Raw genomic sequence first — 72089 nt, forward strand, 5'->3', positions numbered from 1 at the left:
TCAGGTATCTACTCAAAAGGAGAGAAATGGACGTGGACAGGACCCTGTTGTCTTTCAGGTCAGAAACAAAATCAGGAAAGCACATCAGCATGATCATACTACCACACTTAGAATGACTCATCATATGTGTGGCACATGGGCTGCCACTGATATGGTTGGTGAAATTCCTGTCTGTAACACTCAAAGTTGGAAATATGACATGTATGACTTTGGCCAGGACTCGCCCGTTTGTTTCTGTTGTTGGACCCTCAACTGCCCATCAAGGTCCAGATAGGCCACTACCAGTATGCGGAGCATGAGAGGGGCCAGGGTCTGGCATGCTCCACTTCCACATTGGGAGGACTTCACCAGTTAGACATCCATGACCTTTTGGGTCCAGTGCTGCAGGTACTCCTACCTCTTTCTGAAGTGGGCTCTGCACCATTCGAAGTATTCAGGGTCTGCAACTTCCAGGCAATGGCTCTCCAAATGGACCTCTTATGATTGGTTTTGACCTGTATGGATGTAATTGATACAGAAACAGATTGTAACTGGAATTTTGAGGACAATTGTCAGCTTGATACACATTACGTTGATATCTAGCACAACCCTTCATCAAGAGTCAACATACTATGTGTCCATATCACATGCTACACACATCTAAAGCATGGGTACACACATTTGTGGTAATCTGATGACTATCCTCAACCTTGGTCATTACTTACACTGACTGAGGCCCCCCACTAATATCATGTAGGGCAGGCCCATCCTACATGGAATGTGATGTGACAACAAACTAATGTTTTACCTTCTGAAGCGTAAGCTACATGTGCATGTCTGTCCAGACACGTTTCCTGCTAGGTCCATTAGATTGACGAATATGGTTTCTTAGAGGCAAGCTCCATAGTATACACAACATCCTAAGACTAAGGTCACAAGGTAAGGGCCGGTATGTGTGACACTTAGAGCTACTTCTGGGGACTGTTTGGAGATGTGGACTACTTATTTAAGTATCCTAGTAGGTCAATATAGGTTTGTGTGGTTTGTAAATTCATCACAGGATGCTCCTTTTGCCATATGAGGCACTGTACAAGGATGACAATCAACATACCATTGTATGCATTGTGCGATAGGAAAAATTGTAGCCAAACAGATAATTTACCTTTCTTTAAAAGTAACCCGCTATCTACACTGTTCATGTCACAGGTGTACAATAGGCCTGTACAGTGGAAGCAACACTATTGGAAAAGTGTCAACATACCTGTGTGAGTAAGGGAGGAAGTCATTAGTGTCAGACACACATTGACACTGTGGGTCAATGGAAAGAAGTATCAGGTCAGGGAGTCACCTAAGACATCACGCCTCATTGTATCTATAAAACAGCTATCAGTGCTACTAGTGGGACAGATAACTCTTTCTGGGAACATCCATGGATCATTAGGTCTACAGGGATATTACTCCATGCATCGGTTCTCTTGCCATAGTAACTCTGGCCCAGGCCCAAACTGGCCACATTGCAATGTCAGGCCTTGCTCTTTGCAGGCTTAGGCTACTTATTCCACAGGAGCCTCACATTTTCATCAATTCAATACTGGAATATCAAGCTTTCCCCAATTTCATATTTGAATATATGGTGGTTTAGCACCCTGAAGGGGTCTGTGAGGTACAGCTACCTCCCAAACAATTGTTTTACAAAGTTTGATGTGTGCCGAGTGATCAGTGGGACAAGGCACTTGGCTAACATGATCCTCAAATGCTTCTAATAGTATACAGACATGGCTCATGGTGTGAGCTCCATACATAGCAATGCACAACTACCATGATATAATTGAGAACTCATTATATCTACTATGGATTTGAGCTCGAATACAGATGTATTTGTCAAAATTGTGAATAAAAAAGATGTGGAAAAACATCTCTGAAATTGAATTTGAGTTTGTTTGACTACTGTAAAATATTTAAGTACATATTGCTGCACAGGTTGACCGCACCTTGACAGTGGGTGCCTAGAAGCATATAGGGCTACTGCCAATATTATAGGAACCTTGGGGATAGCAGGATAGGTGCCATTCTGGGTAGAGGTTTCACTGGTGTGCTTAATTTCTGTTTATGAGTGATGAAAAAACACAGAGAGTCTGCTCTTATGAAAAAAGAAGAACTGTGCTATCCTTACTAGAAAATTACTAAACCCATTAGAGACCATCGGTTTCTTGCATTGGAAAACATCTTGTGTTTTTAAAATAACCCTCACCCATCAAAAGGTCCCTTGGTGGCATGCTTCATCATCGGGTTCTTCCTGCCCCGCAGTGGGACGGGGCTTGCTACGACCTACGACAACGCAGGAGCACTTACCAGTGATGTGATCTATATGTGTATGACGCTAGAGTAGAAGGGTCAGGAAATAAGTGAGTTAAAAAATACCTGGCTACGGGGAAAAAACTAACCTTTAATACTTCCTCTAGCTGATATTAATAAAAATGGTGATAGAGAAAAAAATGCTTTAATAGGCAGTTTCTTCACAGATCTACATGTTTCGAAGCTATACCCATTAGCTTCTCTTCAGGAAAAATTAAGACGATCCCTAATGGCACTCTAAAAATTCTCTAGTGAAGTGAGCCTGATCAATCTCAATGGCTGTTATGCATCTGATTCAACATGCATACGTTCAAAAATACCTACTTGGCATACTCCTTAAAAAAGACATTTTAGGTCACCTAATAGGGACCCATGAGCTTCACGGGAGGGGAGGAGGGCTTGTAGTCAAACATTCGTGAAAGCGCTCGCTGACTCATGGGGTGCTAGTAGGTGACCTAAAATATAATTATTACGGAGTATACCAAGTAGGTATGTTTGGAGGCATGCATGTTGAATTTAACCCATCAATGGCACCCATATTGGCTTAATATCACAAGACAACAGGGATCAAGTATACTAGAACAGGAAGCACTTCCTTTCTATCAATGTGAAAGTTGTCTGCTTACTCGATTTGTACATCTCAAACCTCTGCACCATATCACTGCGGATGTCACAATTACTACTGGAAACAGCCTGGCTTGCAGCTAAGTATAATCTGTCCCACTTTTATCTGATAATTGCCAGGTAGTATGATCTGACAGTGTGGAACTAAATGTTGCCCTTCTGTCTGGCTTCCATCTAGGAGACTTAGCGTATTCCAACCGGCCATGGTTATTGGCACATTTGAAGAGTCCAAAATGCCATGGAAAGTCTACTTCAATGAGGCCCGTGGAAGAACACCCAGTGGATGGGCTTTTGGGCTCCTGAAAGCCAAATTCAGATGTCTGGACAAGACTGGGGGAACACTCTTCTACTCACCTGGGAAGGTGTTTAAAATCACGTTGCCAGCTGCATACTCCACAACATTGCCCTGCAACCGAACATCTCATATCGCAGAGGATGCAGGCCATGAAGATCCACCAGGTAGGGACCCTGAAATGCCAAAAGAATATGATGATAGTGGTGAAGAGGAAGTAGGTGACTTGAGCCAGCATCTCATCCAGAACTACTTCTCCTGAGTGTATGATGTGAGGGGAAACAACCTTTCCAAGGTAAATACATCGCAAGCATTTGCCTCGCATTTTTTAGCATGCATGTTTTTACAGTGATTATGCTTTTACATCGCATACCAATAACACGCATTTAAGGTAGTTGGGTGGGGGGTCTCCCCCGGCAAATACATTGGGGCCGATTATGATAAAGTCCGCCCGCCATCGCTGCTGGAAAAGGGACCGCTCGCCATAGGTGCAGCGGTCCCACAAAATGAATTAGGATGCGCCCGCCACACTGGCAGGCGCATCCTGTATGTTTACATACATATGTTTACAAATGTTTTTCATTTGCATGTAAAACGAGGCAGGCACCATGCGGTGCCTGCCACCTTGTACATGCAAATGTAGGGGGGTACCTTAGGTACCCCCCACGTGCAGCACCCCACACCCCCCTGGGGGCCCGCAACAGACCCCCAAAGGCCCTTTCCGATAGTCTTTTTGCGGCAGGAACTCCGCCGCTAAAGACAGGCATTATAATGCCCATGGCAGTGCCTGCACGGCACCGCCGCCATAGCCCCCTTGTACCTGGTCCCACAAGGCGGGCAGAAAAGGCCCGCCTTGCAGCACCACAGCAGACGCTCTTTCTGTCCGCCGAGGTACCTTTCCCCTTCCCACTGCCATCCTAATTTGGCGGTGCGAATTTTAAGGGTGATGGTGGGAAGGTTGCCACCGCCGGCCCGGTGGTCCTCACCGCCGGGACAGAGGTGGCAAACTTCCCACCATCATAATCGGCCCCATTGTTTTTAAATATAAAAACAATGCGTGGAATTGGTATGTGATGAAAATGCATAATCGCAGTAAAAACATGAGTGCTAAAAAATGTGAGGCAAAGTCATGCAATGTATTTACCAGCATTGTACCGTCGTACAAAGTGATGTGAGATGTGATGACTATGATTATTCTTGCAACTCGTGTGATGTTGTGAGGAGAATGTTCATGCAACATACTAGAAATAGATGGGTCTGGAAGTATCTGGGGAAAGGTGTTTTCTATTATGAGGGTAGCTTTTTCAACTGTAAATTTTGTCTTGGAATGGGTTTTCTAGAAGTTGACAATGTGATGTATGTCATGTGCATGTTTTCTTAGGTGATCTCTCTGTGTTGGTCTGTTTTAGGTAACTTCACTATGTCATCTTCATGTGCACATTTCAGAGTTGTGACATTAGCAGGTATATGATGATGTTCAGATGTATGAAGTGGACATGGATTAGTCCTGGGATTATCTGTCAGAGGGTTTGGGTGTACAACGCTGGTACCAAGACAGCTTGCAAAGCAGTAGAATGGAAGTTATATGGCATCCATTGGATTTGTTTCTTGTGGTGCATTGGTCCTATTGCAATATGTCTGCCATCATTTGCTCAAACACAGTGTTGTGTCATGCCCAATTCATGCTATCCTGCATTCACATTGGCTACTTCGTTAATTGACTATGAACTGGATGTAGCTGTTGATATCTTTCCTCATTGTAGGCCAAAGTGCTTGTAACACATCACTGACATTTGATTTTAACATTCCACAAAATGCAAGCAACACTTGATTGAAACGACCTTGTGGTTAGAGACTGTTGTACTGGTATGTAACTGTAGATAGGCAATATGGCTCCAGCTGATGATGTAGACCTAATGTATTGTTGCCTGTTGTGTGGATATTGTCAAATGTATTCCCTCCTTCCATGTTGTGAAAGTCTGCAAGTGATTGTGTGATCACTGACTCTAAATAACTAAGTTATGTCCTGTTTACTTTGTCCAAAATCATGTCAGCCTATGATTTGAACAATGGAATAAAGATATTCTCAGCCCAAACACCTTTTATATAAGTGTTGTGGGGTTATGGTAGTTATCCTGAGTTGAACATTGTTTATATACAACATATCAATGCTTCCAGAAATCCCTAGTTTTCACATTGCAAAGTTCACCTGGCAGTACATCCGCATTATTATATGTGGGAATCAAGAGGGACAATGCTTTGGTGACATGTCTTTTTCATGAAGTGAACAAGGATAAGATCAACACATTGACTTAAAATTCAACAGTGCAAACAAAAAGGGAAGTCTTCAGTCGCGGTGGGTGAAACCAATGTAGTAGAGTCCACGAGGTCAGGAGTCCAAAGTCTAACATGCTCCTTCTATCAGATATGTGTTGCCCACATAGGGGTGTGGATGTCCACTCCATCTGACTGAGGGGGGTCAGGAGGGAGGGCTGGAACTGTAGAGACGGGGGCACGTTTTCCCGTGACCAAGCCTCCCTTTCTGTGGATGTGGCAGGTGCAGATGGTGTGGCTGTACTTGGACCACATGAAGGAATAGATGTAGGTAGAAAAACTCACAACATCCCAACCAGTGTGGCCATCTCAGTGCAAATGTAGGCCACCTCGGTATTGATGCAGGCCACTTCTGTTTGGATGCGGTCGACTTCAGTGAAGATGGCAGCAACCTTCCAATATGTATCCCTCTTAAGCTCCTTCATTTCTGAGATTTCACCCAATACATGACCCATGACACTTTGGGAGTCCTGGTAGACTCCCAGGACTTGGTTGATGGCAGTCTGGGTGTCTGTGGCCTCAGTGGGCTCATTCTGTAGGCCCACAGTTACCCCACTCCTATACCTACCCCAACAGCCCTGTTCCCTTGACAAGACAGCACCCTCCCACTGGACCATGGTTCCTCTGTGACTGTGGTGCTATTAGCTGTCTCAGAACCAAGGACTGGGCCACAGGATGGGACTGACTGTGCTTGGTTCACAGGTTGGGGGGCAGTGGGTGACTGTGATGTTGCAGCAGTGGTGGGAGGTTTTGTAGTGGGTACAGTGAGACCCACTGTTGGTGTCGCCCCAGGCTGACCAGTTGGGCCAGGTCAATCATACATGTCCACCTCTTCAGGAGCATTGTCATCACTGAGTGCTTCGTCCTGGGGTGGGGATGAACTCTGCTCAGTGTTTAAACTCTGTACAGGTGCAGCAGTGGATCGACCTGTTGAGAGATGTCCATGTTGTTTGTGTCAAGCTAAATGGGGACCTAGAATGGAACCAAATAGATAGAGATTAGTATTGTCATCTATTTGTGTGGAGTTCAAGTTGGTTACTAGACATTTGTTGGCATTTAATAGATGTAGTAGAGATAGAATTGGAATCTCCAAAATTCTGCTACAAACACAATGTATTCATTACATGTGTATTTTTTCATTCCAACGCCTAGTTGGTTCTAATACAGGCAAACACCCAGCTTGGCTATATATTTAGCATTGTTTATCATGTGAGAAGTACAGAGTCAAGGGTTCATCGGAAGCTGCTAATAAGCTAGATTTCCTTAATGGCTGATATATATTAAGGGAACACAGTTGTTATGGTGTCACTCATGCCAGTTTCAGTTAATGAGACCAGGACACTATAAAGCAAAGTATTCATATGTATATCAGAGTGGAACACTTTCTGTACATTTCACAGTCCCTGATGAGTGTAGATCAGTAGTAATATGGTGGACAAGTGAGAAGGGGCAAAAGGAGTGCAACATCTTATTTGGTGTTGGAGTCTCATGGCCTCATGAAATTCGAATTCAGTTTAATCTCAATTTAGCAACCCTTGACACACAGTTAGTACACCATAGCTGTTGGCAACATGCATTTGGGATGGACAATACATTTACATTCTAACACATATCAACCAATTGGGCCAACATCGGGACTTTCTGTCCCACAACACCCTAACCTCCAGGAGGAAGACGGGCTGCCATTAGCGCTACAAAGTGCCTGCATTTCTCCAGCAGCAAAGGAAACTCTGTTCATCAGCTGTCTGGATTACCTGTGCCACAATTCCATAATCTCCAGGAGGAGGAGGCTCTGCCTGCTGCCTCCTGCTGCAATTAGCACTACAAATCACATCCAGTTCTACCTTGGCACTTCTATCAGAACCTGTAGGAGGCTGGGCTGGGCCAACCTTCTTGGCTTCCAGCAGGGGTCTTGTACCACATAGATTGCTCCAGAGTTTACCCCACTAATACTACAGTTGTCTTCTCAACTGACTCTCACAGATGTATGCTTCACGGGGCAATTGCTGGAAGTAACTGAGATAATCAAGGAGGTTTTGGACTCTGGGGGAAAGTGATATTGGTGATGTTGGATCTCTCGGCGGCTTTTGACACCGTCCCCCACAGCCGTCTCCTTTTAAGACTCCGTGAGATTGGTCTGAGGGGGACGGTGTTCAGCTGGTTTGAGTCCTTTCTAGCTGATCGCCAACAAACGGTCTGGGCCCCCCGTACTCAGCTGTAGTGCCGCCATTGGAGGAAGGAGTTCCCCAGAGCTCAATTTTGAGCCGTACTCTTTTTAACGTCTATTTGGCCCCTCTGGCGGTGCTGGCTGAGTCTCACGGTGCCCGGATTGTTTCGTACGCCAGTGATACCCAGCTCCTTTTCTCCTGCAATAAGAACTCGGAGTTTAACGGCGAAAGTATCAGGGGTTGTCTCGGTGCTGTCTTTGAGTGGTTTCAACTTAATAACCTCAAGTGCAATTCTGATAAGTCAGAGGTGCTTTTCTTCGGCTGCCCTCCCGATTCGGGCAGGAAGTCCTGGTGGCCAGAGGCCATGTTCCCACCTCTAGCCGCCAACTCCGTGGCCAAAAACCTTGGGGTGAAAGTAGACAGTGGTCTCACGTTAAAGCCTCAGATCCTTGGCCTCGTTGGTCAGTGCTTTGGTCTCCTTAAAATGCTTAGAAAGTTCCTGCCATTACTATCCTTTGCCCATAGAAGAACTACTGTCCAAGCACTGATAGGCTCATGCCTGGATTATGCCAATGTGTTATATATTGTCCTTCCGGAATTCCTGTTATCACGCCTGCAAACTGTGCAGAATTCTGCTGCGAGAGCTATTTTCGGTCTTCATCGGAGATCCAGTGCGAGAGACCTCTTAAAGGCCCTCCACTGGCTTCCAGTTCGGAAACGTATTATTTTCAAAGCGCTCACTCTAGCATTCAAAGCTCTTCATGGCACAGGGGTCAAATATATCAGGAAAAGACTGAACTTGTATTTGCCTTCTCGGTCGCTCAGGTCATCTTCATTGTCCTCGGCTTCCGTTCCGGCAAAAAAACAAATGCGCGTCGGAGGTCGTTCCTTCAAACGTCTGGCGCCACAGCTGTGGCATGCTTTGCCTCTGTCCCTGCGGAAGAACGTTAATCTCTTAGCTTTTAGGAAAGACCTTAAGACTTGGCTTTTTGTACAGTAGGTTTGCCATCTCCTCCCACTTCCGTGTCCTCTTTGGGGTCTAAAGCGCCGGGACACTCTTCGGAGTAGCTGAGCGCTATACAAGACACATACTAACATAACATAACATAACATCAACTAATAAGGAGTGTTACTGAGTGAAGCCAACCAAAATAGAGGTATGTTATACATTTCTTTTTGTAAAGCAGTTGTGAGCATTTAATATACGTTTGGCACCCCGAACGTCATCCTCTTAATATATGGGGACATTAGTTGTAAGGTTTTAAAGCCTGTGTTATTGAAAAAGCCTCCACCTCACTGATCTTCTGCATTCTTCAATTCCTCTTCTGTTGATTACTACTAAATAGGGAGCAAAGGGAGTAATTGTTGATAACCCAGACTTTTTCTCCTTCTTTAAAAAACGACTGATTATCAATTTTATCTATGGGTCTCTAGATGATATTTAAACCCTGCACTTGCCTTTTGAAGTGGGGAAATGCAAGACTCAATCACGTGTCTATGTAGCCACTTCTATACAACTATGGACACATTTCTGGCATGTATAGTAGGTATCATTGACAAAAAATTGAGTTGGTGGAATCCCTCCTCTCTTTTTCCTCCCAACCCACATCCCCTGGCCTACCAGGTGGCAATTTCTGTACCGAACCCCCTTACACCATTTTACAACTTTACAAAACAGGGTGGGGCAGGGAAGAAAATAGAAAGAGGCATAAGACAATCAGTAAATCAAAACTCAGAAGGGTCAATCCCACCAAGTCTCCTAAGAAGAAAGACTCCTCTGATGGGGTAAAGGATAAGATGAATTCAATTATTGTCTCCTTCCTCGACTCTGTAACGGCTGCTCAAGACACAAGGCAGAATCCTAATCTGGAGTGTCCTGTTCTCATTGAGCTAGAGCTCATGAAGCTTAACCAACTGGGCTGCATAAGGGAGACTGTGTCCCTGCCCATGCTCCAATTGTTCCCCCTGCTGACCCCATGCTGAGGTTTGCACAACCAATATTGGGAGTAGGATTCAGGGAGTCGCTGTGCATCCAAAATGGCAATATATTTACTCTTGCTCACACTTCTTTGTTTAATCATATACAGACTCTGGGGTGAACAATGTTTCTACAGGTCCATGCAGATATAATAGCCCCAAACCTCTGATGCTCTGAGCATTGATCTCAAACAAGACAAATGGACAACCTCCGGGACCAAGGACACGGAATATGAGACCCTGGAGCCAGCCTCATGACATTCAACGTCAAATTCCTTATATTATTGTGTAGCAAAGTGTCCCTACAATAGACCATCCACACCACACTGGATGCAAAACATTTTGGGATTGTCCAGTGACCTATGAAAAGACATTATTACCACAAGAAGGGTCTCCTGTGTTGGCACACTACCCAAGAGCTCACAAGGTGATTGTGTAGTCATCAATCTCAGAAGACCATGCTTAATCTGGACCCTATTGTATTCTCTCTGCCAGACTGCTACTTCTCCTGAGGGCATCTAGACCCAACTGCTGGATTTTGTTTATACCCTCTTTGTCCCTTAAGGTCACTGGAAAAAGGCAGTATGGATCTCCAGCCAGGTATTGAAATGAGTAAAGCTGCAAGCCATCATTCTGATTGCCTTTCTAACAGGTTTGATGCCCTGTTGTCAATGGATCAACTTTAATGACTACCCCATATGGCGACTCCTGCAGAAGAAACCTATAACCGCTCAAAGCTCATCACACTCAGATGTTGGAAGACGGTTTACTCTAGCAGGCCCGGCCCCTGGACTCTATTTCAAGGGGTGTGGCAGGCTTGCACACCAAGCAGGAGACCCCTGAATGGTTGAATGTAGTGCGCCAATATCAAATAATCTGCTACCAAGAGACATGACTATTAAACACACTGCAAATAAACAGATTTTTTACCTATCATGTTTCAGTAAGTCACTCAAAGTCAGGCCAGGCTAAAGGGGGCCTGGCTATTTTTTTATCTATATTCTTGGTGGATTGCATGGTCCTAGAAATGGCCATCACACCCTTTTACCATATATGTTTGGTCATCCTACAGAAACCTTATGACTTGGAATTGGTTAATTTTTACTATAACATATTTGACCCCTCAGAAACCTAGATTATGGATAGCATAGAGGATTATTTGCATAACATTTCAAATGAGCGCACAATGGAGTTATAATTTATATGGGAATGAGACTTCAATATTGAAATGTGTGCTCATGGAGTTTACAGAGTATATGTAATATCTGATGAATTCAATCAGACCCTTACTTTAAACAGACCCCTTATGGGGACTGATTAAATAGAGTGACCTATGCCAATAATCTTATATTTGCACAAGATTGTAGCACACTGAGTTCTTCAAAGATCCCAACATATATGGGACCAGGGTCGAACACTATCATTGTTCACATTCTAGTTTGCAAGGATTTGCTACAAATGCTTATCATATGTAAAAGTAATGGCCTCATGCATTAATGATCACAATCCTCTAATACTGGAGTTCAACCTAGCTCTAACTGGGGATATTAAAAAAAAAACTCAGCATCAGATAGAATGTAGTAAAAATAAAGGGATGAGCATTAGATGGGACACAATCGACAAGGAAGCCTTCCATAGAGGCCTAGTAACATATGACCAAGTAAAAATCAGCAACCTCCTACAAGAGGACTCAAATTCAGAGGACATAACTAAGGCATATGCTTCTCTAAATAACTAAATAGCAGATAGATTAACTAACTAAAAGTGCTGTAAAAACAAGCAGCATCCCAGGGTGGTTCGAAAGTACTTGCTCCATTGCCCATACGCTTCTGAAGCTCGCATTGAGCAAATGCCCACAAGAGCAGGTAGGAGTCGTCTGGCCAGTAAAACTGCAAGTGAAATTAAACATTCCTGAGACTTCTGGCAGGTAGTAAACTCCCTGAATCTCTTAGGTGACAACTTGCCGAAGTTGAATTTGTTGTCCCTAGTAAACATTGGGTTACTCACTTCTCCAAAAAATGTGGACCATAAGAACAGACCCATAATGAAGGTACTGATACTATAGTTAATTGCAATCCAAATTCCGCCCCGGAATTAAGTAGATCAGTTAAGGTACCTTATGTCATCTTAGCCCGGTGCGAGTAGCCTCTCAGAGAAAGCTCCAGGGCCTGATAGAAATGCTTTGGATATTTTTAAATCTCTCCCACAGTTTTGGGTCCTTTTAATAACAAATGTTATAAAAAATGCTATTGTAGGCCCTTTAGTCAAGACATGGTAGGAGGCTATCATCATCCCTATTTTTAAAAAGGGAGACAAGAGTCAGCCTCACTGCTACTGCCCACTTTCCCTTCTAGATAGTTCAGTTGAGATCTTAAAAAGGGTAATTCTGGCCAGGATAGAAGGCTGGGCAACTGAGACATGGGGGCTTTCCGACTTACTGTTTGGATTTTGCCCAGGCCTGGGAATGATCGAACAGTCATTTCATATTTCTATAATAGTCCAAAAATATACTTATGCCAAAAAGCTCTTTGTCCATCTAGTATTAAAGGATTTAATGTACTTTTGATACTGAGAACTATGTTATGGTGTATAATGTCGCAGCTAGGTATGGAGAGGGCAATCTTCTCCCTGCGTTGTAGACTGAATGCACACACTACAGCCAGAGGACGTTATAGCAGGAGTGGAGACCTCACTGAATACTTGCCATGAGTAACAGGGATCAATTAGGGGTGTATTTTAGCACATTGTATCTTCCTGATTTACATGAATGCTCTAGGAGAGTACTTGCTAAGGGCTAGAAAAGATTTCACAAAAGTCAACTCATGAGAACTTCTTGTATTACTTTATGCAAATGACACTCTTCTCATTGCTTCCTCAAACAGCTAAAGGCCTTCAGTCCCCTCTAGATGTTTTTTAACAATTCTATGAATGGTTTGGGAATAAAGACAAACTGTACCAAGTCCTATGTAATGAAATGTGGCCACAAACTATTAAAGACCAGAAACATTATGTTTGGTGGGACACAAACCAATCAGTGAACAGCTTCACTTTTTTTTAAGTAAATGGGTGTAAGTGGCCAAATATGATACTGGTATCTTGGGGAATGCTAATTGCAACTCTTTACAAATTGTGAAACATATGTTTATAAGAAGGATACTGGTAGTTCCACATTCTACTGCAACGTCTTCTTAGCATGAAGAGATTGGGCTGAACTATATAGAAGACTATATGACATTACAAGCCCTATTATTATGGCACAAAATCTGGAAAAAAACAGACGTCCACTTATGTAGAGCAATTTTACTAGGCTGCATAAATTTGGATAACTGCATAGATAGTCCATGGCTCAAACACATTATAAAAAGTTTTGAAAGGATGGATATCTCAGAATTCTACCACAATCTGGTTAATTTATCCAGCACCCCTCTAAGACAAACAAAGGAGCTTTTTAATTAATGTACACAAAGGGCCTCCTAAGGGGATAAATGTGATAGGGTGGGAGTTAACCCTCAGCACACCTGGAACTTTACTTGCAGATAATTGTAAATGAGAGACAGAAGTCTAATACATTTTCTGTTTACCTTTCCTAACAAAGTTACATGGATTCCATCTCTCCCTACTTGTCACTGTGAACCCAGACCAAATCATCATGCACTATATTCCATTTTGCACATTCTACACCCCTCAAAGAAGGGAGCTCCTTTGCTAAGTACTACAAGCATTAGAATCCAGATATCAAATAGTTGTTTTTGACTATTTGCACTCTTTGGGAAGTAAAATTGTTATTAATTTCAATTTAAAGTACATTTAGGGTGCTTTGAAGTTTCGATCCAAATACTGAACCTCTACCTATGTATTATCACTTCCTCATTTATATTTGATATTAGCGATCCTTAGCAGAATCCAGTGTTCTGAAGAGGAAGAACTCCTGCTGGCATTTTGATATCTTAGATGGCAAGATGAACCATTTTTAGCTCAATTTCCCCTAGGATGTTTTAGAGGTTTTTGTAGATTTATGGTCTAATTTGCTGTAGGCGGAAAGTTGTTCTTGTGCCTAGGATGCCATGTGGTATTTACAAATGTGCAATATTGCTCGTTGTCTGCTTCAACATGTATTGTTCATTCTTGCACTGTGCACTCTGATGATTGCATATAGCCAAACAATGTGCATTGATTGATTGATTGGCTTAAAAACTATGCAAAAATGTAAGGTAGCTCAACATAAAAATAAAAAACATGTGAGTTCAATTGAAAGAGTAAAGGTAGAACAAAGGAACAAACTTCACTGCCTAAATGTGGAAAGCATATGATTGCTACAAATAATAAGCAGAGCATTGGACATAGCAGCAGGCGTCAATTTTGGTATCAAATTGAACAATAGCAAATTGTTGTTTTAATGGCCACCACATTTTTAAAGCCACATGGCTGTCAACTTGAAGCAGTAAAACAATGATACATTATGAAAAACACATTTCTAAGATGGCATTCAAATAATGCACATAGGGTAGCTGTAAAGTGTGCCAGAAACACTCCAAGATTGGCACTTTTATTACAACAACATGTAAATTAGTAGCTTACATCTTCTTGTTACTACGTACAGTACGCTCTTTTACCAGCATTAGTTGACCATTGTGAATCAGCAATTACATTTTCATTTATTCCACCATAAAACAATTTCCAGACACATCAAAAAATACATTGCTTCTGTTCCCCCTGCTGTTCTCACTTCTTGGGGTTGATCCTTTGAATAGAGAATCATGGTCGTGGGTCTACATGCTTCTACCTTCAACACGTACTGCTTTCCTGAATATTTTTCAAAACCTATTAAGGATCTGACCAAAATGCCATTCCTTTGCCTAGCGCCTAAATTATTTTAAGATGAACTGAATCACTAATCATGACACTTCGCTAACTAGGGAGTCCTCATCATTTATTTATTTATTTTTTTCCTTTTTTTTAAAAATAATTTTTATTGAAGCCAGAAATAATCATCAAGAACATAGAAATATTGCATCATAACACCAAATTCATAATACACGATATATTCATAATACAAACCACCAGGATCAATAAATTGCAGTGCACAATCAGAATCTCATAAAAATTCATAACCACCACCCAGACTATAAATAAGTCTTAACCCCCTTCCCCCCCTCTGCAATTAATCAAAATAGCTGCCACGTATCTTATTAAATTTCTTAATACTTCCTCTCCGAAGTGCAAAATTGCGTTCACTTTTCTTCACTAATTTCATCTTATGCCTCCGTTCCAAAACCGAGGGAAGCAAATCTGTTTGCCATTTTTGCAATAAGAGCGACCTGGTGACTGCCATTGCTATATATAAAAATGTTATCATCGGATCTATTAAAGAAGGGTCAGGATCAAATCCCTAGAGAAAACATTTCTCATTCACTGCCAGTTGGACATTACATTTGTGTCCCAGGTAGCTAAATAGGTCTACCCAATACTTATTGATTCGGGGATAACTCAGCATGATATGAGACCAATTAGCTAATGGATGATTTTTGCAACGAAAACATTGGGAGGACTGGTTAGGGTATATTTTAAATAAAGAATGGGGAGTTCGATATAATAACCATTTACTAAAAAACAACATCCTACGCCAATTTGCCCCCCTCAATGTACTAAAATTAAGTTTATTAATAGTTGACCAAGTATGGGCTGACATTTCTAAATTTTCATGATCCGACGATTTTTCAATAGCTTTTAGCTCAAGATCAACTCCCTTAATTGAGGCTAAATATTTCTTCCAGGCACCCGGTTTCTTATCCGATGCCCTCATTAATAATTCATCTACCAACTGGCTCTGTTAAATTATAAGAGAAATATCTATTTCTGAAAGATATTTATATAAGGTACTAGAAGAGTTAATCAAAATAAAATCATTCGGAATTAATTGTACCATTTCAGCTATCGTGACCCATTTACCATTTCGCAAAAAATCCACTACTTTAATAAATCCAGCCACTGCCCATTTTGATGCCAGATACAGAGGTTCTCTTACCCCCACCAAAGGGAGGATTCCGTCTAGCAATGTAGCTGAATTAATTGCCGGCATAGAATATTTTTTTAACAAAGCCTGTTGTTTTTTTTAAAAACCAGAGAAGGCACTTATAACGGACAAGTTTCGGGGATCTAAAAATCAGTAAGGGGGAATGGATTTGATTATCTTTACAGAATAGGTTCATAAAAAAATAACAGTAAAACTTTGGATGTGGTGAAAACTTAAATCTAGATAAATATTGTACAAAATACGCATCATAATAATCGCTAAGGTTGGGTAGAGCTAACCCTCCCTGATCTGCATATTCATTTAAAGTTCTGAGTGCTATGCAGGGTGTTTTCTTTGCCCAGATGAAGGCTGTAAACATAGACTCTACCTGTGAAAAAAAAGATCCCGATAAAGTGCATGGTATAGTAGAAAAAAGAAAATTGACTAACGGAAGAACCGACATTTTAATTAAGGCAACTGGCCCTAAAATAGAGAGGGGAGCATGCTCCACCGAGCCAATAGGCCCTGAACCTTCTTAATAAGAGGAGCAAAGTTTAATTGATATAAATCATTAACAGATTCCGAAAAAAATACCCCTAAATATCTCTTTGGACTAATATTGACAGAGGCAAGAATATTGGGATGCAAATCTAAGGTTACCCTCCCACATTGTAAAACTTCGGTCCTTGAATTCTTCAAACAACTTGAAGACTTTGGCTTGCACCTCAATTCTTGGTGCAATTATAAGCATGGTGTCATCTGCATACAGTTTTAGTTTTGGCATTGATGGAATTGGGAAGCGAATCTCAGCACAGTTCCGAATGGCTATTGCCAAGGGCTCGATAAAAAAAGCAAACAGAACTGGCGATAAAGGGCACCCTTGCCTTGTGCCTCGTTTAATTACTAACGGCCCTTCCACGGCCGTATTAATAACTACGTTGGCAACCGCGTCGGCATACAGATTACAGATCAAACATATAATCTGAGATGGAATGCCAAAATGCTGCAAAATTGTAAACAGTGTCTCTCTCCCAAACCACGAGGTCAAAGGCCTTTTCGGCATCTAATAATAAAACTAAGGCTGGTATCCTTTGTGTGTCAAAATAATCCAAAGCTTCTGTCAAGAAGTGAGTATTAGTAGCCAGCTGTCTGCCAGTGATAAAACCATTTTGATTCGAATGGATCAAATTCGCCACATACTTATTAAACCGAAGGGATAGAAGTTTCATAACAATGTTATAGTCCGAGTTTAGCAATGTTATCGGGCGATAGGAATTAGGATCTCGGCTATTCTTGCCCTTTTTTACAAAGCTCACTCTATTCCCCTGTCTCAAAGATTCTGGAACTATCCCTCCTTCTAACATAACATTTATCAATTGAAGAAAAAAATCCGAAAAAAAACCAAAAAAATTTATAAAATTCAGACGGTAGTCAATCTGGGCCACAGGTCTTACTGCTAGGTAGACTTTGGACAACTTCCTCCAACTCTTTCAAAGAACACGGATTAACCATAGATAATCTCTCCATTTCTGGAAGTGTTGGTGGTGAATTATCATGCAGAAATGTTTCTAATAAATGGTCGTCTACCGTCTGAAGCCTACCATAGATACATGAATAATGATTAAGCATCATATCCCCAATTTTTCCTAGATCCTCTGTAGACAAGGCAGTAAGGGGGCATGTTAATTCCTTAATATGGTTTGCCGCAGCCTGCTCTCTGGCCTGCCACACCAGAAGCCTACCCGTGAAATTACTCTCCTCATACATTTTCTGACAATACTGTTGAAAGATGGTTTCACTTTGGGTATAATAAAAGGAGCTAAGTTCCCGTTTGGCCTGATCAATCTGGGTTTTGATATCATTTATCCTTTGTATATTTTATCTTTGTATGTTACAACTCTCGTGATTTCTTGAAAATCCATCTTCAACCACCACAGAACTGGTTTGGTGCTATGCCTGCGTCCCCTTAACTTTTCAAAAGGAGTCATAAATGTCACAGAGCTTGGAGTGGTCCAATATGTTAACACCATGGACTGCAATGATTTTCTCCAATCCAATCCACCCTTGAAAGACAATTCACTTGCATCCTTTGCCATTCTATTAAACCTTTACACTTGACCATTAGATTCTGTGTGGAGCTCCGACATTCTTGTGTGCATGATGCTACGTTTTTCCATATAATTGTGGGTGTACTTGTTGACGAATTGATCAACCACCACCTACCAACATCATGTGTACCAGAGGTTTATGGTCTGTTTTTAAAATGAATCTTGTACCCCAAAGATTTTCTGATACCCAAACGCATTCAAGTAACTCTATCATGGAATAATGTTTTTCCAAATCATGACATGCCATTGAAACAATCCACTCTTAATCTTTTTCCATCTGCATCAGTACTCCTTCAGACCCCAAATTACTGGCATCAATAACAAGAACACAATCTTTTCCTGATACAAATGGTTTAAGACAAGGTTATTCAACCATCAATTGTTTCATTTCATTGAAATTTATGAACATACATTAATTCCATTCAAACTTGGCATTCTTTTTTAACAAACACCTATATGGATATATTTGGTTGGCGTAGTTCTGAACAAAATTTTCATAAAATTCAATAAGACCAAGGAAAGTTACTAAGTGGTCTTTATATATGTGAATGGGACCTTTCACATGCTTTCCACATGACTGCATTTAGGTTTAATTCCAGGCTCAATATTAACATGGCCAGGGTTTTCTACTTCATGTTTCCTAAACTTGCACGCCTTTATCTTTAGAAGAACACGTTGTTTTATAATGCCTTCAATACACTCACCACATTTCTTTCATGCTCTTCGATATTTCGTATAAAAACTAAAATGTTGTCTTGAAAAGACACTGCTCCTGTTATGCCTTCAAGTGTTTCTTTCATCAACCTTTGAATATCAGAACCAGCACTTGCAAAACTAAACGGCATATGGCAATATCTAAATCGACCTTCTAGTGTGATATATGGTGTCAAGGTATTGATTCATATTCATGTCTAACCTGATGATAAGTGTTTGCTAAATCTAATGTGAAGAAAATCTTTGCTCTCGATGAAGTGGTTACCATCACATGTAAATTAGGAAGGTATGGGAGTCGAATCAGATAGGGCTATTAAGACTGATAAAGTCAACACAGAATCTCCATTTGCCAGAAGACTTCACTGAAATAACATCTTGTGAAACCCACAGAGAAGATTCTACTGGATCAATTATGTCCTTTTTGCATATATCATTAACATGTTTTGTAGTTTTTCTCTAAAGGAAAGAGTTACATTCATAATTCTATAGCTGTAGTTGTATAGGTACAGCATTTTCATTCAATATAATATGTTATTCGAAACCTATGAAATTTGCCTGATTTACTATTAGAGGCATTTGTGTACTTTCTCTCTAACTTTATTGGAAAGTCATCCTGCTGTGGTACGTTTTTAGTACTACCATGATTATCTGTATTTTCTATTATGTATGTATACTGGAGGATAAGCCAATGGTTCCAAACTGATGCCATTTCTTTTTGATGAGGCAAACCCAAAAACAGATTGCCCACTTTTTGCTACATATACTTTACCACAGTTGTGTCATCCTGAGAAATTAATATCTTCCTAAAAATACACTAGAAAACCAATGTTATGCCTCGGTGATACATCAGACAGGATAAAAACGTTGTTAGGCCATCTTTCTTTGACAATATTCTGTCAATTATATTCTGCTGTGCACGTGTGTCAATTAACACTGTGACCCATTTCCCATCAATAGTGATAATACTTGATGGAAACTCTCTCTTCATTTTGTCATCACTTACACGTAAGATAGTAAAGGAATTCTAATCATTGCTGTCAAACTTTGTTAATCTCTCATCGTTATCAATGTACACTCTTACTGTATTAGATTTACACACTCAAGTAAAATGTCATTTATTGCTACATTTTGACCATACTTTATCTATTGCTGGATAATATTTATAATGTTCTAAGTGGGATCAACTATCACATCTATAGCATGAGGCTGTTCCCTTATTTAGATCCATTTTGTACAGTATAGGTTTTTGAATTTTATCTCTGCCAGCTTTTGGTACAATATAAACTTCATTATCTAAACTACCTTAATTTCATAAACAAATTTCTCTGAGTAATTTGCATTTCTTCTGCAATAATCAGGGATCCCTCCTGTTCTGCAGCCCCATCAAGCATACCAGCTCCTCGTGTACATAATTACATCAAAGCAGTCGGTAAGACGGACCCTACAATACACATGTAGCCGACAATTGATGTGGCAGACGACATATGGCAGGTAGCAATTGAAAAGAAGCTAATCAGAAATGGCCTCAATAAGCAATTGAGATGGCAAATCACTGGTCTTGGGAGGGCAAATCACTGGTCTAGCGAGTCACAAGCACCCTTGCGGAGACATAGATGGGTAAGGAGATGTTGTCAATTCCGGTGCTCATATTAGGATGCAGGTCATTCGTCTCCCAATCAGCACTGCTGCAGTGTCTGTGACATTCTAACGGTCTTTAAGGGTTCTTCAAACTGCACACTGACCCCCAACCAGTCACTCAGTTCAATCAGCAGGTGTAATCAAAAGCACCAAAAAAGAGCACCAATTTCTACCTCCCCTCGTGCCTCTCTGAACCTGGGAGCAAACCAGCGCGTTATGATGGTGTCAAAATACAAGCGCGAAGGTACAGGCACTCTCTCTTCCATCCAGGCTCAAAGAAACAGCTCTGCAATGTTAGCATCCGGCTCACTTCAAGCGGGGATCTCAGCTGTATCACCTATACTTCAGAGATCAACTCTCTTTCTCTGAAGCAGAGGCAGGGACCAAATCAGGCAGAGATACTGGCACAGCGGTTCAATTAGGCACCACTTCTTTCCTATGTTTCGTAGGTGGTGTACTTGTAGCCAGGATCTACGAATGACCAAATGTAACGGAGAAGATGACCCAATCAAACCAATTTTACAATGAGGCAATGAAAAAGAAGGGATCTTCTGGAACCAGCCGAGAAAACTCTCATGTGCCTTGAGAACCAAATTGTGTCAGCACTGATGGTGGAGACTGGAGTGTACCATGAAGGAGAGCGCTGGATGGAGAAACTGTGATCGGCCTTCAGCCGCAGGCGGCTGACAGAGATTCAAGGGACGGGCCCCACAGACAGTTGGAGCACGGCTGAGTGGTCTATCAGGAGAAGTGGTCCATGCTCGCTAACCGCTTGCACCTTTTGTCTCACTGTTGGGAACCCCTGAAACCCCATCCAGAGTTTTTCGGTGAGGGTTAAACCAGAGACAAAGCTGAAAATAACATCACAGGCAACAATTTCACAAGAGCAAGAGGACCTCTTTTACACTTACTGGCTAGGGTTCAGGGCTAGTGGGATGGCGCACCCGGAACCCGCTTAAGACAACTCCTTGCTCTCCGGACAGCTCGGTCTTCACGCCATCCAACATGTGGCGCATTGTTCGAGGCAGCATGCCAGCAGGCAGGCCAGGCAATAGCTCCCACCTCTAGTGATAGAAAATGCAGCACAGGGGTTTGGTCATTGAAACATTGGTCAACGAAGGTCTTGCGGTGGTATATACAATGTCTTCTCACCACCAGTACGTGGATGAGCATGGCGGTAGCACAGGGAACTCTGCCAGAGTGACGGTCGACCTCTGCTGAGAGGGTTCTGCTGGGAGCGTGGAAATATCACAGGAGTCGGCCATCTTGGATTGCAGAAGGTGTGAAATGGTTGGCCAGTGTCTTCTAGAACTGCTGGGTGCTACCACATGTGTGTATCCTTGGTCAGCGTGACCTCATGCAAGGGATCAGGCGTGGCAAGGCATGTTCTGGTCACTTCCTGTCAGAGGCCTTCTACTTTCTAGGTCGCTGGCTGAATGCTTCCTGTCTCGGAGGCCTCCGGACACATCAGTCCTATGAGACCAGAAATGTAAGGGCTGTAGGTCAGGGCCTTCCTGCCGCTCCAATATTGGGAGTGGTCTCTGGATCACCTCTGAGCCACAGGGCCGTTTCCCAGCAGGGGCCTCCTGTCCACCCCACGCCCAAAGCGCGCCAGCTACATCCAGGCAAAGCCTTTTCGGGGTGGGCAGCGAGACTCCACCCAGCCTTCAATCTTCAGCGGCCTCCCACCATGAGAGAGGCCCTAAAAAAGAACTCTCATAATGACGTGGGCCTCGGGGTCCTGTCCCATGGCCCCCGCTCGTCCATGCCCCTCAGCTTCCTGTCCAGCACCTTTTCCGGCAGCTGTGGAATAAATTAAGCTTTTGTTGTTACTTGCAGAGTGGTGGAGCATGTTCTAAACCACAGGTTAATGCAAAGATCTTAATGAGGCTACGTATTCTTCAATGGACTCATGTATCCCTTGTGTTCTGGAATCTTTCCATAACAGCATATGTCTTCTTTCCATACCTTATACAAATCTGCATTAAAGCATAATGGCGAACATTTAAATTACCAGAGTAAACGAAAAGAGGTAAACACATTTTTACTATTTTAAACCAAAGCCACTAAAGCGGTCTTTGTAGAGTGCTAATTTCCTCGCTGGACCACAATCATATCCTTCTAATAGTTCAACATATGCCACAAATACTGCCTGCCATACCTCCCAATACATGGGAGGTTCCTCTGATACGGAAAGAAAGGGAGGACATGATATAATGCCTGAAAAGTTTGCTATATGCCCATTAAGCACTTATTCAAACAATAACAATGCAGTTTGTATGTATGTATATATCTCTATAAAGGCAGTCAATTCAGAAAAACTATAGACTAAAATAAATAAGTGGACACTGCTGCTAGTTTCTTGAGGGTGTGTGCATCACTGTTTTTTCAGCTGTACATGCATTGCTGGACAAACAAGATTGGTGTTTTGACATAGGATAGAATTCAGTGAAAAGGGTATCAACACAAAATACTCAACATGGGTCCTTCTATTCACCAGAAGCTGCATTGACTGCAAGGCAATTGCAGCGCTCATCCACCCAATCAGGACACACTTAGCAGCCACCATGGAGAGTTACTCCAATACTAGCGAGCCAAAATTAACAACTCCGCCTCCCTTCAGTTACTCCTCCAATAGGCTGCTATGATAAAACAATGCCTTAAAAGATGCCAGTGACGCACAATTTATTTCTCCAATAATGTTCTCCTTCCATAAAGATTCCATCTCACTCATCACCAGTGTTAAGTGTGTAGGAAAGACTCCAAGAACTGCATATGTTAATTAAGCTGAACAAACTCTACTCTCTATATTTATCACTCATTAACATTATATCCACATTCCTCTCTCAAGCGAACATAAACACTCCCAGCGACTGTAGGTAAACATGCAAAACCAGCACTGCAACATTTAATGGAGGACAGTGGTCCCTAGATGAGGCTATGGAACTATGGATTAAACTATGGTAGTGCAAATCTACGTGGTTTGCCGAGATCCAAGTTGGCTCCACTAACTGCAAAGCTCACAACTGGATCCAAAAGAAATAACCACAACACTCCAGATCGAAAGGCACTGAACTGTCTCTCTTATGAGGCAAAGATATCTCTGAGAATTGCTTGAATGACACGTAAAGCCCTACACTTCAACACACCGAAGTACCTAGCTAATAAACTGGAACTGTTTGACAGTGGTAGATTGCCTAGAAGCACCATTGCCTTACTGTTGAAAGAGATAACCTACAACCAAATGTTCTGCAGATTTTCCCCAGGAATCTAGAAGTCCCTGTACACTGAAGTCGGACTAAACCCTTCAAGCACATCCTTCCAAAAAGAAGTTAAACTGTTTCTAATTAGCAAAATTCTGCCCTGAACCCACTGACTGATTTATCTAGATACTGATTTGACACAGTTCGCCAACAAGGGTTTGCAATCCCTATCAACGTCCTATTTTTAGATTCACTGTCCTTCTCCTGATTTGCAACAGGTCCTTTGAGCATTTATGTTTCTTGGCTGTCTTGTTTTCTACTTACCATAACATTTGTAATGTGCTCTGATACCCTTCCAGGGTCATGTTTGCGCTATATAAAACTTTATAAACAGCTTTTGATGTTAGAATTGTTTGATATTCAAATGGCAATTAGATATATAGCAACAGCCATCTGGAATGGTATTGTGTATAGTTTTATCATCATAGAAAAGATTCAATATGACCAACATGTTTTTTCTAAATTTGCTGGCAATATTGAAACTGAACAACAACATTATAATATGTGTTATGTAATCCAAGATGAATAGGTGTAATAATGGGGTAACCCTGTGTCCCTCAGAACCTGGGTAAGTTTCAATTTAAACAAAAGTGGTTCTGTCGGGCAGAACCTATCTTAGTATATATCGCTCAAAAGTGTAGCAAAAACTATCTAGCGCAACCTCTAGAACAAGCCGATGGGTTGAGGCACCAAATGGCTCCTGAATAATGACTGAGAGAAAGAACTTTGTATTGTTACTTTTATCAGAATTACTTCATTCAATGATATGCACAGTAAACAAAAAGGAAACGCTGTCAACAAGAGGTATTTACATGGGTGCAGAGTGATTATAGTGACATTAGTGCTTCTGTGCTCAACGGGTGTACTATATATACAGTGTGGTCATGGTTGGCTATGTACAAGTTTGAAGGCCAGAGAGCAATTTCCTCCAGTGATTCCTATCCGTTTTTCTGTGGAATCCTGGTAGTTCTGGACCTAAAAGGGCGTGTCGATGTTTCAACCCTAGTGGGCGTTCACGGCGGGTCTTCCTCAGGATACGAGGTTGGGACGGGGGATAGGTTGACAGTCTAAAAAGTAAATAGAGGCATGTATGAGAGAGGTTGCCGGTGTGCTCTGTACGATGCATTATGTAGCCAGAGTGGGTTCACGTACTTTTAAATCATTTAGCGATATCTTGCCTGAATTGTTTATTTTATTTTGGGATGACTGACTGTTTTGCGCTGCATTGCTTTTAAAACTACTGTCACTTACATTTATCTGAGTGTTGGTCCCCGGTCCACTGCGGGTATATCCCGATTGTTCTGGAGGGACGTTCTTTCACGTCACACCACTTCCGATCCCCTATCTCCTGCAATAAAACTGGATGCACTACAGAACGCGCAGCGGGCGTGCCGGCGGCGTGCCAAAGGCAAGCCCATCTGCACCCGTCCGTGCCCTGATGGGACCAGGGGCCCCAATCCCTGTTCAATTTTTTTTAAAAGCCTCTGCCCCAATAATATATACATCTGCGCAGTTACTAAACTATAGTGTCCACCCTCAACCTAAATGTGAGTGCCTCGATCCTTTGACTTTAGCTGCGAAATGTAATTGTTGCAGCTTTAGATTCGATAAATCATGTCTCAAAGGGGAGCACAGGGTAAACGGTCCCCCTCCACACAATACCTGTCCCCCTACTGGCGGTGTCTTCATTAACAAAACTTTTTCATTCTGAAATATGAATTGCCGCTCCTTGCCTAAACGCAAACTGGATATATTTTACCTATTAAGTAGCGAACTACCTGATGCCATGTTTCTAACAAAAACTTGGCTGCAGATGAGTTCAGGCCCAGATGTAGCCTCTGCCCTACCTCCAAACTATGCTATAGTTAGGATTGATAGGGATCTTAAGACAGGGGTTGGTATTGCTATAATTTTTGAGAAAATCCTATTCATGTAAACTAGATGCATTCGCCTCGGCATGCTTATGAATTGCCCCCCTGGCACGCCTACCTCTTGGGCAGCTTCACTTCCAGATTTAATCTCTCCATATCTTCTTAAGGCGACTAACTTCACCATTCGGGGCGACCTTAACATACACTTAGATAACTCTTCATGCCCTACCAGCTGCATGCTGATTTTGGATCTCGCAGCAATGAACTTGCCGCTATGTAACACGGGCCCTACTCACAAGGCAGGTCACTTACTGGACCCTATTTTCTCCAACGTGTCTGAATTCAATGCATACCAGATCTTCCCTTACGTTGGTCAGATCACTATGCAATCAAATTTCATTGCACTGATCCAACTAATCTGCCCATAATGATCTCTGGCCTACAGCAAAAATCTAGAAACTGGAGAAAATTGGACATTAGTGCCTTTCATACGATTCTTTCTAACAGCTCTCCTGCTAATCCCCATGTCTCGACCTCTTCTTTAGACACAATTCAAAGTTGGATTCTTAAAGCAATCGACAATTGCCTTACAATTTCTAACAAAAAATCATACAATCGTCGGTCTCCTGCTCCCTGGTTTACGTAGCAATTAAAAGAAGAAAAGAGTAAATGTAAAAACTAAGAAAGACACTGGAGGAGAAACTATACCACAGAGTCCATAATAAAATATGCAAATGCCTTAAAAAAATATCAGTCGCTGTGTAAAGAAACACGTGCAAGTTACGTTGCACTTCCTATTTCCAATGCTCAAAACTGTTCGCTAACATTGTTTTCAATGGTTAAAAAACTTTCAGGCTCTGACACTCTACCAATGCCCCCTGCTTTAGAGGTTTCGCAATGTAATGATCTTGCCAATTTTTTGGTGAACATAGTCAAAAACATTCACCCCACATTGAGTGGCTCTCTGACAGCTATGACTATGCAACAGAATCTGAATCCTGAGTCCACTGACCGGATAGAACCCACTAATAAACTGCAATCCTGGTCATTACTAGCTATTAGCTCATTTACAAAAAATGTGGGCAGCATAAATTCAGGCTCACCTCAGGATCTTTAACCCTCAAGGGTAATGCAACAACGTGATACACCTTTCCTTGAATTAATTATGAATCTTCTTAATGCTTCTATACAGGAAGCAACTGTTCCACCAGAGTAGAAGCATGTGATGATTCTTCTGCTCCTGAAGAAGGGCAACTCTGACTCTTCCCAATTTTCCAATTTCAGACCTATTTCCCTTCTTCCGATCTACTCAAAAATTTTGGAAAAGTATATAAATTATCAACTTACACAGTTTATCGAATCTTCTAAATTTGTACATGATTCTCAATCCGGTTTCTCAACAGAGACAACCCTGTTAGGCGTGACGGAGATGCTGAGATACTGCTTGGATATGGGGGACACAATAGCACTCATATTACTCGATCTGAGCACTGCTTTTGACACATTGTCTCACACTGTGTTAATATGATCCCTTCAAGCTCTCGGCATCTCTGACCTAGCGCTGAAATGGCTGATATATTTTTTGACCGACCGCACGTTTCAAATTTTTTCTGCTGATGCCACATCGGAACTTTACACATCTCATTGTGCAGTTTCTCAGGGATCTATTCTTAACCCACTACTTTTTAATATTTATGTTAAACGATTGGCGACGATTGTTGAAGAGGCTGGGCTATCTCTCTTGTCTTATGCAGACGATACCCAGATCATCTTCTCTCTTTCTTCTGAGAGGATGGCGGGTACGTCAGCTCTTCAAGACGGTGTAAGGAAAGTAGCAACATGGATGCAAACAAACATGCTTAAACTTAATGGTGACAAGACCGAGGTCCTTGTCTTCAGAAATAACAAAGAACTATTGGGCCCCCGCCACTGGCCCACTGAATTGGGAATTGTACCTCAGCCCTTTCAACAAGTCCGTACCTTGGGCCTCATTGTTGATGATCAGCTGTCCATGAGACAGCAAGTAGTAAAAGTGACAGCTACCTGGCTTCACTATATTGAAGTGGCTGAGAAAAGTTGTCTGGATGCTTCCTTGCTCCACCCAGAAAATGGTGGTCCAGGCACTTGTGACCTCGAGAATGGGCTATGGTAACGATCTCTATCTAGGGGCCAACAAAGATATAGTACGGAAATTACAGGCAGTACAAAACGCAGCAGCAAGATTATTATGTCGAATTCCCAAATTCACCCCCACCACCAGCTACTTACGCAAGCTCAACTGGCTGAAAGTGGAAAATCGGGTTATGTTTAAAACATTAAGACTTTTATTTAAGATCAAAGGTGACCAGCTCCCTTGTACCTGCAGGCCCTGGCCCAACCTTACTATCCTTAATGGCAACTGCCTTTCGCCGCTCAGGGAAAATTTCTGGTTCCCAGGATTAGGCTCTCGGGAATGGGAGGCCTCTCCTATGCCTTTCTCTGTCCCACCTCGTGGAATACTTTGCCTGTATCTCTTCACTTACATACAAATTTCGTACGTTTTCGCAAGAATTTAAAAACATGGCTATTTAACCAATAATTCCATGCTATGTCTCATCCTCTGGCTGGCAGTCCTCGAGGGTGGACAACTAGATGTAGCGTGTTGGATCAATGTTCTAATCGTGCAGTGACTTCAAGCCGTTTAATCATTAAAAACAGGAGTGGTGGTGGTGTGGGTTCAAGCAGCCATCTCAGGCCTGGAAGATCAAATAGTGCAAATACGGTAGTTATATTCAATCGCGATTGTGATTGAAAAGAGGCAGACGTCCCGTCTTCAGCGCGGCGTACAATTTGGTATCGCGCTGATCAGGGTAGGGCCGGTGATTTTGTTTGGTGGAGTGCCTGAGTGCGATTTTAAGGTGGAGGATTTAAGAATAGGAATCGGTGTGTGATAGCGAATCCTCTTCGTAATCATCCATGTAGATGTTCGCAAAGAATGGTGGGTATTTAGCACCCATGGCTACTGTGGATATTTTGACGGGCAGCCCACAGCTCGCGATCTGACTTGTTCCAGATGCAGGACAGTACTGCGGCCCGTCCTCCTGTCCTTCGATCTTTCATTCATACAGGTGAGCCCCTGACAGCCTCCTAACGCACCGCGTCACTGTGTTTTTTAATTTTATTTAGTCTTTTAAATAGCACAGGTTCAATTTGCCACCGGGACCACATCGACATGGCCCAATCAATCAATCAGGACATGTGTTAAGCAAGCTACATACCTGTGAGGGTCTCAAGGCGCTGGTGGCGGTGGTGCTACTGACAAAGAGCCAGGTCTAGAAGAGTCTTCTGAAGGCAAATAGGGTCCTAGGTTTGCCGTAGGTTGATGGGGAGGGTGTTCCAGGTCTTGGCAGCGAGGTGGGGGAATGATCTGCCACCGGCCGTCGTTCTTCGGATGTGGGGAATGTGGCTAGGGCGAGACCAGTGGAGCGGAGCTTGCGGGTAGTGGTGTAGAATGTCAGTCGTCTGTTGAGGTACTCTGGGCCGGCGTTGTTGAGGGCTTTGTGTGCGTGGATGAGGAGCTTGAAGGTTATCCTCTTGTTGACGGGGAGCCAGTGTATGTCTCTCAGGAGGGGTGTAATGTGGTTGTGTTGGGGAATGTTGAGGATCAGTCGTGCCGAGGCGTTCTGGATGCGTTGCAACCGTCTCAGTAGCTTGGTTGATGTTCCTGCATAGAGGGCGTTTCTGTAGTCCAGCCAGCTGGAGACGAGGGCCTGGGTGACTGTTGTTCTCCTTTTGGTGGGGATCCAATTGAAGATGCTGCGGAGCATTGGTAGGGTGTTGAAGCAGGATGAGGAGATGGCGTTGACCTGTTTAGTCATGGAGAGGGTGGAGTCGAGGATGGCTCCCAGGTTGCGTGCGTGGTCAGTGGGTGTCGGGACTGCTCCCAGTGAAGCCAGCCACCAGAAGTCGTCCAGGCTGAAGAGGTGGAGTCAAGGTTGAGGACCTCTGTCTTGTCCGAGTTTAGCTTCAGTGAGCTGTTCCTCATCCATTAGGCGACAGCCTTCATTCCTTCGTGGAGGTTGGTTTTGACGGTGTGAGGGTCTTTGGTGAGGGAGATGATCATCTGAGTGTTGCCGGCGTAGGAGATGATGTTAAGGTCGTGCTGTCAGGCGACGTGGGTGTGGGGTGCCATGTAGATGTTGAACAGCGTTGGGCTGAGGGAAGAGCCCTGGGGTACACCGCAGATGATCTCGGTGGCAATGGAGCAGAAGGGTGGGAGGTGGATGCTCTGAGTTCTGTCAGAGAGGAAGGATGTGGTCTAGTCCAGGGCCTTCTCTTGGATCCCGGCATTGTGTAGGTGTGTTCTTAGTGTGCGGTGGCAGACTGTGTTGAAAGCGGCTGACAGGTCCTGGAGGATGAGGGCTGCTGTTTCTCCGTTGTCGAGCAGGATCCTGATGGCGGCGATGGCGGCGATGAAGGTGGTTTCGGTGGTGTGGTTGCTGTGGAAACCAGACTGGGATGGGTCCAGGATGTTGTTGTCCTCGAGGTAGTGGGTCAGTTGTTTGTTGACGATTTTCTCAGTGACCTTCCGGGAACGGGAGCAGGGAGATGAGACAGAAGTTCTTGAGGTCCTTGGGGTCAGCCTTGGGCTTCTTGAGTAAGGTGTCGATCTTGGCGTGTTTCCAGCTCTCCAGAAAGGTTGCTGTCTTGAAGGAGAGGTTGATGGCTTTCCGGAGATGGGGGGCGATGATTGTGCTGGCTTTGTTGAAGACGTGGTGTGAGCATGGGTCAGACAGGGATCCAGAGTGAACGGTGTTCATGATTGTATGGTATCATCATCTTTGACATTGGACCATATGATCAGGCAGCTGGTGGACACGGGGTGGAGGTCTCGGGGGTTGGCAGGGTGGTCGTGGCGTTAAAGCTGTCGTGGATGTCTGCGATCTTGTGGTGGAATAGGCCAGTGAGTCGCACATGTCCTGCGATGTCGTTGGTGTTGGAGCTGGGGTTGGAGAGGTCCTTCACGATGCTGAAGAGCTCTTTGCTGTTGTGTGCGTTGTTATCCAGGCGGTCATTGAATGCAGTCCTTTTGGCAGTTCTGATGAGTTGGTGTCTGCGGGTGGCGTTCTTGAGGGCCGTGTAGTTGTCTGCTGATCCGGCGCGGAGCCAGGTCTTCACCAGTTTCTGGCATTCATGCTTGGAGGCCTGGAGGTCTTCAGTGAACCATGTGGATTTCTTGCTGGTGTGGCTGTTGGAAGGTGTATTGGGCGGGGCGAGAGTGTTGGTGCAGTCTTTGATCTACTGTCGGAGGTTGAGGGCGGCGGTGTTGGGTTCGGTGGGGTCAGCTGGTGGGCCCTGGTCAAGGGTGGTAGCTAGCTGTTCTATGGTGATTTTGCTCCAGCATCTACGAGGCATCTGTTGGGTGCGGTGGTGTGTGGTGGGCTTCCTGAAGGTGAAATGGACGCAGCGGTGGTCGGTCCAGAAAACAGAGAACTGGAACAATAGTAAAAAATCACAGTTTCTGGAGAAAATACGGGCGGACCAAGGCCTACCAGGCGGGCCTCGAACTTGGCAAGAGCAAGGGGGTTACACAGGTGCAGTTAGGTGGAGCTACGCGGTGTGAGGAGCGACCTGCCTGGAAACAGGGGCAAGGGCCCATGGCAATTCGCTATCACACACTGATTCCTATTCTTAAATCCTCTATGTTAAAATCGCATTTAGGCACTCCACCAAACATAATCACCGGCCCTACCCTGATCAGCGCGATAGCGAATTGTACATCGCCCTGAAGACGGGAAGTCTGCCTACTTTGTAAATCACAATTGCGGTCAAGTATAACTACAGTATTTGCACTATTTGATCCTCCAGGCCTTAGATGGCAGTTTAAACCTACACCACCACCACTCCTGTTTTTAGTGATTAAATGGCTTGAGGTCACTGCACGATTAGAACATTGATCTAACACGCTACATCTAGTTGTCCAAACTTGAGGCATCCCTGTATCTCATGGGGTGCCCGAGCCTCATCAATCATAGCTGTGGTTTGGCCCGCATTCCATCCCTGCCAACCCAGGTTTTAATTCTCTTCCAGTTGTGACTCGACCTGATTATTCCTCCAATCCACATCTACCCAGCCATGACTGATCCGGCTGCCCTGGGTGAGTAATGGTGCCCTGACATACATAGTGCACCCTACAGAGCACACCAGCAACCTCTCTCATACACACCTCCATTTACTTTTAGGCTGTCAACCCGTCCCCCATCCCCACCTCTTGTCCAGAGGAAGACCCGCTGTGACCACCCACTGGGGCCCTACCAGGGTTGAAAAGTCGACGCACACATTTAGGTCCAGAACTACCAGGATTGCATAGAACAAAGGATAGGAATCACTGGAGGAAATTGCTCTCTGGCCTTCAAACTTGTACATAGCCAACCATGACCACACTGTATATATTGTACACCCGTTGAGCACTGAAGCACTAATGTCACTATAATCACTCTGCACCCATGTAAATACCTCTTGTAGACAGCATTTGCTGTTTTGTGTACTGTGCATCTCATTGAATGAAGTAATTCTGATAAAAGTAACAATACAAAGTTCTTTCTCAGTCATTATTCAGGAGGTATTTGGTGCCTCAACCCATCGGCTTGTTCTAGAGGTTGCGCTAGATAGTTTTCGCTACACTTTTAAGCGTTGTCTACTAAGATAGCTTTTACCCGACAGAACCACTTTTCTTTAAAATGTAATCCAAGATGGCCACCTGGTTTAGAATCCGTGACTGTTTGGAATGCACTGCAGATTAAATGAGCTGTATACATGTGGAACAGTCGCACTTTCTGAGGAGCTTTCAGGTGCTCTAAAAGTAAACAAAACTAAAAACTAAGAAGACAAAAAGAATAAAGGGGTTTATAAAAGTAGAACATGGTAACCTAAAGAACCTGTCACTAACCCTGGAACTTAAGTAGACTAATTTTTATACAAATGTCAGGCAAATGCACTCATGTGATCTCGCAAAATGGAATCACTTATAAGGAGGTAAAGCCAATAACTTGAGAGGATCCAAAGCTCTTCTATATATATGTATATTGAAATATGTCATTTTTCCAGATTCCTAGAATCAATCCCTTTCTAGAGATTAAGTGTGGATAATCGGAACTTTTTGGATGCCCCTTTCAAACTGCCATTATAGATTTACCCTTGGGGAAAGCAGTAGGGGTGGATACGATCCTGCTAGAGTTTTACAAAATGTTCTCCTTGCATTTAGGGCAGAATCTGATGTTTATATTTCTGGATATCCAGAAGGGACAGATAAATCTAGACTCAAGGTCTTTGGCTAATATATTTGTATTCCTGAAAAAAGGAAACCCACTGCAAGAGCCAGAATCATACAGAACAATAATACTTATCTACAGCATCAAAAGATTTATTTTAAAGTGCTTGCTACACATTTGAGTCTAGTTATAGGAAAGATTGTCTCTCCAAAACAACATGGATTTATATTCAGGAAGGGAATTATGGACAACACCCACCATGTCATCATGCTCTTTCATACCTCGACTGTATCTGGGAATCCTATGGGCTTGATTTTATCAGGCACAGAAAAGGCATTTGATAGGGGTTCTTGTAAATACCTATGGAGAGTCAAGGGTCAGTTTGGAATAGGATCCGGATATATTAAAGCGATGTGATCAGTATATCACAGAAGTATATACAAACTTCAACTGATGGGACTTCAGTCAGTGGACATGTAAATACAAAGAGGCACTAGGGAGGGATGTCCGTTTTCTCACCTGCTTTTCATGTTGCATATTAACCCACTCATATGGAAACTAGACTTGAACCCCTTAATAGTACCTATGCATTGCCACAGCTGGGATACTAAAATTCTCTCCTACACTGAAGACGTGGTGTTAGTTACACCCAGCCCTGGAATGGCTAAAACTGAAACGGAAAAGGTGGCCCTTGCCCATATAGTTCTTAATAGTTTAGTTCAGTATGAGGATTAAAGAGTAGTGGAAAAGGCTGTGTATTTTTAGATTACTATGGTGGCTAAGCTGGATCTATTCTATTGGGCAAAACCAACCTAGCCCGTGTCATTGGGAAAGCAAGTAGAGACCACCACTGAATGGATAATATATATCCATCTATACAGATACTTTATCAAGATGATCTTTCTGCCAAAAGTGCTATATCTGTTTTGATCCATTCCTCTTGAATTCATTAGTTATTGATTTAAAGCCATGAATGATATGGTCTTACATTGTATCTGGGCGAACTCAAAAACTGCAAGTGCTCTTACATGTTTAACTTTCCCTAGTGATAGAGGAGATCGGGCTGTACCAGACTTCAGACTCTATTATTAGGCAGCAGCCTATCAATATTTGTGTTTCTCATTCAAAGAGCAGGTGATGGATGGATAGGAGGGTGAAATTCCTCCTATCTTTGAACTATGGCTGGGAAAAGAAGCTTACAGCCATTTTCTACAGCAAGTATGGTGCAAGACCCTGCAGGACGTTTTTAAGGTATGGACTTCACTTCTAAAGAAGCTGGGGTTAGGGTGGGTTAACCACTATATGTCATTGCACAGAAATCCATTACTGCCTGATATTTGTTGGGGTCCCCCTTTGATGGGCTGGGATGACCAAGGACTAAAAAGATTGCAACTTTCTCACCCCTAATAGAATAATCTCTTTTGATGAGCTATGCTCTTAATGTTCGATCTCCCAGAAAGACTTTTTAAAGTGTCTTCAAGTTCATGTTTATTTAACCAGGAAGGGTGGGGGTCCACTGGGATTCAAGAAAGTAGAATTGCAGGACCAGCTGGTTGGGAGCAAACATTGCACTATAAGTCAACTCTATAAAGATGTAAATATGTATGCACAAGATGATCCAGAACGGTGAAATTCAATCAGGAAAACTAAGTTAGGGTCTTCAGATTGGTCTTTCTTAGAATCACTGGAAAAGGCTCAAACCATACTACTCTTGGCTAAAAGCCCAAAACTATAAAACATCTATGCTCTTCATTAAATAATTGGGAAAATTGCTAAATGAAGTGATGGCAGGTATCACTTTCACATAGTGTCAATATTAAGCGGGGGCGTAAAATCCGTTCCGCTCGCGGATTTTGCAGATTTTCTGCGAATTCGCAATCCGCGAACTCTCGCGAATTTGCCGAAAATTCGCAAATTCGCGCGAAACGGATTTTTTTGCTTGGTCGCACTTGCCAAATAGAATACTATACAATTTTGCGGCGCGCAGCGTTCACTTACCGTCATTCAGTGTTTGAAGAGTTGTTTTTCTCCATCTTTGCGTGTGCTGCGCCATTTTGGATCTTGCTGCGGGATCCCGCGGGAGTTTGTCGACCGCGATTACGTCATCGCGGCATGCCACCTTGCACAGCGAGAGTTTGGCAACGCGAGTACGTCATAAAGGCCCGTGATCACGCATCGCGGGAGTAAACACTTGCGAACACGTAGATGTGGCGGGCAGCGACAATCTCGCAATTGCGAGATTGCAAAATTTGCAATTTCGCACAAGAAATCCACCAGCAGGCAGTAAACCTTAAAAATTAGGATTTTTATCAGAATAACTCCTCAGGTTGACATTTGCCTGCACTTTTTTTTGCAAGGAGTCCATTTTGGGGGGGGTGGTGGGAGGAAGGAAGTGCCCCACAGTCTCCAACTTCCTGTTCCTGTCCAGCAGGCTCCTCCCAGTGCTTTCTTCATGGGCTGGTCACTTTGATTTGGATCTTGACCTGGAAGGATTACTTTTTGTGGATGCTGCTGGATATTTGGATTTGAGGCCTTTTTGACTTTCTTTGGATCACTTTTGGATTAGAAATTTCACAAGTAAGTTTGTTTGGGGCATTACAGTTGCTGCAACTACAATTCTGGAACTTTTTCAGAACATTAAATAAAATATATTGTGGGTAGCCACAGTATCCAGTAGGACCAGGGTTAGTTATGGGTGCATGATGCAACTGTTTTGTTGAATTTCAACATCATTTAGGGCATGGAAGGCATTGGATTGTGGTGATTTTTGTGTGTTTTTTGATTTTTTGGGATGTTGTTGGGGCCTTTTGCCCAGGGGTACTCACTCAGTGGTGCATGGGCCTAGTCTTTCTGTGTGCTCTCTTTAATGTAAACATCATGGAGGGCATGGATGGCATTAGATTTTGGTGATTTTTGTGTGTTTTTCGATTTTTTGGGGTGTTGATGGGGCATGGCTATGTGGGTGGGGGCCATTTTGAGGCCTGGTCCAGGGCGATGTGGTGTGGGTGAAGGGGCCCTTTTGAATCCAGGCAGTGTGCTTTGTGCCATAGGCCTGCATCCAATGTTCCTTGCTTTCATCCATTATGCCCAGGGGTACCCAGTGGTGTATGGGCCTAGTCTTTCTGTGGGGTCTCTTTAATGTAAACAGCATGGAGGGCATGGATGGCATTGGATTGAGGTGATTTTTGTGTGTTTTTTGATTTTTTGGCTGTTGTTGGGCCTTTTGCCCAGGGGTACTCAGTGGTGCATGGGCCTAGTCTTTCTGTGGGGTGTCTTGAATGTAAAGATCATGGAGGGCATGGATGGCATTGGATTGTGGCGATTTGTGTGTGTTTTTCGATTTTTTGGCTGTTGTTGGGGCCTTTTGCCCAGGGGTACTCAGTGGTCCATGGGCCTAGTCTTTCTGTGGGGTGTCTTGAATGTAAAGATCATGGAGGGCATGGATGGCATTGGATTGTGGTGATTTTTGTGTGTTTTTCAATTTTTTGGGGTGTTGATGGGGCATGGCCATGTGGGTGGGGGTCATTTTGAGGCCTGGTCCAGGGCCATGTGGTGGGTGGTGAAGGGGCCATTTTGAATCCAGGCAGTGTGCTTTGTGCTATAGGCCTGCATCCAATGTGTCTTGCTTTCATCCATTATGCACAGGGGTGCCCAGTGGTGCATGGGCCTAGTCTTTCTGTGTGGTCTCTTTAATGTAAACATTATGGAGGGCATGGATGGCATTGGATTGGGGTGATTTTTTAGTGTTTTTCGATTTTTTGGGGTGTTGATTGGGCATGACCATGTGGGTGGGGGCCATTTTGAGGCATGGTCCAGGGCCATGTGGTGGGGTGAAGGGGCCATTTTGAATCCAGGCAGTGTGCTTTGTGCCATAGGCCTGCATCCAATGTGCCTTGCTTTCATCCATTATGCCCAGGGGTACCCAGTGGTGCATGGGCCTAGTCTTTCTGTGTGGTCTCTTTAATGTAAACATCATGAAGGGCATGGATGGCATTGGATTGTGGTGATTTTTGTTTGTTTTTCGATTTTTTGGCTGTTGTTGGGGCCTTGTGCCCAGGGGTACTCGGTGGTGCATGGGCCTAGTCTTTCTGTGGGGTGTCTTGAATGTAAAGATCATGGAGGGCATGGATGGCATTGGATTGTGGTGATTTTTGTGTGTTTAATGAGTTTTTTGGGGTTTTGATGGGGCATGGCCATGTGGGTTTTTTGAAGCCAGGCAGTGTGCTTTGTTGTGTCATAGGCCTGCACCCAGTCTGTCATGCTTTCATCCATTATGCCCAGGGGTACTCTGTCAGTGGTGCATTTTATTCGTCTTTCCATTTTGGGAGGTGGGTATAATAAAAATGCTTACTTGCAAACTATTAATTGAAGCGCTACATATGCAACATTTATTTAACTGATGTTCCTCTGGCTTCGTTTGCTTTTAGGTGCAGAAAGACGAATCATCAGCCTCATTGTTCCTCATCAGTGGCAGGAAGAAGTCCTGCTGCGGTGTGTGCAGCACAACGTCACGTGTGGCCACAAACAACTCTGCAACTTGTGCAACTGCGGCCTGCTGTTCTGACATCTGAAAAAGATGGCCCCAAAAAAAGTTGCCCGTAGCTCCTCTAGCAAGAAAGTTGCCAGTAAGGAGCAGAAGAAGCAAGTGGCGCCACTTACCAAGGAGACTGGTGTGCCGACCGCCGCATTTTTTGGGAATAAAAAGTACGCCTGCAGCAGCAGCGGGGTCTGCTGGGGACCAAGCTGGGAGCAGCACCTCCGCTCCATTGGGCTCAGTGCCACCACCACCACGCCTACTTAGTTCCAAGCCCTTGAGTGCTGCAGAGGCAGCCAGTATAGTTGTTCAATCACCATCGACCAGTGATGTTGGCTCATCGCAAGAAAGTAGCAGCATCCCTCAATCAACACAGGTTGTTGTAACTCATCTGACGAGTGTTCAACAACCACAGCCGCAACAACAACCACATGTGCAAGTACAAGCCCAAGTACATGTGGAAGGAGAGGCGGCGCAAGGAGAGGAGCACGCAGAGGTGCATGGAGCGGCACAAGTGCCCACAATAGTTGTTCCTCCCGAAGTAGGGGCACATCAGGAAATCGACATTCAAGCCGAGGTATCACATGAGGAAGCCACTCCTCCTGATGATTCATTGTCTTCCAGATCCCCAGCAAGGAAAAGATCAAGGATGGTGTCAACTTCTTCTTCAAGCCCCCTTCCTTCTGATGATATGGATGAAACTTGAGAACCACCACGGCCGTCTGAGAGTTAGGCACACCATGATCTGACAAAGGTAGCTAACCGTAAAAGGAAGGTCCCCGAAAGTCTCAGAGTTATGGAGTGTGATGATGACGCTGAACAAGAAGTGGCGTATACTACTCCTGCGGATGAAGACTCTCACGACGACGACGCAGTCATCATAGACGTCACTCCAGCCTCAGCGGGCATGCTGCCCACAGACATTTTAACCCTAGCCCGAAATGCTGCTGAGCGTGTTGATGATGATGGCGACGTGGGAATGGGACCACCACGAATGCAGTTAACTAGTACACCACCACCTACAGCTTCTATATTTTCTCACCAGAAGGGCCCTACATCCACCTCGACCTCCATTTCCTCAATTAGTGCTGCTGTAAGTGCACAATGTACTAAATTTCGGCAACACACATCCTCCAGTTCATCTGGCATTAGCAGCATTCCCAGTATGGCCTCCTCCGCCCCCCACAGACATTTGAAGTCCGCAGTTTGGGACTTCTTTAGTGTTAGCTCAACAAGGGAAAACATAGCCATTTGTACCATTTGTAAGGTTCGAGTTAGTCGTGGTAAGCTTGGTACCAACTATGGTACCGGAGGCCAGAGAGGTCATCTTGAGAGACAGCACACTGTCAAATGGCATGCGCACCTAAGGGAGATCAAGGATGCCCGAATTGCAAGTCAACAAATTGTATCCGTTGATGTTTCATGTGCTGATGAGGAGGAGGAAGAAACGTCAAACATTTCTTCAGTTACACCCAGTACCCCTGTCAGCAGCACACCCCCTGCAAGATATATGAGCCAGACTAAGAGTGTGGGAGAGAGTGAGACACCAATGCGAAAAAAATCATCATCACTGAGCGTAACTGGGTCGCACAAGTCATCATCATCCCGTAAAATGGTTCAGCCCACCATTAGAAGCATGTTGTTTTCAGAAGCGCCATATGAACCCAACCACCCAATGGCGCGTCTGTATAACACTAAGCTGGCTAAAATGCTAGCGCTGGACCTTCTCCCTTTTTCTTTTGTGGAAGGGGTGGGTTTTCTTGAAATGGTGGCAACGCTCTGCCCTAAATGGAAGGTACCTAGCCGGTTCTATTTTGCCAGAGTTGCGGTTCCAGCACTACATGAAGATGTGCTGGAGGTGATTGGGGCAGCTTTGTAGAAGAGTGCTGTTCACACTATACATCTGACAACAGACATGTGGACCAGTTGCGCAGCCGCTGATTACATGTGCATCACTGCACACTGGGTCTCTTTTTCAGGGGTTAAAGCAAAGATAAACGCAGGTGTTGACTCGGACAAAGTTTATAAAGCTGCTCGGAAACATGCAACAATAGCCATGTTTGCCATGGAGAAAAGTCATACAGGAGAAAACATTTTGCATGAGTTTAACACAAAGGTCTTTGAATGGCTGTCCCCAAGAAAACGCATGATTGGTTATGTTTCCACGGATAATGGCGCCAATGTAGTTAAGGCCATGGATATGGGTAACTATTTCAGAGTGCCGTGTCTGGCGCACTGTATAAACCTGGTTGTTAAAAAATTCTTGAGTGAAGAAAGTCCAGTCTCCGGGTTACTGACCACCTGCCGAAGAATGCGTACACATTTCAACTATTCTTTTAAGGCACGGAAGCAGCTGAGTTGCCTGCAACATGAACGTAAATTGCCAGTGAAAGCACTCATCCAGGAGGTGGCAACACATTGGAACTCAACCTTCTACATGCTTGAGCGTCTGTATGAGCAGTATGCGGTAGTCGATCAGTATTTCTTTAAACTGGGTACTCCTATGATAGACATGAGGATACAGGTGGAGCAATGGAACCTAGTTAAAAGCCTGACAGACATGCTTCGTCCTTTTGAGGTCTTCACACGTGCAGTCAGCAGGGAGGACTGTAATTTGGGAAAAGCTATCCCATTGTTGAGCATGCTAGAGCACCGACTGAAGGCGGTGTGTTCTAAGTTTGAAAAAGATGGAAAGGAAGAAGGATTTGAGTTGGTGGAGAAGTTATTACACCGCCTACTTGATCAACACAGAGCAGCATTACATGTGTGCTACTATTCTGGATCCACGGTACAAAAAGGCAGTGGCAGGCAGAGTATTCTTTCCTTTTGATGACGCAGATGTTACAAAGTACAAACATTGGCTAGCTGTGTCAGCCAGTCAGTTTTAAAGAGAACGGCAGGAAATTGAAGGAAAAGGCAGTACATCAGCATTAGCAGGCCGTCCGCAGTCAAAAAAATCCACATCTGCATTTGTGGCTGTGGCAGAAGTGAGTGATTTTCCCTCTCAGCCGTTAAGGACACCAGCAACCGTATCATCTGCACCAGACACAACAGTAATATTGTGTGAAGAAGAGGATTGGCTAACTCAGCTTGGGTTTGCTTCTGAAATGGCCCCAGAAAAAAGTAAGCAAAGTGGAGGAACCCTGGAGAACCTTGAGTCGATGGTGCAGGCTATCTGAATGACTCAACAGAGGTCCATCTTTCTCATGACGCATTGGCGTATTGGCATGGGAAAACAGATGTGTTGCCAGAGATTACCAACCTGGCTATAAATTACTTGTCTTGCCCACTCACAAGCGTGTCTTCTGAACGTGTTTTCAGTGCTGCTGGTGGCATTGTAACTTCCAAAAGGGCCCACCTCTCGCCCAAAAATGTGGAGAGGTTAACAATGATCAAGATGAATCAGCACTTCATACCACCAGATTACAAATTACGAGAATGCACGCAGGAAGAAGACGAGGAGGACACCAACTTAGATGAGGGAAGTTCTTCCCTGTTAACTGACCTACTCCCGTCTGAATTAGCAGAGTTTGAGGACGAGCTCTTCTTCCCTGACACCGAGCCCTGAAAATGAGTCAATGAGTCACTAACTTTCTTTTTCGTCCTTATTCACTTTTATTCCTGTGTGTCTGTCTTTCTTTGGTTTGCAATATCTATATAAAAAAACTTTAATCATCTAATCACAAAAACAAGCCCATCAGCAGAACTGTCTTCACTCATTTCCTTATTGATTTAAAGGTGCCGCAGTCTGCATTCCTCAGGTTCACAAGTTCTCAAGAACATGCTCCTCTATCCTCCTCCTCCTCCAGACTCCTATTTCCCTCAAAGCAGATGGCTGGATTATGCCCAATGAAGAAAGACTCTGCAATTGTGGGGATGTTCTACTTCTTTGCGGGTGAGTTGACGGGTCTGGGGCCATTGCTGGGAAGGTCTAATACAGGATACAAGTGGTTTGGAGAAAATCGTAGCAGAAAGAGATTTTGAGCTTTTGATCACTTGCCTGTCTTTGGGGTGCTGTTTGGGGGGTTCCGGGTGTTTGTGGGTGGGTTTTGGGGTCTGGGAGCACTGCTGGCACAGTCTAATGATGATTGCATTTGTTTTTCAGGAAATCCATGGTGGAAAAGGGGAGTTAGGGCCTAGCTGCAGAGCGCATTTGGACAGAATTGAAGGCAGTAGGCCCATTTTTGCTTTTTACCTGTTTGGGGGTGTTCTGCGTTTTTGAGGGTGGCTGCAGGAGTCTGGGGCCATTGCTGGGAATGTCTAATACCGGATAAAAGTGGTTTGGACAAAATCGGAGGTGAAAAATTGTTTTCCGTTTTTGCTGACTTGCTTGTCTTTGAGGTGCTGTTTGGGGGGTTCCGGGTGTTTGTGGGTGGGTTTTGGGGTCTGGGAGTACTGCTGGCACAGTCTAATGTTGATTGCATTTGTTTTTCAGGAAATTCATGTTGGAAAAGGAGAGTTAGGGCCTAGCTGCAGAGCACATTTGGACAGAATTGAAGGTAGTAGGCCCATTTTTGCTTTTGCCTGTTTGGGGGTGTTCTGATTTGTTGCGGGTGGCTGCAGGGGTCTGGGGCCATTGCTGGGAATGTCTAATACCGGATAAAAGTGGTTTGGACAAAATCGGAGGTGAACATTGTTTTGCGTTTTTGCTCACTTGCTTGTCTTTGAGGTGCTGTTTGGGGGGGTTCCGGGTGTTTGTGGGTAGGTTTTGGGGTCTGGGAGCACTGCTGGGTATGGATAGTTTTGATTGCAAGAGGTTTGAAGCAAATCCATGATGGCAAAGGGGAGTTAGGGCCTAGCTGCAGAGCGCGCGTGGAGTGATTTTGGAAATTTGCCTGAAAATTTCGAAGTCCCCATTTTTGTAGTTTTCCTTTTTGCCTGTTTGGGGGTCTTCTACTTCTTTCCGCCTGGGTTGATGGGTCTGGGGCCATTGCTGGGAAGGTCTAATACCGGATAAAAGTGGTTTGGACAAAATCGGAACAGAAAAAGATTTTGCGCTCTTGATCACTTGCCTGTCTTTGGGGTGCAGTTTGGCGGGCTTTTAGGTTGTTGTGGGTGGGGTTTGGGGTCTGGGAGCACTGCTGGCACAGTCTAATGTTGATTGCATTTGTTTTTCTGGAAATCCATGGTGGAAAAGGTGAGTTAGGGCCTAGCTGCAGAGCGCATTTGGACTGAATTCCAGGTAGGCACAAAGTTTTTTAAGTGTGGCTTTTCCCGGGTTTTTCCTTTTGGCTTGTTGGGGGGGGGGTAAACTTGTTTTCGCCCAGGTTGACAGTTCTGGGGCAATTGCTGGAAAGGTCTCATACCCGAAAGAAAGTGTTTTGGAGACAATCCCTGGGGAAAAAGTTTTTGCATTTTCTGAGATTTCGCTCACTCTACTCTTTTCGGGGGACTGTTTGTTGGGGTTCCTGGTGTTTGTGGGGGGTTTGCGAGTCTTGAAGCAATGCTGGGTATGGATACTTTTGCTTGCTTGCACGTGGTTTGAATACAATCCATGGTGGGTAAGGGGGGATTGAGCCTACTTTACTTTCCAAGTACGTTTTGTCACCATTTTCTACCCGGCCTCGTTTTTGGAGATCTGATTGGGGGTCTTCTACATTTTTGCGACTGGGTTTAGTAAGGGTCTGGGAGCACTGCTGGGAAGGTCTAATTTTGTTCTAAAACACAGTTTACAGTACACCTAGCTTGAGGGGAAGGATCCGCTAAATTAATTCGCCCATACTTATTTATCCTTCAAAAGGAGACTCAGACAGAGTAGGCACTTTCAAAAATATTGTACTGTCTATTAGGAAACTCAAAGTGTGACTTTTTGCACTACACAGCGTACATACCTTATATTTATTTGTCAGTGGTGTTCTAATATTACTTTCTGTTTTTCCATCAACAATTACAGGCCGGGTTTCAGCCTGTGCAATGGGAAAAAAAGGTTGAAGTCAGGCTTCACATTAGCGAGCCGCAATTCAGCATCCGCCAGGCAGGCAGTGGACAGGGTGTCTTCTGGTCACCAACATTGATGGATGGAGCGTCAGATGGAATGGAGGAGTCGCGCTAATAAGAGGAATGGTTGGATGCATGCAACTTACCAAATTCAACAGGACAACTACAAAAACATACAGGTACAGTATCCGTTCTTTTCTAATTATCTTTTAAGTAATGTTATTGCTGTGAACTTCTATGAGTGTGACTCTGCATTTCTTTGATCTCTGCTTCTAAATTCATCCCTACAGCCATTCTATAGGTTTTACTTCTGCTATTTTTTAAACCTGATTTAATGTAAGAAGTGTTTCTCTGAGTGCAGAGAAATAGGCAAGTGAAAACGCATAATTATTACTGCAGCCCTGTACTGTCGCATTCTTTCTTTCACGGTTGTCGAAAGTACTACTTACTTTTCAGTAACCATGCATGCAGTAGTGCATGCACTTCCTTTATGTCACTTACAAGATTTATGGATAGCTTTGTACCCAAAGATTTGTTTATCTTCAATTATTGCTTGTCCATGCTGTGCTTTTTTTTCTCCTCTCAACAAAACTTTCCCAAAAAACCCCATTCCCATCCATTTTTCAAACCCTAACCCTCTTCCCCCGGGCTGTGTGGTTTTGATTGATGTGTGACTAAATGACAGCAATAATTCCACACACTTTCTGGGGAGGATAAGGTCATAGCAACAGGCTGGTGAAGGAATCCGAGGATATATTCTTACTCAGCTTGACACTGAGTCGCTATTGGCAAATGAAAGCAGATTTTCATGTGCGCCATCAACTTGATTGATCATCAAGAACATTCTCCTCCTAGACGTGCCAAATTAATATTACGCTGCTGTGTCCTTCACCTTCAGTACTATTTCTTGTAGTAGTAGCCAATGTCAAAGAAATTCAACGCAAGTACTTTCAATACTTTACCATTTGTTCGGCTACATTGTGGCACTGTTCTAGTGTACTGTCACCTGCTATATTCTCTATCGTACCGTTCTAATGCTACGGTAATGACAAACAAGGTTTAATTTTCTTGTTTTTCAGATGCTGCAACTGCCACTGTGTAACATCACAAGTACTACCGCAATGATGACATTTCATCCGCCTAGGATTGCCAACCTTAATCGCCATTTCCCGTCCAGCCAGCCCTGTGACTAGCCCTATTCCCAAACACAAATTACAAGTAAGATAAGAGTTTGGGGGGAGGTAGTATAATGGAGTATTAGGAGAGACGAGAGACTGAAGGTCCTAGGATAATTGAATTCACTTACTCTGTGACAGGCACTTAGTTTTGAAAACATTTGGGCAATTACTAGTACTTACACAACTTGAATCAATATGCCACTTAAGTTTCAGGAAAACAAACTTACTGTTAAACCCCCACCCACCAGCCTCAAAAGCAGTAAAAAACACGTATGCTAAGATAAAGTTTAAAGTATATTTATATATCCCTAACATAAATAATCTCCCGCAAGACCCAACCCACCCCCTCCCAAACCCCAACGAATGTCCGTGAAAACTAAGTCCAAAAAATGGAAAACCCAACTCCCAATTCCCACCCCCCAGAAGTCTTCAAAAAAGGGGCAAGGGACAGTCTCCTCCTACTGCTGGCTGCTGTTGACTTTTCGGGCCAGGTAGGCATGCTCCTTGCGGAGGGTCTTGAGCAGGGTTTTGGTGTTGAGGAGCTCCTGCTCGAGGTAGGGCACCCTCAGTGAAAGGCGGTGCACGCGTGCCTTGCACCTGCTGTGGGGGGCAGCTGATTTCTTTGCTGCTCGGCGGTGGCGGGTGGCTGCGGTACCCCGGCTCCGTACCGCTGGAGACCTGCTGCGCTGACTGGCTGACCCAGGGAGCGCGGAGGAGGATGCACGTGTCGCCTTGGATGTTGTCGACGTACTGTGCGTGTCCTCCTCCTCCTGGGCCACCAGCCGCAGATATTCGGCGACAATGGCCTCCAGCCTCCGTTGCCGGGCCCTTTTAGCCAGCTCCTTCCGTGTTGGTTTGGAAGGAGCATCTATATTAATAAAGAAAGACATAGTCTGTAACCAATGCTCTTTAAGATTAACACAAAATGATTCATCAGAAAGTTGTGTCACAGTAGAACTAGCAACTTGCAAGCGCAGTACATAACTATTGTGGCCAGTATCTATCTAACCTCCCACTTCTTCATCCTTGCTCTAACATTAGTGGGAGTTTAAGGAATCAATTCTACGAGCACTATGGACTCACTCCATTAGAGTCGACTATGACAGTACACCAGTTTTATTCTTCTTCTTCTCTCTTGTTTAGCAAAATTGGTACGTTAACTTCTGCAAGCCGGCATAATGCCAGCGCAGTCAACTTGCACCCGAGAAAAACAGACGCCCGCCATGATGAGTGAGACAGACTTGCGTTACTGTACCAGTCCAGTACATGCAGGTGGTGATGCTCTTACTTTCTATTACGGGTGGCACTGAGAATACTCTGTTACAAGGGCTACTGCTTAATTAATTTAACTTTCACCCTACAGTGCCAATGAATACTAGAAAAGGAAAATGAAGAAGATAAATAATCTGATTATCTATCACTGCACATGGTATGTATTTGCTTACATATGGGATGACTTTAGGTGCTTTGCTTTTTATTAAGTGAACAGTGATACATACACACATGAATGACCGAGTTCTACTAAACTTATTAACAGAGGTAGTAAGCGGCCATCGTAATAGCCGGATATATGTTGTGCTTGCAAAACAAACTACTGCTACTATTCATGGTAGTATTTGGACAAAATTACAACTTCTTTTTCTTGCCTTTCCTACACTGGGACGGACGTGCGGGTGCGGTGTTACATGCTCTTCAAAGTAACACTTAGTTCATCCAGTGACCGTCAACTCTCTCTAGATACACATATGCTATCTAAGAGTCAGATAGTACCATGATCCAGGCATCCATCCATTCAAACTATATGTCAATCATTCTTCTTCATGTCTCTCATCTGGACAAACCTTACTTTTTCTCACAGGAAAACAACCTTTTCATTTTATTTGGGAAACCGCAAGCTTCCGTGCTTGACTTGCATTTGAATTTATACCAAAGCATATATTGCGCACACATACAGTTTCTGTTTCACCCACCAAGGCTGTTCTCCTTCCACCCATCCTTGCTTCATCCTTCACCCAGCCATGCATCATATTCCTTCCCAGCCACCTCGGGCACCAATCAAACACGTATCATTCTTCTTTGTCAGTCATCATTACTTTTAACTTGCTTGTCCTTCCACACTTCCTTACACCCTTCTTTCGCTTTTCGTTCATCCCATCCATCAAGTTCATCTCAGATCAGATTTGGATTCTCAAAAAAAAAATCCCCGCTGAGTTGAAGTAAATTTAGAGGAGGCTACTACCTGGTTGATAAAAAACTTTGTTCTAAATTTGAAAGTCTGCTTAACAGTATAGTAACTTAACTGTAGAACATATATACTACACCCGTACAGAGAGCACACTATGCAGTCTGCAATCTCAATAAGTAAGGAATATAAGAGCTTACCACTGCCCGCCACTACCGTGGCAACCCGCACAGCAGTTTCGTCCGGCACTTGCACCGCCTACTCACCAGAACTGTCCTCCTTCACCTCCGCACTGGGCCCAGCACCAGATGTTCCACCTACAAAGTACATTTAAGAATGTTAGATGTCATAGACATACAACACTCACTAGTATTTTGTCTAGGAATGAAGAAATGTGAATACAGAAACCAATCTAATAATTTGTGACTGTCTACTCTAAAGTAAAAATGTCCCTTTTTCCAGGGAAGGGTGTTGTCTAGCTGCACTTTTTGGCACAACTGATGAATGCTTGCTTTTTAACACGCACCATTTTACTCATAACAGACAGAAGCTTCACTTCTAAGAACAAATCATCATCACTATGACGGAGTGACCAACGATTCAGCACCAAAAAGAAAAATTAAAGTTCAAACCAGGTGAGGTCTCGGCTCGCCCACAATAAATGTGTAAAATAAATCACTAAGCAGTTTCCCATTTTTAATCAACCGTTTATGTTTTTTGACAGGCTTGATTTTAATAAATATTTTTACTTCTAATAAAGCTTTAAAAGTTAAATAGACTCAGTGGTTTTTGGTCAAGAGTGAATGAGCAAAAGGTTTTGCAATTTCCAAGCATGAGTCCGTGCCTCTGACACTTCTGGACTCTGACTCCGTACTCTTGTCCTGCGTTGGATAGTCATCATTGGGGGTCAATCAACGATGAATTCGGGAGCTAAATGACTCTGCCACACTATCTAGTCAGTAAGGAGATTGGGGGTTCTTCAAAGTCTAATATCACTGAGGTATGTGGAAAGTCTACCTGCGCCTAATATAATTGATAAACAATGCACTATTTAGTGTCCATAGTTCTGTTTGTGCAGATTTGTCCCTGCAACAGTAGTAGTATGGATTGTCCTCCTATCCAAACCAAAAGTAAAGTAGTATCTTATTCTTTCTTGGTGGTCATTCACCTTTTTATTGTTGGTAATTGTCAAAGCATAAACATTTAGAAGACTTGAAAAGACATTATGGACAATCCCAGAGGACTGCTCTCAGTGCATACAGCTATTGCTGACTAGAATGGGAGTTTCGCTTAACACCTTTTGCCAACTGTGCAATCTCAGTTAGCTACACAGACAGTCTAATAAGAATAATCTAGTAATACCACAGGGAGTCATAGTAGAGGCAGGATAAGAATTTAAATACAGTCTACAAGAAGATCAAAGACGATTTAGAAAAAATCGAATGAGGAACGCTAGGAAAAAATAGGTACTCTATTTTAAAATTAAAACTTACCGGGACCAGCAAAGGAGCCCTCGCCTGACCGATCCTGGCCTTGAACAGCAGCAGCAGCCGATAACCCCTCCTCCTTTGTCCTCTTACCCCTGGGGGGGGAGCTGATGTACAACATGAAAGAAAGAAAGACCCGAAAACATGGATGATTGTTGTCAACCAAATCAAACATTTCAAAAGAACAATAACAAATTTTTTGGGCGAAATAGCGAATAGACAACTATTCCACGGGATATATTGACCTATCTCATGTGGTCTACTACGATATTAGTATTGCTTGATTTGCGGACCGTCGACTTGGAAAGTTATGTAACTCACTAAACAAACTACTAAAAAGGTTCACCTAGGACTGGCAGGCAGCAGTCCGCAGCACGCGAAGTGACAGACAAACTCCATCGTGATTGCAGATCAGCGACAACACTAAAAAGATTCCTACTACATTAACCAGTCATTAAAATACTCAAGTTATCAATCCACCACCACTATTTCTTCTTATTGCCAGGTGCAAAGGAAGGACTGGACTTGAGTCTGTAGGGGCAGATTTACAAGCCCCTTGCGGCTCTTTTGCTCCATTGTTGCGTGACTTTTGTGACGCAGCGGCAGAACAAAAGAGACGCCATGGTGCGGCGTATATTAACAACGTGAAGCATATGTGAGATGCATCACGTTGTAAAGCCCTGCGTCATCAGGGGGCGTTCCGGCGCAAGGGAGGGCGTTCCTGCGCATCCTAAAAGTGGCTGAGGGAAATCTACAAGATTTCAATCAGTCACTTTTAGGACAATGATGCGTGACTCAAACCCTGCGCCTGCTTGAAGCAGACGTACGGCTTGACGCAGCATTGGGGAGATAGGGCACCCCAGAGCATTGCTGGAGCTGCGCCATCGTTGCGACGCATCTCCAGCAATGTGCCGCCTTTACGGCAGAGATCCATAACGCTTCGGTGACGTTTTGGGCCCATAGTGCGCCGCATTGTAAATATGGCGCATCATGGGTGGTGGTGGCGTGGCGCACAATTACTGGCGCATCCCTGATACTTTGCAGGGATGCGCTGCTAATTGAAAATCTGACCCTTAGTGTCTAGCATTACGCAGTTCTTTACACTACACTCATACATAATTTCTCAGGCCAATTAAATGAACACAAAATCGAAAACAAATAAGCATAGTAGCAATGCTACTGAGAAGGAGAGCAGTGCACCTAAAATGCACAGAAGATTTTGAAATATAATTTACCTACAATGTAATCATCAGCATTATTGCTCTTGGTAAAACACCAAAATTTGCAATATAATAACACACAGAGCGGGAGAAAACAGAGTAGTGATGAAATAGCTAGAAATAGCTACTACTACTCACCAAGCCCGGGGATCTCGATGCCGAGCACGTCCAGCAAGTCGCGTTCCCGGTCCAGGAGATCCGTCCAACGGTGGGTGGCCTGGTTGTAGGTACGCCAGACCCCAGAGTGTTGAAACATGGCCCGGCACACCTTCTCCCACCGCTTCCGGCGCTCCCGGAGCCCGTAGACGCTAGCGATCTTGCCGCCTCCCATGATGGTCCTGGGGAGGCGGCGCTGGACATAAAACACTAGTGCGGCCACCTCCTCCGCGCTAAAAATCTCCTGGGCTATAACTTGCTCCCCCCTCAAACGCCGGCATGGGAGCCGGGCACGGGGTGCAGGACCCTTCCCCTTCTCAGGCTGCTTCTCGGCTCCCTTTACCATGGTCTGGGCAGAAAGGAAGGTAAATAATAAATAAGAAATAAAATAAGGAAGAAGAAAAGAGTTTAAAAAAGTAGTTTAAAATTAACCAAAAGTAGCAGAAAACACAAAAATGAAGAGCTAGAAAAATAGAGGGATAGATAATCAGTAAAATAGATTAAAAAAAACTTCAAACAAGCAAAGGATGGCAGAGATTTACAGAGGATACAGAAAGCATGCCCAGAACATAGCAATGCATGAAAAACAAGATGGCCGCGCCCGTTCACGACCGCGTGGGTAAGTTCGCGCAAGAATTCCCCCACGATCACACGCGAAAATGTACTAGCGAGCCGCACACTTTGCGAGATTACACATAGCGTCCGGAAACGGAATTACGTCACGCAAACAAGATGGCCGCGCCCATGTACAACCGCTAAGGTAACTTCGCAAACGTTGCGCTACAAGCAGCTTGCGAAAACGCAAAAAAAATCACGCGAACTAACACGCCGCAAAAAAAACAAATTGTATATCCGCACGAATTCGCGGCTTCCGAAATCGATATCGACCGAATTCGCGCCCCGCGAATCGCGCGAAATTGCAGAAAAACGATTTTTGCAAAACTGAAAGCACTCAGCAGGTGCAAACGTTTGATCTTATCATTAGTAACCATTCCCTCTAGTGCTTCCTGAGGGCCCCCCCCAGAGTTCAGTTGCCTACTTGCAACTATTCTATGACCCTGCTCTGACCCTCACAGCAGGCTCAGAGAATAGCTAGTATGTCACAAAGGTCCTGTTAAAAAAAATTACACTGCAACAGAAAGCAATTACAGATAAGGAAGCAGGTGCCAGATTGGAAGTTCAAATTCAGTGACAAATTAATCAAGCAGCCCCTAATTCACTCATGTCAGTTGAGGCAGGGCAGGTGTGCTTTTCCCCCCATAATCTACAGTGATGAAACAGAGGGTGGCATGGGTGAGCCAGAGGGTGGCAGTGGTGAAACAGAGGGTGGCAGTGGTGAAAAAGAGGGTGCTGTGATGAACCAGATGTAGAAACAACATGGTCGCAACTGTTGCTACCCGACAAGTAAGTTCACGTTTGCGAACTGGTAAAAAACCCTCGCGAAACGGCAGAAACACTTGTGAACACAAAAAAAAAATCCGCAAGATTCGCAAGAGTTCGCGAATTTTGCAGATTGCGAATCCGTAAATACGCAATTTTGCGGATTGCGAATCCACAAAATTCGCCCATACTTAGTCAATATCTCTGGTACATTATGTAGTAGTTCCCGGCCCCACTTAGAGGTTTACATTTATTGCCATGGTGGTGGTCCATCTATGTATTGCCTTAGCCTGGCTGGATAACATCCTCCAACTTTCTATAAATGGCTGGCACGTCTGCTAGTTATATAAAGTCTAGAGATGGCTTTTATTCAAGAAAAGGAAAAAACACTAGCATAAAGGGGAAACAGATCTGGGCACCTCGAACTGACTGGTGTAGTCATCAACCTTTAGACCCAGCCCCCTAGGTGATATCATCATTTGATCAGGAAAGCAAATTTGCTGGATATCAAGTGCAGGAAATCAATCAATAAAGGGGGATGCAGAATTGCACCTTACCTCAGGTTTTTATAAATCTCACCCACCAATAAGTTTAGGCCGGTAGAAGTCTTGGGAAATCTAATTGAAGGTAAAAGCACTTTATGACAGGACAGGATAAGGTATCTTTAAATAGGATGTTGAAGCTTAGTTATTGTAGTAAAATCCTTCAATGTCAGATCCTATATTAATAATTGAACAACAGTTTGGGCACTGCTGCATTTCATGTAGTTAAAAGACTTGTCCTTTTGGGAAGGAACATAAAGTCTGTCTATTATACATCTTGGCAGACACGAGGCGACCCCTATGCACTATGTTTTATTTCTTTGATGAATTATATTATAAGGAATAAATATATGTGATAAACTGAGACTCTGTTGGAAATTAAAAATAAATTATGATTTTGTATGTAAATCAACTTATCTTGTCTCTACTGGTGTAACTGTTAACGTTTCAATAAAGGTCTTTAACCTTGTATCACTTTTTTGTTCTTAAATACTAGAGAGACTAAGGGCCATATTAAGATGGCGGTCGGTCAGACTGCCTACCACCATTATATTGGGCTGGACTCAACAGTGAGTCAGCGGTCCGATTCATGCAATTAGGATGAGATCGCCAGCACTGCGGACAGAAAGTGCTTTTTGATTCTGCGGCATGTGCTGCGGCCCAGGAAAATGGCTGCAGCACAAGCTTTGTACATCCATGCACCACACGCTGCATGGATGCGTGGGGGACACTACATGTACCAACTAGGCCACTTAGCAGTGGGCCACAAGGACGAGGCCCTTCTTGGGCCCCCAAAGTATGGTTCTGTCTGCCTCTTCATGGCAGTTGGATTGCCAGAAAAAGGCGTTGAAAAGGGATATCCTAATCCCTACAGCGGTGCCTGCACAGGCACCACCTCCATTGTAGGGATAGGATTCCGATGTCTGCCCCAACAGGTTCTTGGATACTGTCAGAGTTGGTGGTCTTTCCCCCTGACTGGCGGTATTGTAATCTGGCAGTCAAACCAATGGCATGGCAGGGGTGCCTGCAAACTCAGCTCTAAAACATCACACAGTCCAGTCATCAAGCCTGCTATAACACATTGCACACATAAATCTGCAAACCCTGCTCAAGCACAATTAAACACAGCAGATCCTGCCTAACTGGCAGCTGATAGACCCAGCAAACAAGGTTTTAACATACTGCACAGTCCAACCAGCAAACTCCCTCTAACACACTGTACTCACCCATCTATGCACAGAGTCACACCCCCCACTCACCCACAGATACTCTCAGGCACCCATACAGATACTCAGAAAACCAATCAATAACCCATTTAGACACTCATACTCACCAACACATGCAGCTGCTTACATACCAACTAACAGACTAATACGGACATTCACACAGTTAAGTCACTAACCCATGCATTCCATAAAACACGATTAATCACTCATTTATACAGTCAGTCACACACCTACAAAATCCTCCATTTAGACACTTATACAACCACTCATTCTTCAATATACCTTGGCATATATATATATACAAAACATATTTAAACTTTACAGCAACACATAGTCACGGGCAGTGATGTCATCAGTGATGTCACTGACCATGTCATGAATAATATTATGAATAATGTAATATGCGATGTCATCAGCAGTGCACTGTGGGGCTCGAGGTATAGCTAGGTGAACTAACTATAACGGCTGAATTTCTCTGGTTTTGTACAAGTAAAATGACCAACTAACTATAACGTCCCTATATATATTCCTGAACAAAAAACTGAGGATTCAGGTACGTTATAGTTAGGAATTAGCATTTAAAAACCATAGAAATTCACTTGAAAAACCACAGGTTTGAGGGACGTTATAGTTAGGCTGACATTTTCTCATACAAAACCAGAGAAATTTGGCCGCTATAATTAGCTGAGCTAACTATAACTTGTGCCCCCACAATGCACTGCTGATGATGTTACATATTACATCACTCAAGACATAGTCAGTGACATCAATGATGACATCACTGATGACATCTCAAATGTGTATATTTTATATATGTATATATATATATAAATATATATATTACCTACTGGCGGTCGCCAGTAGGTATATATAGTTAGGATTTTTTCTCTATGGGATTTTTGAAAATTCTATGTCTAATAACTTTGGCGTTTGTGGACGGAATTGGCTGAAATTTTCAGGAAAATGGCACATTTTGTTTCTGAGCAGCCCCTGAAAATTGGGGGGGGGTTCGTCCAGGGGGGGTTGAGAAAAAAGGGGGGTCCCAAAACATGTTTTTAACATTGAGTTTTCCATAGGGCGGTTGGCCTCACTTTTAGCCCGAACGGCTGAATGGATTTGCACGAAACTTGGCAAAATTGTAGGGACTGGTAGCCCGATGTGCCTTTTGTAGGTCTCAATATATGGGCTACAGTGGATTTTGAGAAATTAACATTTAAAAAAAGATATATATCTGTAACAGCGGACCGGGCAGCGCTCCAGTTCGCGTACTTTTTGCGCAACGGAGCTTTGTGAAGCGAAGCTGATTGGTTCTCCGGCGTCTGTAAACATTCCAAACAGTCCGTAGCGGCCACCATCTTGTCTCTCGGTAGGATCGAGAGACAAGAGGAGGCCAAAGCGAAGGGGCAAATGACCATAAGGGGGCATAGTAGATCCTCCCTGACCTCTTAGGTTTGATGTACCATTTTGCCAAGTTTGGTGTAATTCCGTTCAGCCATTCAGGCTGTAGACGTATCTAAATGTCAATAATCGAACGGCTGAATGGATTTGCACGAAACTTGGCAAAATATTAGGGACTGGTAGCCCGATGTGCCTTTGCTAGGTCTCAATATATGTGCTCCAGTGGATTTTGAGAAATTAACGTTCAAAAAAAGATATATATCTGTAACAGCGCTCCGCTTCGCGTACTTTTCACGTTACGGAGCTTTGCGAAGCTGATTGGTTCTCCGGAGTCTGTCAACATTACAAACAGTCCGTAGCGGCCGCCATCTTGTCTCTCGGTAGGATCGAGAGACAAGAGGAGGCCAAAGCGAAGGGGCAAATGACCATAAGGGGGCATAGTAGATCCTTCCTGACCTCTTAGGTTTGATGTACCATTTTGCCAAGTTTGGTGTAATTCCGTTCAGCCATTCAGGCTGTAGACGTATGTAAATGTCCTATGGAAAATTGCATGGGGAAAACACATTTGAAAGTGTTGAAATTTAGAACCAATTAAAATGTTACTTTGGTTTTGTATTTGTGTGTGATGAAAGTTAATTGGTTATGTATATATCTCAAATGAGAGGAAACCACAGCCATTTTGTGATACTACTGTCTGAGGTACATTTGTGAGGAATTTTTGGTGGTGAATTTCTGGTGTTTGATTTACACAGTACTAACACTTCTCCTACTTTTAAAAAGGTGACTTGTTAATTTGTAAGGGGAACTATGTTGTACACTTGAAGATAATTTGAAAAATGTTTTCTGTTATTTATTTGCAGTCCTTCTGTTATACTAAATACTTGATAAAGTTAGTTTTATATTATGTATTACTAAAAACGATAAATGAAAGTGATTATTTTTTTCTGCAATTTACAGCAAGCAATTTCAAAATAAAATGGCTCACAATGAAGAGACCGTGGCAATTTCTTTTGCATTGTCCACTACATTGATTGAAATTGAGAGCACCAATAATGAAATATTGTCACAAGGAGGAGATGACTTGTATGATTTCATTAGATTGATTGAAATTGACAGCACCAATAATGAAATATTGTCACAAGGAGGAGATGACTTGAATGATTCCACTACATTGATTGAAATTGAGAGCACCAATAATGAAATATTGTCACGAGGAGATGACTTGAATGATTCCACTACATTGATTGAAATTGACAGCACCAATAATGAAATATTGTCACAAGGAGGAGATGACTTGAATGATTCCACTACATTGATTGAAATTGACAGCACCAATAATGAAATATTGTCACAAGGAGGAGATGACTTGAATGATTTTTTTGATCAATCTGTTGATGGCGAATTTATCGAATGTTTGGAGACCATAGAGTTACAAGAATCATCATTGCAGACTTTTAATGAGGAGATTCCAGATGAGATGATTGAAGAGGAAATTGCTGATGAGGACATGTTACTAGTTCTTTCAAATTTAGAAAATTCTGAAGAATAAATTTATATTTAGAAATCAAAAATTGTTTGAGACATTATTCATTTTTATTTTTAATTTATGAGGTTGTAGCGAAGTGATTGTAGTATAAAATGAGACTTATAGTGTAGAGTGCAACATTTTTATGTTACATGGTAAGTTTACTCAAATTTACTTCCCTTCTCCCACTATATTATCTCCAATGTGTATTTGACATCTCTTCTTCATCTCCGGCCTCCTTTCTCTCACTGTGTGTCTCTGATGCATCTTATCTCTGCTATTTTGTGTAATTACAGAAGAGAGTAAAATAAAATAGTTCGGAACGTGAAAAGGGGGCAAAGTAGAGTACCCCTCACCCCCTAGGCCTTCTCAGGCGGTCCCAAAAGGATCAGTTTCTGCTTTCCTGAGAGATTATGGAATGAGTTCCATATACCACAATAATTTGCATTACAACATGCAAGATATATATCTCCTATTACCAACTTTTGGAGATATTCGCGCTAAGCGCGAATATCTCCAAAAAGTAACACCTGCCCTGAGCAGTTCTTAGCCATGTTATCCAATGGGAGGTGGATAACATGGCTAAGAGCATTAGCTCGGTAATGCATGAATATCGCTGACTTTTTAGCGATATTCATGCATTGCGGCCGTTTTTTATCGCATTTGCGATAAACCTTGATAATAGCAAGGTTTATCTTCGATCATTTCTGACGATGCTTAGCGGTAAAAAATTCGTTGGTAAGCATCGTTAGCGATAAATATCGCTTAACTTTGGTAATATGCACCAACGTCTGTTAACGTTCGATTCGAAGGAAATGAGGAAGTGTTGAAAAACATTGTTTGCGCCATCTTGCCTTTTTTGAAATGCCACACTTTTGTCGTGCACGGCAGCCATTTTAGATGCCTTGACCAGACCCACTCTCTGCACGCTGTCGATTCGTAGCATGGCTCCCCACCCTCGCAAGCATCTTCCCCAGGCACTGGTCACCCCCGCTCTCTGTCTTATGCATGGGCAATAAACCTCCCCCCATCTGCGCTGCTCTTCCCTGAGAATCACACTCTGTGCCCGCCCGACACCTCCCTTTTGCCCTATTCACTACCGCACCCTCTGACACTCCTCTTCCTCTGTGTCCGATTGTCCAGGCTATCAGCTAGCCCTGCAGATGTAGTTTATGGCTCCAGCTGTAAAGAATCACCCCTCTTCAAAGGAGTTATAGTAGATCAAGGCCCACACCCGATGAGATCCGTCACACCACACGTGTTCCTACTATCTGAAAACCATCCTGTATTGTGATTGGGGAGGGGACCGAGCCTGAAGCGGAAGATTCTAGGAATGACTCTTTGTACATCAAAGTTTTTACAATTATGTGTCACATTAAAAATATATAGCACTCCAACAAAGTAGTAGGAATATAAAACTTTAATAACATATAAATATATACAACAAAACAAAAACAGTAAAAACATTTAAACAACGAAGAGACCGTGGCAATTTCTTTTGAATTCCTGATGAGGACATGTTACTAGTTCTTTCAAATTATGAAAATTCAGAAGATGTTGCCTGGGGGTGGGTCGTCAGTAGCAGTCTGTTGTGCGAATAGTTCCAAGGCAGCAGAACGCGCTGAAATCTAGATGGCACGAAAGTGATGTCTAGTAAGTTGCCGCCCAGCAAATAATGGCGTGGGGCGCCGCGGGGGTGAGTGAGTCCAGTAGGCACCACAGCTATTCTTACCGGCATTGCAGAATTACTGCTGGGGACAATGCCTGTGCTGTAGCAGGGTCACACCAGAAACAAAAAGGATTCTGTTGAAGATGTTGTTGGTTTTCAATTTGAAAACAGTTCTGGTGTCAACTGCTATGGTAATGTAGTGGTTAATGTTTTGTTTTCTCTAGAAAATGTAAAAGAGGGGGAGGCAGTCCAAAGTTCCGTTAAAAGGGCAAAGGAAAGGATCGGTGGTTTGAACTATCACTTCAAAAGGGGAGGGGGTGCAACAATTTTTCCTACCGGGTCACACTGTGCTTTCACCGGAACTGAGGTCTGCAGGATTCTAGTAATTCAAAGTGAGGCTGGCGCCAGCATGGGAGCGCCGACGTCCCGCGGATACAGTTTCGTCACTCCACGGGCGATCATGGCAGTCATTCCCCATCGGGGGTCGGAGACTCCCGCGGCTCCTGTAGAATCTTCAAGGTCGTGGAGGACTACGGTGGTGGAGTCAACCAGTGACCGGGCCATTTCTTCATGCTGGGCCCGCTCTTGCCAGGTCGATCGCCATTTTGAGAGTTCGGCAGCTACCGGCGATCGCGGGGTCACATGAGCGGACGGGCTCCACCCTGCCGGGCGAGACGTTGCAGCATCGCCACAGTGGACGAACCCTTTTCGGGGCGCCTGGAGCGCTGAGGGTGCAGCTGGGAAGCCTTCACCTGAGGAGGCGGGAGAGGCCTGTTCGCATCGTCTCTCCCTCCCAGTGCACCCCACGGCGCCCCGCTTGACATTTGTTATGGCCGGTGGCGATGAGGATGGGGGGGGGGGGTCGGATGCATGTGCAAGACATCCCCCCCAGTGTTGTCAAAGCCATTTTTGAAGAAAGAAGTGGTGCCTGGCGTGTTGCCGCTGCTATTACGAAGGAGAAAAGAAAAAATGTCCCGTCCGTCTTTGGGCCGGGCTTCCGGTGGATGTCGGCCGGACGCCCCTGGCTCTGGCCCCATGAACGGGTTCCTTGGTTTATCGGCTGCAGCCGGATCCCGTCGGCCTCGGCCCCCGACCGTTGGTGGCCGGACCGGAAGATCATGTGGCGGGACTACCTGAAACTCTCAAGGGCCACCGCGGCCGGACTGGGAGAGAGAGGGGAGGGTCGAGGAGACATTCCCCCCCCTGCAACTCTTCAGCGTTGTAAAGGCAATCCCCAGGCCGGGTCCCGCTGGCCTCGGCCTCTCCTCCGGCTACACCCTACGTTAGGATCTCCTGGCCGAGGCGTGGCAGCAGGACCCGCCTTATATGGGCTGCTCCCGGCTGGGCGTAGCCGCAACCCTGCCCCACCTTGGAAGTTTCCAGAGTGGGGGCGGATGTTCTACTGACTTGCATTTTCCCTAGTCTATCGATTTTTTTGGCGTGGCAGGCGGTGGGACAGCGAGGGGTGATTTGGTTTCTCTTACTGTTTTTCTGGTCTCTCACCACTGGCATATTTCTAACGTTTTCTTGTTTCTAGGACATTAATAGGTTTTATCATTACGTTATGTTATCGTTTCTTTGTTCGTTGTTTAATAAAAGTTCATGTTCATCAGTGGCCTACTGATTTTCGTTTTCCTATTCTTTTCTTTCCAGGTTGTTTCATGCTAAAGTTTCTGTTAACAGGATACAGTGATCACTTCGTTATTATTGCATATGTCCTTTTCACTAGGGGTGCTCTCTGGTCGGGCCAGATGACGTATCTCTAGTAAATGGTCCGGGTGAAACAGGTGCATCAATCAGTGGGGAGTAGATAGGCATGACAGATTACAACGGGGGAGAAAGGTCCGCATTACGTACCCTTTCACTATTTGCAAAGATTTTCCTACGTATATTTGCAAACAGGGAATACCTCCAAAAAGAACCAATTCCCAAACAGTCAATGTTTGGGGAAACAATCAATCAATGAGGAACGAAATAGGCACGACGTGTTAAAGGTTTGCGTTACCTACCCTTCACTATCTGCAAAGGGAGAGAGAATATTCCTATTCTTCCTCGTTTGCAGGCAGAGAAGATTCTTAAGAGAACCAACTTCGAACAATTCAATGGTCGATTCAAACAATCAACAAGGGGTACTGTGAACACAAATGAACGCCGCTTATGTACATACACATTGGTATTATCAACAGGTTGTTCCTAATGTTTCTATTTTAGGGAGGTCAAAAAGAGATTCCATTAGTGGCCTACTGATTTTGCTCGATTCCTTTTGTTTTTTTACACGATTTTTCGCTATCTGCAAAGACTAAACAGAGTATTGCGACTCTGTGCTTGTTTGTAAATAGAGAATGAACCAAAGAGAACAATCAATCAAATGGAGAGAGAAGCAGGCACGACGGATTACAACGGGGGCAAAGGCCTGCGTTAACTACCCTTCACTATCTGCAAAGAGAGAGTACTCCTAATAGAAATGAGGGGTGGGGGGCAGCATTCAAAGCAGATCAGTGTGCATAAACACGAAAATGTTTTTACTTACCACGTACTTGACATTCAACAGCTTATGATATTTGCTATTAAAAAACCATTGAAATTCACTGAAAAAACCATAGGTTATAGACCATATATAGTTAGGAATTAGCATTTACAAAACCTTGAAAATTCACTGAAAAAACCATAGGTTATAGACCATATATAGTTAGGAATTAGCATTTAAAAAACCTTATTTTACTCACACAAAACCATTGAAATTCCATATATAGTTAGTTGCACTAACTATATATCGCGCACCCGCAATCCACTGCTGATCATGTCACATATTACATCATTCATGACATGGTCAGTGACATCACTGATGACATCACTGATGACATCTCAAATGACATCACTGATGACATCACTGATGACTTCTCATTTGACATCATTCTTGTGCTAATACGATAAACCTCTTCAGACTCTAATATAACCTTAGATACACTCAGTGTATACAGACACTCACACAGTGCCACTCATCCATGGAGTTACTCACACACCCAGTCAGTCATGCAAAGAAACAATCTCACCTCCATTTCTTCAACTATACAGTTATACACACCTTACTTATTGAAACATATACTAACACATATTTACTCTCTTATACAATCCTGATACAAGTTCACAATGATCGATACAACCACTCACTCATTCAGTGGCTCTCATGCACAGTTATTTATATATGCCAACTCTCACATGTACTGTGTTTTACATATGTACTTACTATGACATGTAGCATTGAGATATCCATTCACTCATCAATACACTCATGCACACAGTCAACTGCCCATGTAGCTGTTTCCACATGCACTCTTGAACTCATACACCTAGTGAATAAACTGCTCACACATCTATGCATAGAGTCACACACCTTCCAGCCACCCCCACACAAACTCAATCTCCCATAGAAATACTTGGGCAACCAATTAATAACACATATAGCTTCTCGTATAGCTAATGATCAACACATGCAGCAGTTTACATCACAACAGACATAATGATGCACAAATTAAGACAGTTTAGTCACTAACCCATGCATTCAGTGAGACACATTTAATCACTCACTCATACAGTCAGTCACGCACCTACTAAATCCTTCATCCAGACACTTATACATCCACTCATTCTTCAATATGTAAGACATATTTTAACTTTACAGAAACATACAGTCACTGGATGTTGTCATCAGTGATGTCATCAGTGATGTCATTTGAGATATCATCAGTGATGTCATCAGTGATGTCACTGACCATGTCATGAATGATGTAATATGTGACATGATCAGCAGTGGATTGCGGGTGCGCGATATATAGTTAGTGCAACTAACTATATATGGAATTTCAATGGTTTTGTGTGAGTAAAATAAGGTTTTTTAAATGCTAATTCCTAACTATATATGGTCTATAACCTATGGTTTTTTCAGTGAATTTTCAAGGTTTTGTAAATGCTATTTCCTAACTATATATGGTCTATAACCTATGGTTTTTTCAGTGAATATATATATATATATATATATATATATATATATATATATATATATATTACCTACTGGCGGTCGCCAGTAGGTATATATAGTTAGGATTTTTTTCCCTATGGGATTTTTGAAAATTCTATGTCTAATAACTTTGGCGTTTGTGGACGGAATTGGCTGAAATTTTCAGGAAAATGGAACATTTTGTTTCTGAGCAGCCCCTGGAAATTTGGGGGGAGTTGGTCCAGGGGGGGCCGAGAAAAAAGGGGGGTCCCAAAACGTGTTTTTAACATTGAGTTTTCCATAGGGCGGTTAGCCTCACTTTTAGCCCGAACGGCTGAATGGATTTGCACGAAACTTGGCAAAATTGTAGGGACCGGTAGCCCGATGTGCCTTTTGTAGGTCTCAATATATGTGCTGCAGTGGATTTTGAGAAATTAACGTTCAAAAAAAGATATATATCTGTAAGCGCGGACCAGGCAGCGCCCCGGTTCGCGTACTTGACGCGTAACGGAACTTCGCGTAGCGAAGCTGATTGGCTCTCCGGTGTCTGTCAACATTCTAAACAGTCCGGAGCGGCCGCCATCTTGTCTCTCGGTAGGATCGAGAGACAAGAGGAGGCCAAAACAAAGGGGGAAATAACTATAAGGGGGCATAGTAGATCCTCGCTGACCCCCTAGGTTTAATGTGGAGGTTTTAAAGAGGTCCCGCGGGGCAAAAAAAAAAAAATTTTTTTTGTTGTTTTTTTTCGTGGTTAGCGCCCGGTACGCGAACCGGGAAGCGTTCTGGGGAGCGTACTACAATGAAAAATGAATGATAGACTTTTCAAATGCTGTATGTTAATTGATTGTTGGTTTTGTTGATTCTTTTTTTTTTTTTTTTTTTTTTTTTTTAAGCATTTTTTATTGTGTTTCATAATTTATTAAACTTTCTAACATTTCATTGTCAGAAATTTCATTATTATCATGGAATATACATTGTAGTCTCTGAGGTTGTAAAATGTCCTCATTTGCAAGGAGGTTATCTACTGCTTGTACACATTGCAGTAGTTCTTGGTCCCAAGTTTCATCCATAAATTCAATCTCATTTGGATCAATGATTTCTGTGTTGGACTCTGGAAGGACAATTTCAAATGAAATTTTTTGTTCACTTTCCATTTTCCCTGAAATTTGCATAAAAAAATATATATTAGTAGAGGTAGGGCACTGTTGGGATTAATTTTAGATAGGCAGTTTTTAACAGTGAATTTATCTTTGGGCAGTGTATAGTATCAGAGTGGAAGTAGGAATATAAAAAAGTGTATCTAAATTTATAAGTACTACAGAGGGATAGTATATAACTAACAGAAAAAGTTTGCCATATTAACTTAAAGTGCACAATATACTTCAGTTTTAAAAATAACAACTTACCTTTAAAAAGAAGTTGAAGTTATTAATGAAAATCCTATTGAAATGTACACCAGGAAGTAGTAGTCAAAATGGCTGTGTTTCCTTCTCTTCCTTTATATATATTCGGGTACATAACCAATCAAATGTCAGGTAAAAAAAGTAGAAAATGAAAGTAACATTTTAATTGGTTGTCAATTCCAACACTTCAGATGTGTTTTGTGAAGTAATTTACCTCACGGTATTTAGAGAGGTCTACAGGCTAAATGGCTAAATGGAATTCCAATCAAATTTGTGAAAATGGTAGGGATTGGTATGTAGTATGAGCTAATCTATATTTGGTGAAATTGTCTCAAGTGGCTTTTGTGTGAACTACTTTCCCACCTTTTTTGATGGTGCGCTTCCCAGGGAGCGACCCGGTACGCGAACCGTTGAGCGCCCCGGTTCGCGGACCTTAAGCGTTCCGGGAGTCCACCATTTTGTGTTTCGGTCGAATTAAGATACAAGATGGAGGGCAATTAATGTTCGGAATGGGTAGAAGGGGGCACGGTAGAGTTATCTTGACCCCCTAGGTTTTCTGAGGGTGGCTGAGGAGGTTTATATGTGCGAAAAAAAAACATTTTTTTAAAAAATTTCGCGAGGTTAGCTCCCGGTACGCGTACCGGGTAGCGCCCCAGGGAGTGTACTTTGTTGAAAATTAGTGAAAAAAGTTAGAGTAAAATAATAATTGTGAGTGATTAGATGTAGGGTAGCTCTGAGAAGAGCTTTTGGGTTTATGGTACATTTAGGTACTTATAAGTAGGTACCAATGCACATTTTTAAATTCAGAGTGAAAATTCTGTTGCCCTCATCTGAGAAGTGAACTCCATCTCCTCTGTAGATATCTTGCATGTAGTAACGCAAGTTATTGTTGTACAGGGAGCCCATTCCATGGTCTCTCATGTAAGCTGAAACAGATTTGTTTACATGCTTCCTCGACTTCTCAATTTGTGGACAAAATTGGTTTGACCACCTCCATTTCTGTCTTTGGCATATATTTGAATATACCAAGGCAGTCTGAGGAAAAAGTGCCATTAATTGCTCAAAGGTGTCCTTTAAAAGCATTTCCAGACCTACACCAGTCAAAGTGCCCAAGTCATTACCTCCACAGTGCACAATTAACAGGTCAGGTTTTGGCAAATGCATAAAGGTTTTCACCAATGGTATCAATTGGTGACATTTTAATCCTCTGTGGCCAAACCACTTAATTTCCACATCTTGTAAATTGAGGTTAGGTAAATTCCTGCTTTCAACGTACCTTTGAGCCCAGTGAATATAACTATGACCAACAATCCAGACAGAAAACATGGTGAGAGAAGGTTCTCCTGCAGTCAGATGAAGTGTGGCAATGAAATGGCAGTTGAAAAAATGAGAGTTTGAAATGAAAAAAACTGTGGAGTTTCTGTGTTCATGAAGCAGTAACAGTGATTGGTGGATTTTGATTGATGAAAACAGAAAGTTAGGGTGTACAGATGTGTTGTTTGAGAGATGTATTTTGAGTGGTCAATAAAAAATCATTAAATGAAAGAAAGCACTGGATATGCAGGTGCACTGAGAGTTCAGAGTTCAATTGCAACATTGTTGTGTGAACTTGCAAACACCAGAGTTTCTCCAAGAGGTGGTTGCTATGGAAAATAGGCAGAAAGGGCAGAGGGGGAAGGGTTTTCATTTGAAAAAAAGTGAGGGAAGAGTTTTGATTGGGTGACATGAGAAATATGTGTGAAGAATTACAGCATTTCTGTGCTTTTGATAGCTGCAGACTCTGGAGTGCATACCTTTTGCTCTGCTGAAGACAAATTGGTGTGTTTCTTAGACTGTTTTCAAACTCAAAGTATTTGCTAAGGTGAGAAAATATTTCTTTATTTTAGATAGAGAATAGTGTGCTTTAAGGAGAAAATTATGATTTATGTGGCGCAAATTGCTTGTAAATATGCTCTCACATGTGCATGGAAAATTTTGATTTTGAATGTTTGTGTTACATAGCCATGTTAAAAGTGACCCAACCATGCTGGAAAGCCAATCAAAAAATGATTTCATGTGTTTTAATGACATTTTAAGTCATTTTCTCATGTGCAGTGTTTAGAAATTATGATTTGAAAATCGTTTTTGTGGAAAAGGAATTGTTTTTAAATTCATGACAAGGATATAATGGTGTATGGTTCTTTATAAGGCAATTGACTGTCCCTGATGTTATTTTTCTCATTTTAGTGTAAGACCTTTCTCTGTGGCGCAAATTGCTTGTAAATATGCTCTCACATGTGCATGGAAAATTTAGATTTTGAATGTTTGTGTTAAATAGCCATGTTAAAAGTGACCCAACCATGCTGGGAAGGCAATCAAAAAACGCTTTCATGTGTTTTAATGACATTTTAAGTCATTTTCCCATGTGCAGTGTTTAGAAATTATGATTTGAAAATCGTTTTTGGGGAAAAGGAATTGTTTATAAAATCATGACAAGGACATAATGGTGTATGGTTCTTTATAAGGCAATTGACTGTCCCTGATGTTATTTTTCTCATTTTAGTGTAAGACCTTTCTCTGTGGCGCAAATTGTGTGTAAATATGCTCTCACATGTGCATGGAAAATTTTAATTTTGAATGTTTGTGTTACATAGCCATGTTAAAAGTGACCCACCCATGCAGGAAAGCCAATCAAAAAACGCTTTCATGTGTTTCAATGACATTTAAGTCATTTTCTCATGTGCAGTGTTTTGAAATTATGATTTGAAAATCGTTTTTGGGAAAAAGGAATTGTTTTTAAATTCATGAGAAGGACATAATGGTGTATGGTTCTTTATAAGGCAATTGACTGTCCCTGATGTTATTTTTCCCATTTTAATGTAAGACCTTTCTCTGTGGCGCAACTTGCTTGTAAATATGCTCCCACCTGTGCATGGAAAATTTTGATTTTGAATGTTTGTGTTACATAGCCATGTTAAAAGTGACCCTACCATGCAGGAAAGCCAATCAAAAAACGCTTTTATGTGTCTTAAGGACAATTTAAGTAATTTTCCCATGTGTAGTGTTTTGAAGTTATGATTTGAAAATCGTTGTTGAGGTAAAGGAATGTTGTTAAAATTTATGTGCGCCATATGCCCCCAAATTTCTTTTTTAGGGTTGCAGCAGGGTGTTCTTGAGACACCCCTGCACCTTTGGAATAAATTCCTAATTTGTGATGAGCAAATTGTTAATCGCAAATTGCACCTTCATTTATATGAGCCTCCTAGCCCATGGAAATGAATGGGTAATTTGCAATTAGCAATTTTCTCATCGCAAATTTGGAATGGTAAAGAATCGCTATTTATTCCTTAAAATTCGCTTTTTTGGAAATGCAAAATAGTTATATGATACATATGGCGGTTGATGTCTAACAAGATAAGAAGCTTAGGGATACATTTATGATGACTGGCGCAATGAAGTAGAAATCACTTACTTCATTGGTAGGCCTTTACATGAATTATCTCCTCTGTATTCTTCATCAAGCGTAACTTTAATCTGCAATCCTGAGTAGGCCTCACCTTAAACAAACCTCTGGATAGGCCACATCCTATTGTCATCCTGAATTAATCATTTAAAATGCTAGGGACAGATTTATGATAGGTGTATACCTCTTTTGTGCCACTTAGAAAACATTGTCCATGGGGAAATGACTTAAAATGTCCTTAAGACACATGAATGTGTTATTTTAAAACGTTTGCAATTTTTTTGGGTCACTTTCAACATGGCTATGTGACTGAAACAGTCAAAATCTAAATTGGCAATGCACAGGTGGGAGCATATTTACAAGGAATGTGCTTCATGGGGAAAGGTCTTATAATGTAATATGGGAAAAATGACATTAGAGACACTGAAATGCCTTATAGAGAAGCATACACCATTATGTCCTTGTCATAAATTTGCAAACCATTACTTTTCCCCAAAAACGATTTTCAAATTATATTTTGAAAACACTGCACATGTGGAAATTACTTAAAATGTCAATAATTCAAAATTTGCGATTCCTTAAATGCAATGTATCAAAAAAAAAAATATGTAAAAAATGATATTAAGGATTTGGAAACTACCACCAACTTCTAGTTTGTGGTAATTTGCGAATTCTTTTCAAAAAGCATTTTTTTCAAAAAAAAAAAGGTCCCATATGACGCCCATACATGCCATTAGGGCATGTAGGTGTGCCATGTGCTCTCAAATTTCTTTTTCAGGGGTGCAGCAGGGTGTTCTTGAGATACCCCTGCACGCTTGAAAAAAATCCTATTTTGTGATGAGCTAATTGCTAATCACAAATTGCAACCTTAATTCCTATGAGCCTCCTAGCCCATGGAAATGAATGGGTAATTTGCAATTAGCAATTTGCTCATTACAAATTAGGAATAGTAAAGAATTGCTATTTATTCCTTAAAATTTGCTATTTAGGAAATGCAAAATAGTTTGATGGTACATATGGTGGTTCATCTGTAACAAGATAAGAAGCTTAGGGATACATTTATGATGACTGGTGCAATAAAGTGCACATTACTTACTTCATTGGTAGTCCTTTATATGTATTATCTCCTCTGTATTCTTCATCAAGCGTAACTTTAATCTGCAATCCTGAGTAGGCCTCACCTTAAACAAACCTCTGGATAGGACACACTTTATTGTCATCCTGGATTAATCATTTAAAATGCTAGGGATAGATTTATGATAGGTGTATGCCTTTTTTCTGCCACTGTGCGTCACTTTTATGATGCAGCGGTGGTGCAAAATATTTGCTATGAGGTGACAACATTAAAAATTGATGCATTTAGGCAGATATGTCATGGTGTAAAAAAAAAACGTACCACATAAAACCCAATCAGCAGTAATGCAAAAGATGCACCATGTCGCAAGACAGGCCTCACTTGGGGCCATATGTATCAAGCTAATTAGCATTTGCAAAGATCAAAATTCTATGAATTTCGGCCTTTGCGAATGTTAATTAGACAAATGGTATGTATCAAACAACTTTGATGCAAAATAAGGAGTAGCAAAATTTGCTATTCCTTATTTTGCGATTGCACTGAAGCATTTGTAAATTTTGTGACTACTTAAATGCAATGTATCAAACAAAAACTATGTAAAAAATGACATTAAGGATTTGGAAACTATTGTGGTAAATTAGTGGTAATTTGTGAATTCTTTTCAAAAAGCTTTTTTTCAAAAAAACAAAAGGTGCCATATGATGCCAACACATGCCCTTAGGGCATGTATGTGTGCCATATGCCCCCAAATGTGTTTTTCAGGGGTGCAGCAGGTGTTCTTGAGACACCCCTGCACCCTTGGAAAAATTCCTACTTTGTGATGAGCAAATTTCTAATCGCAAATTAAACCTTCATTCATATTAGCCTCCTAGGCCATGGAAATGAATGGGTAACTTGCAATTAGCAATTTGCTCATCGCAAATTAGGAATGGTAAAGAATCGCTATTTATTCCTTAAAATTCGCTATTTAGAAAATGTAAAATATTTTGATGATACATATGGCAGTTCATCTGTAACAAGATAAGAAGCTTAGGGATAGATTTATGATGAGTGGCGCATCACCAGGGATGTGACAGTCATCCTGCGCCACTGCTCCGCCACCCATGTTGTGCTGCATTTACAATGCGGCGCAGCATGGGGCAAAAACGGCACAGATGCGTGACGCATCTGTGCCGTAAAGGTGGCGCATTGCTGGAGTTGTATCGCAAGTGCGATGCAGCTCCAGCAAGGCTCAGGGGTGCCCCATCTCCACAATGCTGCGTCAAGACCTATGCCAGCTTCAAGCAGGCGCAGGGTTTTGACGCAGCTTTCTCCTATCTGATTGTAAGTAGTGTGTTATGTTTTTGATCACTATTACTGATTTACTGTTTGATAATAATGTTTATTAACATTTTTTATTATATTTTTCCTCAGATTCAACTGCAGATCATTTCAAGATTTCAAGATGCCTACAATACAAAGACAGATAAAGGCTGCAAAACGTCAAAGACAGCAGGAGAAAAAAAAAACGCAGCAGTCCTCTAACAAAAAGATTTCTCAAGCCACGAAGAAAGCACCGGGTAAGAGCTCTAAATATTTCATAAGAAATATTTGTAATAAAAAAAATATTACTACAGAAAATGTTTCAGTCCATAACACGAGGAGTAAATCAAATGGAAAGAAAAGGACAATGGAAAATGTTACTGCTAGAGCAAGAGATAAATCTGTGCATGATAGTAGAAGGAAACAACAGTTTAGGGAGATTCGTAAACGAATGTTCCGCAACAGGATAATTGGCAATTTGTTAAAAAATATTAAGAAAGGTCAACAGAAACTAGTTTTTTATAAGAGAAAAAAAAAAGTTGAGAAAGTTATTGATCAGGCATTTGAAATTAAACGTAAGTTATTTATTTTGATAATCAATAGAATTAGGAAGCTAAACAAGGCAATTTTTGATTTCAAAAGAAATAGTAGATGGAAGAGAATAGTTAATCGTAGTAATTTTTGTGAAGTTTTTTCTGGAGAATGGATGCATAGTTCAAGCTGTGAGGCATTTTTTAATGAAGAGAGTTATTTCCAGGATAATGATTTGGTGCATGCAGTTGACATCAGTGGTCGTGCTTATGAAGTGAAAGATGGTTGTCCAGTTGAAAAAGAAAAACTTGTGACAACAGAGGCAGAAGAGTTGTTAGGTAATGAGGTTTTAGGAAGACGTGCTAAGGGTCCTGTGTACACCTGGAAGTGTAGTAGTATTTGCAGTGTGCGACAGGATTCCATCAATTTGCTTTGTGATTTTGTACGGTCATTTAACAAAAAAAGTTTGAAGCAGAAAATGAGGTTGTTGCAAGAATTAGATCCTTGCAGAGTAAGAGAAGTGACAGGTTTGCATGGTCATTCACTGGCTTGTCTTTCCAGGAGAGTATGCCAGAGTGTTTTTCATCATTTCAGGATGCTAGCAGTGCATCATAACAAAGTGAGGAAATTAGTTAGAATGTTGTATTATGCTAAGAGTCCAGCAATTATGCTGAAACAATTATGCGCTGCTCTTTTGCATGGTTCTGAAATAGATGTGAAGAATATATGTGAAGAAATTGAGTTTTGTTACTTTGGAAGTAAAGAGGAGAATGTTGAAATTGAGCAAGAAGTAGAGGGTCATTTGGAAGATAGTGTACATGTTTCCAGTACAGATAATTTCCAGAGGGAAATTGCGACGTTTGACATGAAATCAAGTGAGAGGCCTAATTTCACTTGTGTGTGTTGTAGACGCACTTATTATAAGAATCAGACTAAGTTAGTGGATTTATATGCAAAAAGTGAAAGGGAAAATAATAGTGAATGGAAGGATTTTGCAACATACTTGATGGTAGAAAATTGTTTTGATTTGGGATTGGATCAACGTGTGTGTACTTATTGTTGTAACAAATTAAAACAAAACCAGATGCCTGCTAGAGCAGTTCATAATAATCTGGAATTGGTTGAGATTCCTTCTGAATTGAAGGACTTAAATACTTATGAATCTATTTTGATTCAAAGTATCCATCCCTTTCAGGCTATTGTAAGAATGGAGCCAAAGACAGGGAAATTGCCTCCATCAGATTTACAGAGAGGATTAAAGGGAAGAGTTGTTTATTTGCCTCTAGATTTGAAGAAAAACATTAACACAATTGGAGTAGAAAAAGTGGAAGAGGAACCTCTGGTTATCTTAGTTAATGGGGTTCCGACAAAGAATAAGAAAATATGGCAAGATTTAGTAGATGTTAGGAAAGTTAAAAAGGCAACATTGTATTTGAAAAAAAATAATAAATACTATAAGAATGTATATGTTGCAGAAGAGGAAGTAAGTGAGGAAGAGGATAGCGATTTGTGTGCTGGTCAAATTGAGAAAGTAGAACCCTCTACTAGTGAGGAAATATATGAACATTATAGTGTTCATCCTTTGCATTCCAAGGAAGTCATGGGGAATGCTATTGAGTTGTTTCAAATGAAACAAGCCAAAGGGAGTCCCATTAGTGTTTGGGAGGAAAGTTTGGAAGCTCGGTGTTTCCCACAGCTTTTTCCAACAGGTCAGGGAGGAAGATATGATGAGCGACCTCATCAAATTCCTGCTTCTGAATACCGGACTTTGCGATTGTATGCAGGAGATGCTAGGTTTCGACAATGCATTCCTTATTTGTTTCATCTCCTGTTTGAAAGCGATCTGTCTGGACTGTCATATGCAGTGAACCACATCTTGAAAAGTGGTATACACATGCAAAACATCTCGGCAAGTGATTTTATGGATAAAGTGAATGTCCAAGATAGTATTTTGGATTCTCACCTGATTAATCTCATGGCGTGTCAGCGTGGTACTAATGAGTACTGGTACCGTCGTCATGGTGATTTAAAATGTATGCTGAGGAACTTAGGTACTCCCACATGGTTCCTCACTCTGAGTTGTGCCGAGTATGGCTGGGAAGACTTACTTCAATTTCTACGAGAGGCAAATGCTAACGTAGATAACATCGAATTCAAGACACCCGGAGAACTGTGCTCTTTGGATCCAGTCAATGTATGTAGGTACTTCAATCATAGATTTGAAGCTATGATGTCTTTCATCATGAATAAGAAGAATCCACCTCTTGGAGAGGTGTTGGATTTCTTCTGGAGAAAGGAGTACCAAGCAAGAGGTGCTCCTCATATACATATGTTGCTGTGGATCAAGGATGCACCTAAATTTGGAACGGATCCAGAAGACTCAGTGATGAGTTTCATCCAACAGTATTCTACGTGTGCTGTTCCAAACGCAAAGGAGAAGAAAAGCCTAAGAGAAAAAGTTCTGCGTTTCCAAAGCCATCGATGTGGAAAGTACTGCCGTCGTAAATTCCGAAACAAAGACAAGTTCTACACCAAATGTCGTTTCGGCTTTCCACGACCGGTGATTTCTAAAGGAAGAGTAAACAGTTTGATGTCTTCGCTGCGACATAATGTGATGAAGAAATCACCTAAAAACACATACAATTTGAAGAGGAATGAAGAGTCCAAGTACATCAACGACTACAACCCGGTGATTTTGTCCATGTGGAATGCTAACATGGATATACAGTTTGTGGCTGATAACTGTATGGCTGTGGCTCGGTATGTGACGTCTTACATCACCAAAAAAGAGAAGACAGAATTGAAGGATATGTGGGAGGACATTTCCCATGAAAAGAGCCTCAGCAAGAAGTTGTACAGTTTCAGTCTGAAGATGTTGTCGCATCGAGAAATCGGAGCGTACGAATGTTCTGACCGGTTGTCTTCAGCAAGTCTCTATGCCAAGTCCAGGAGTATCGTTTGGGCGAGTCTTGGTCTTGCTGCAACGCGTAATCGAGTTCTCAAACCTGTGCGGGAAATTGAGTATTTGGCGGAAAAGTAGCCAAACAGTACCGACATTTTGAAGACAAACATGTTGGATACATATTATCCAAATCGAAGCAGTCACCTAGAGAATGTTTGTCTGTATGAGGTTCTGCAAAATTACATATTCAAGAGGAACATCAAAGAAGATACTGAGAAAGGAGTGTATGCTGTAATAGGAAGTGAGGGATGTCTGGTCAAGCAAAGAAAATGCCACTTGATAAACCATCGAAAATTGAGTGGCGAATCTCCTGAAAAAAAGGAGTTTTTCTATTTAGCACTTTTGCAACTTTTCAAG

The sequence above is a fragment of the Lissotriton helveticus genome, chromosome 4_1 (genome assembly GCF_964261635.1).
Source record: "Lissotriton helveticus chromosome 4_1, aLisHel1.1, whole genome shotgun sequence".
Lineage (NCBI taxonomy): Eukaryota > Metazoa > Chordata > Amphibia > Caudata > Salamandridae > Lissotriton > Lissotriton helveticus.